Source organism: Lissotriton vulgaris, chromosome 12 (assembly GCF_964263255.1).
Source record: "Lissotriton vulgaris chromosome 12, aLisVul1.2, whole genome shotgun sequence".
NCBI lineage: Eukaryota > Metazoa > Chordata > Amphibia > Caudata > Salamandridae > Lissotriton > Lissotriton vulgaris.
In genome coordinates this window covers 190,755,868-190,827,956 of record NC_141700.1, presented here as the reverse complement: position 1 = coordinate 190,827,956, position 72,089 = coordinate 190,755,868, and positions in this window count along the sequence as shown.

Sequence of the window (72,089 nt, the reverse complement as noted above, 5' to 3'; positions counted from 1 at the left end):
TTGATTTGAAAAACGCATTCTTTTCCATCCCTGTCCATTCTGATAGCAGATATTTGTTTGGCTTCACGTTAAATAATAAATCGTATAGATTTTGTCGTGTTCCTCAAGGTTACACTGAGAGCCCGAGTATCTACAGCCAGGCTCTGAAAAGACAGCTTGATTCTTTTGAGTTACAGTCTGGGGTTGTCCTTATCCAGTATGTGGATGACCTTTTACTTGCTGCAGACTCTTATGTACAATGTGAGGAAAGTACGATTGCGTTGCTTTCCTTTCTGGCACAGAACAATCACAAGGTTTCTAAGAAAAAACTCCAATACTGTAGACCCAAGGTGACCTACCTCGGTCATCTTTTGTCTAAGGAGGGGCGTGCATTAACATCTGATCGAATTCAGGCGATTTTAGATACACCAGTCCCCCGCACACAGAGAGATGTACGTGCCTTCATAGGGTTAACGTCATTTTGTAGGCAGTGGATCATGAGGTTTTCGCACATTATAAAACCTTTGTTAGTGTTACTGTCCAAAACTACACCAATGCCCCTTGAATGGACAGATGAATGTCAAAATGCTTTTGAACAATTGAGACAGGCCCTCTGCTCTGCCCCCGTATTAGGTAAACCAGATTACACGAAAATTTTTACATTGTACGTGCTCGAGAAAGATGGGTGCGCGTTGTCAGTGTTAGTGCAGACACACGGGGATAAGCAGAGACCATGTGCGTATTTCTCTGCCATTCTTGATCCTGTAGCACAAGGGTTACCTGGGTGTTTTCGAGCAGTGGCAGCAACAGCAGTAGCTATACGGCAGAGTGAGGGAATAGTGTTATCGCACAAATTGTTGGTGCTAGTCCCCCATGCAGTAGATGCCCTGTTAAATCAAACAAAGACCCAATATCTCACGAGTGCACGTTTGACAGGATATGAGCTTACATTTTTGGCGCCACATATCACACTGAAAAGGTGCGCTACCCTGAACCCTGCCACTTTATTGCCCTATCCGGTCGAGGAGGGTCAGGAAGAAAAACATCATGATTGTGTTTTCCTGACTGAGGAACAGACAAAGGGTCGTGTTGACTTACAGGATATGCCACTTCCAGATGTGGATGGGGAACTGTGGGTTGATGGATCGTGTTTGAGGCTGCCAGATGGTACGACTTCCGCAGCATATGCGATCAAGACACTTAAGACAGTGGTAGAAACAGCTAGAATACCACAGAAATCGGCTCAGGCAGCAGAGCTGATAGCGTTAACACGAGCCTGCGAATTGAGTGCTGGCCTATGTGTGAACATCTACACAGACAGCCGGTACGCCTTCGGAGTAGCGCATGACTTTGGGCTACTCTGGAAAGAACGTGGGTTTTTGACGTCTCATGGAGTTCATATTATGCACGGAGAACTAGTGCGTGATCTCTTAAACGCGTTGCTTTGTCCAAAGAAAGTGGCGATAATAAAATGTAGCGCCCACAAAAAGATCACTGATAAAGTGGGTCAGGGAAATGCCTTCGCAGATAGCATAGCGAGACAAACGGCTATGTCTCGGACTGACTCCCCCATGTATGTGACACAATCACAGGCTGAGCGATGGAACGATGCTAGAGCAGAAATTTAGATATTCAGAAATCAGCTACTGAATCAGAACTTGCGGCATGGGCAGCAGATGGGGTGCTAGATGATGAAGGTTGTTGGAGAAGCAAGGATATGGAAAAATGGAAATTGCCTGCAGCTTACTTGCAGGCGATGGTCCAGATGACACATGGGTTGGCGCATGTGGGAGCTCTTGCAATCACTCGACTGTTAACACGAGTCTGGGAACATCCCGAGATTGCTAATACTGCCAAGAGAGTAGTGCAGACCTGCCTAGTATGTCTGCAACACAATCCTGGAAAGGGGACCCATACTCCGAAAGGAGGGTTGCTTCCACCTTCCGCACCATTCGAGGTACTCCAAATGGATTATATCCAGCTTGAGCGTTGCAACAATCTGAAGTACGTCCTAGTGGTGGTGTGTGCCTTTAGCAAATGGGTTGAGGCCTTCTCCACGAAAGACAATACAGCTCTAACAACGGCTAAGGTGTTGCTTAAGGAATTTTTTCCTCGCTTTGGAGTTTGCAAATTTTTGTGGAGCCATAATGGGCCTCATTTTGTTGGGAAGATTGTGGAGTATGTACTGAAGGGGTTAGGGATTCAGCAGAAGTTTCATGCTGTGTTCCACCCTCAGTCGGCAGGTCTGGTTGAGCGGTACAATGCTACGTTGAAACTCAAACTGGCTAAGATTGTGGCATCCACGTCGTTGAAGTGGCCGGATGCTTTGCCGCTAGCATTACTCTCTCTCAGGTCAGTACCCCACTCGCGAACTGGCCTCACACCATATGAGGTGGTGTTTGGTCGCCCCATGAATATCTGGGGGGTGCCCAAGCCGCGGTTAATACATGATGTGCCTTGTATAATGATGAACGATTATTTGGCACGATTAACAAATGATTTGCTTTCTATTCATCAACAGGTTCGAGAAGCGCTCTCCGACAACTCTACTGGAGAGGGCCATGATCTTCGCCCTGGCGACCAAGTCATGATCCGGTCGTTTGAGAGGGCGAGCAGTTTGGAGCCAAGGTGGAAGGGCCCTGAGCAGGTCCTCCTGGCAACCCGGACAGCTGTACGAGTGACCAACAGGAAGCGGTGGGTGCACTCAACTCACTGCCGGCGTGTCTCTCCTGATCTGGTGAATCCTGCTGTGCTGACTGACTACAAGGAGATTCTGGATAAAGAAAAGAGCCCAGCTGTGACATCGGCCGAAGTTGAGGGAGCCTTCCCTGACCATACTGTTTCTGGACGAGAGCGTTACAATCTGCGGCCATGATAAAGAAGATTTTTTGGTTTTTCGAAACTGGTTGGTTACCGCTCTGGGGTTTGTGAAACGGAAACCGGGAATTCCAAGGGGGGGGATCAGTTCTGCCAAGTGTAGCGACACCCGTCTTGGCCCGGAGAAGAAAACAACGGCTATCTCGGAGCTCAGCACCGTATTTTTCTTTTTTAGGTATATGCATATGTGCATTGAGACTTTGTGAACTTTATGAACTATTTGAGAACTTTTTGAACTATGGCGTCGTCTGCAGCACGAGATAAAAGAATACTTGGTGCCATCCTTTTTGTCTTGACCATTGTGGTAATAGCGGTGATAGCTTGGGTAGTTGAACTTGTGGTACCTGCACGTGAACATTTGCTGCCGACTACCCCGGCTCCATCTGAACATTTTCACTTCACTTTGCCCTACCATGAAGAACGGCACCGACAGACTTATTTGAACAATACCTTTATTCAGATCCTACATCATACGCATAACATGACAAATACGCCCAACTGTTGGGTGTGTGGGATGTTGCCTAGGCATCAGAAGAAAGGGGGTACACCACTCATTCCACTCCCGTTTTCACATAATGGATCCTGCAATGCATGGTACACCCTTTTATTCACTTTGAAATGGCCAACGAAAGGGGGGGTACTTTTCCGTCTGAATAAAATTTGCTATCATGATCGGGATGGGTATCCACGAGCTGAGGGTACTCGTTTTGAATGGGAGGAGTACCGCCCCGATAATGTGTCTGCCCCACGTGTTTACAGTAATCAGCGGAATATCAACGTATCCAGTTCGCATGTCATTAATGTTATTGCTACAAAAGCTGATCTGTGTATACGCAATAAAGGTACAATTTCGGTTGGGAAAAGTGAATGCAACACCACACTCACATTTGACAGTCCAATTGGCATATCATTTGTAGCATCTCGCAATACTTACTTTATCTGTGGAACGAAGGGTTATCATCAGCTTCCGTTGGGATGGTTAGGCACGTGCTATGTATCTTTTGTACTACCCCCTGTATTCATTGCCCCACCAATGTATCATAATGATTATGTCTTGTACCATGACTTTGTTTTGAATCGGGTTAAACAGACTGTTGTTCTGGACGACATCGACCAGACTGATACTGCCTTGCAGCAATATGTGGACTTCAATTTGGGACTGTTTTCTTTTGTGGGGGCTGCGTTGAACAGTTGGAAAATAAGACGATTGACACGTGTTGTTGAGGCTGTAGCAAATGACACTGCCATTGCACTTGGGAATATTACTGAAGAACTTCAGATTTCTACGATCGTTACGCTCCAAAATAGGATGGTGGTAGATGTAGTTTAGCTGACCGTGGGGGGGCATGCAGAATTATCGGAAGTAGCTGCTGTGTTTATATACCTGACAATTCACCCTCTGTTTATGATGCCATTTCAAAGCTGCATAAGATAGCAGCTGAAATACATCCGGACAATGGAACTTGGACACTTTCAGGATGGTTCTGGTCAATACTTACTGCTTGGGGTTGGAAACTGCTAACGATTCTATGTATCATTGTAGGGATACTGTTCTTCGTGTGCTTATGTATTCAATGTGGCCCAGCTTTATGTTCTATGTGCTTATCAGTTTGTGTACCATCAAGACGAGCTCTCGCCCATGACAAAATGATGCTTCATAAAGAAATAACTCAAATAATGTTGATAGATATCAAAGATGAACACCCTGACTATGTTCACTATGAGGTAGCTTCAGCTAAACGCTAAAAGGGTCGTCTGTCGTAATTTGACAATGGCCAAGTTAGCGCTTAGCTGTGCTACACGTTTTTCCGCTTAAATTGGCTATACATGAAAACGCCATTTTGTAGGTTATGGCGGCCATCTTAGACCATAAGCTGCCTCGTGGCTAGCGTGCCCTTTAGTCCGTTGTCCGTGCCACTGACCACTCGAGTTCGCCCAGCAACAGGCTATTTTTAGTACTGGTCAAACCCGTACATGCGCAGTCTCAACTGACCAGTCGTCCCTCAGGAATGTGCTGCCAAACTGACCAGCGGGGTTGTAACCCTCCAATGAGCTGGCTGTGTTCCAAAACATGACCATATATGTACATAACGCTTTGTAACTTTGTGCCGCCTATCTTTTATTACCTGTAAACTGTATAAAAGAACGAGTCACACCGATGTTCGGTGTGATACTTCTTGCATTACCGAAGGGTGCTGTAGGAATGTACCACCACCCCATGGGGTCTTAATAAACTTGTTCTTTGAATTTTACAGTTTCCGTGCCAACAGTTCTTGAATGTAAGTGGGTTATTTACGGAGCATGTAGGCCTTGGGAACCCTGAATACTACACTGGCTGGTACATGAGTACCGGCAAACCCTTGCAGGTGGTTGTCCTCTGTGGCCCATGTTTCTTTCAGGTAGCGAATGTCCCCCTTCTGGATCTTTTCCATTGCAGAAACGCTATTTCTTGTGTTTAGAATTCCTGCCACATTTCATGTTATGAGTCTCAGGCTTCAAATGTGGTCTCTTTTTTGCCAGTCCCTCCAAGTTCCTTTGTGATGGAAGTACAGCATATAACTTACTTTGTGCTACAGGGCTAGGAGTGCTGCATAGTGTGGCCTCCGCACAGTGAGGTGGCTTTGCTAGGTGTCCTTCTTGTCAGAGATCTAAGCCGGCCTTCATCGTCGATGTTTCTTCTCACTGTGACCTTTTTATTCGTTGATTTCAATTGTAAAATTGTGAAAATTCAGCTGGGTGTCGAAGGGTTGAGTCCCTTTTAGGAAGGTTTGTGTCTTTTGATTGTTTCTATAGGCTTTCAGTGCCTTCTGCAGGGTTTTAGGGTTGGAGAAAATGCAGGAGCTTCCGAGGCGATTTACTTTGAGTTGCACTGAGTTCAGCATAGCGTATTCAAGATTTTGCTCTCAGAGTCGTTTCTTCAAAGGGGCAAATTGTCTTTGTGCTTCTTGGACCTGCATTGAAAGTCCCGATATAGGGAGATGGTGGATTCCCTCATAGTGTAGTATTTTGTGCTCCCGGGACACCCTCAAGGATGCAGTGACAAACTTGGCTGTTATAGGCCTTGGTGGGGTTCCGGGTTGAGGTCTCGGGCCGAGCGATCAATGCACCCTTTCTACAACAAACAATAAAGAGAAAATGTCACGGCCCAGCATTGTGATCAAGAGATGTTCTACAAAAGATTCCATATTTTTGGTGTTTGTGGTCTCTGGCAGGGCAGTAATTCTAATGTTGCTCCTGCGGGACCTTGCTTCGAGAACCTCCGCCTTGTCTTGTAGAGTCTGTAGGAGTTAGTTTGCCTGCTTTTGTGCCGCCTCTAGTCCGCCTGTGCTTTTTCGACCTCTGTGACCCGTCGCTCTGTCATATCCATTCTTTCGGCCTGCTTTGCCATGCGTTCAATACTATAGGACAAAGAACCAATCTTGTTATCTATTGAGGATAAGCTTTTTTGCATTGCAACCAAAATGACTCGTATGTCTCCTTCCGCTGCTTCCAGCTCCTCAGAGAGTGTACTCTGGACGTCATCTACTGACTGGTCCCGAAGTCTAGATTTTCTTTGTTCAAATTGCAACATTGGCTGGGTTCTATCACCTTTCCCATGACTTCACACCAGGGCTCTCAGATCCTGTCCAATGCATAAATAAATAGGGGAAGCCAGCCGACACAGTACTAAGGCACACAGGCCGTTCTCCGCGTCACTTCTGGTGCTTAGTGCCTACTCTCCTGGCAGGGCTCTGATTCTTCGTTACTGCAGGCTGTTATTATCTGCAACACTATGGGAGTTTGCAGCGGAACCGGGATCAGCACTCTACTCAGGTCGTGTAGCGTCAGTTGGCCAAGGACAACTCCCAAACGTGGCCTCTCTCAAGATTGAATGGTAGTGGAGTTGCCTCAACAGAGGCACCCCTGTAGCACAATGTGGCCTCCAGACATCCCTCACATCTTCGGCAGTGGGTATGCCTTGGAGGGCACAAGTTAATCACGACAGGCCCACATCAGCAATGAAGTTGCAAGTTCACCATTAATTTCCCTCAGTCCTAGCCCTCAGGCTTAGTCCACAGGATCGCTGTACTGGGTAGTGGTGCCCTTCAACCTTCAATTGGCTCGGCTGGTGCAGCGGATGGAAATTTGTGAGAGGAGTGGACCGCTAGGAACTTCAATGGAGTAATCAAGATGGGGGTGATAACAGCAGGTCTCAACTATGGCGCAGTAGGAAGGATAGTGCCCATTGTCTTGCCAGAGGGAGGTTTACAATCACCACAACTCTAGGCTATTCCACAGGGGCGCCAGGCATACAGGAAGAAGTACAACACAGCAGTGCCTTTTGTTGCCCCACTCACCAGTCGTCTCGCAGCAGCAGGAGGACCGATAGCCCTTCAGATAGCGAAGCTTAGTGTCTGGACTCTGAGAGCAGGCAGAAGTTCGGGCGCCGCACTGACAGACGGCAGCTGGTAGCGCCTCCTAGCACCACCTAGGGTTCAGCACAGAAAATGTGCATTGTCAATGTGGAGGTATCTCCGGCCCCTCGGGTGCAGCAGGGTGGATCGGAGCGGGTCCTTCAGTCACCCACATCTCCTCACCTGGATTTCGCCATCTCCTCTCCCACTTCAGGGGCGTGCCATTCGAGCGCTCCATCAGTCGTCAAAAAGCGCCTTCACCGCACCTCATGGTCTGGTCCCTAGGAGGATGCAATCTTTTCGTACTATGCCACCTTCAGTCCTCGCACAGTAGCGGGAATCAGCTCAAAATGGGCAGCACTGTTCACAGGTCAGATGCAAGCACTAGCAAACCTTTTATAGCCAGAATTTATGGAGGATCAGTGCCGGATGTGCAGATGGTCGGAAGAAGCACTCTCTTTTCACCGCCATCTTGGGTTCAGGGGAGCTCCGCCCCCCCCTGAACTTCGATTTGTTATTATGTGTTATGTATCCTTTTCAATGTTTTTCGGCTAAATCTCCCTGTTTCACTCATTTACCCTCACTCTTGATTGTTGTTACCAAATGCAGTTTTTCTTACTTTTGTTTCAATGTATGTTTTCTTCGGCTTAGCTTCCTTCTTTGAGTGCAGCTGAACTGATCTAGGGCCTTTTTACATAATTCTTGGTACTGCTTGGCTATGGTACCTTTTGCATGAATTCATTTTTCTCTAGGTCTAATCCTATGTATTTGCCCATTCTCCTTCATTTTGTCGTCTGTATTCTTTTCAAGTGGCTTTATTGCACGCTTTTGATTCGAGAGAGGTGGGAAGATGACCAAATAAATGGGTTTTGGTGACTTTACCTAATCTGCTGCTATAAACAACAAAGTGATGTAACTAATCTCAGCCACTGGCGATTGCTTATGTCCACATGCCAGTCCATCGCCATGCACAGACCACATATATGCAAATCAGCCACGTTCCTGCTCCAATTCGAGCAGTCCATCCTGAACTGCCAATCTAAGTCCCCTCCAGAAGGAAAAACCAGCAACCCCAGACCAATCTTGGTCTTCTAAGTCCTCATCAGTGAGGTGTAACTGTAGTCCTGTAGCACAGTGAGCCTTGGACCCATATCTAGGAATACCTGACACACTTTCATCATCTGCTCCAACAACAAATTATGGAATGAATGCTTGCATTAGTCACATCCACTGGCGATCACTAGAACAGCGTCCCAGGCCATTTTTTTTTCATCCACTATGTTTCTTCAGGTAGAGACAACTCATTTGCAAATCAGCTTTAGGTCTGCTCCAGTAGGAACATTCCAGCCCAAAATGTCAGACCTCATACTGGACAGTACTGTGGAGAAGCCTTCTTTTTGTACTCATGTGTCACAAAAAGAGCAGAATTCACATCGTACAGACATTGTAGGTTCCTCTTGTGCTCAGCCAATTATCAATTATGCTCTCCTATTGGGGTTTCCTAGAAGCAAAATTACAATAAAGAGCGGTGCATCTTCAATATATTAATTCACGATCAATGGCTGTCATTAATTGGACCCCCAGGCAAGTGCAGTTACACCCTTCTATGTTAGCTTTGGAGATGTCTAAAGTCCGCCTATGAGGAAAGGTACCCCTTCATCATGTTATAATGGCACTAAGAATGAAAATTACACAAATATGAACTATTTCAATGTTTACAAAAATAGTAACAAAAATAGATATCCAACACGGGACATAATATGGACATTTATTATTGCCTGTTCAAGCCCTAAAGTATTGCATTACTGGAATACATATTTCAGCCATACATTTATTGGATATTAGAACTATATGTTGCTTTGCATCGACTAAATTATTTTCTTGATATGTTAAGTAAGCAGAGGGGAACTGCATTCAAATGGACAAAACGCCTGACTGAAATACCCAGTATGTGTCATTTTCGGTAAGATAAATAAGAATTTCTCTTAAAGGTCTTTGAGTTTTAGGCGCTTCCACTTATGCCAATAAATTCAATATTTGTCAAATATGAAAACAAGATAAGCTGCATAATAATAGGGCGAACCCAGTGTGCACCACTTTTTAATACAAATCTTGCAGCGAAGATCACTTGGATCTTCAGGTTTTAACACAGAGCAGACCTATTCTTAAAAGGCCTTTCTTTACACAATAATCTCAGAGGAAACAATATTGTCTCTTACTGGGGTGCTGTTTTAAGCACATCTTAAATATTACTGTTTCTAAGTCAGAGGCATCGAATCTTTTCATTTTAAAAGGAGGGAATATAATTGACAAACATCAAATAGAAAGTCGGGTCTCATCCTTTTGCAGCGCAGAAGCTAAAGCCACAGATCTGGATGAAGTCAAAAAGCCTTAGATGTCAAAGATTTTGACTTCCCAGAATTCCTCTCACATTTCCCAAGGTTAAACGCATCGCCTGTAGGCATCTACTTAGAATGATAAAAGGGACGATATAGGACTCCATTCCTCTTTGTAATGTTAATAAAGCTTGATTTTGATATCAGACGGGACTCTGGGGAAAACCTGCCAGTTTAAGGCCTAAAGCTTGACACTGTTTAGCACCGTGAATGAAGAAGTTACAGATTGGTCTGAAATTGTTTTAATTTGGCACTGAAGCATGAAAGAGCTTTGACGTATTCAATGCCCTTTTGTCAAGAATGACTGTTTAGTAATCTGTCGAGTGGGTGCAATTAACAATCAATTAATTAGTTATTGAATGTTAAATCAAACAACCTTATATGCTACAACTTTATTAAAAAATCTGCATAATAAATACTTGCCGTTTGAAAAGGGCTCGATATTCGGGAAATCCAATTTGAATAATGTCTGCAGTAATAAGACAATGAGGACAAATTATTAATTTGTATGCACTAGGTTCTGCTTTTAGAAATCATGACTGATCCAGACAGCCTACCACCTATATATGAAGAGCTACTCAACCAACTATGGGAGTGCTCAGAAACTGAATAATTAGATTGCAAGTAACTTTTTTTCATAAACATCAGATCAAAAAAAAGATTAGCTTTTCCGTATCAGCCCTCTTAATTTTTAAATGAAAAGAAAACAAATTTGTAAAGCACCCATATACCATAAGGTGTCAAGGCGCCATGCCAACTGAAAACCACCAAAACTTGAGAAATCAAGGGCAGCCAGTCCAAAAACCTTACCTAAGAAACAAAAAGCCAAGGCCCTCATTTATGAAAACTGTTTCGCTTTTATGGATATTATATATCCGAATAAAGATAATTGAATTGAATCGAAATCTGTTGCATCGCTGCTCTTTGCGACACAATGGATGAGCCATATTTAATGTACAGCGCTCCATGTCACAAGGAGTTACAGATAAGTCTATTTCTGACGTATCTATAGGCGCAGTGATGACGCATTGAAGGAGTGAGTCGCAAAGGTGACACAACCCCGGCAATGTGTCATTACACATTGGCAAGTCCCATGTTATTTGTGCCTACATCAGTCTTACGCCTGCTGCGAGGAAGGCGTAAGATTTAGACGCAGTGGCGTCCTAGAAGTGGCGCAGTGAAATCTGATGGATTTCACTGCCCCACCTCTACAATGCTTTTTACAGGGGAATTCCCACCCTGCATACATTATTCCTAACGCAGGTATAATGTAGTGCAGGGATTTACAGAGTGATGCATCTGCTTAGATGCATCACTTTGTAAATACGGCGCAACATGGCACATTTTTTGCGCCATTGTGCATTACAAAAGGTGACGCAATGGCGGTGCAAATGTGCCGCAAGGCCTCATAAATAAGTCCCCAAGTTTGGAGTCCTTTTCTAAAGGATAAATGATTTTCCATTCCTGCTAAGTGGCAAGGCTGAGTGGCTACTGTAAAGACCGACAGACCCAGATGCATCTACCTGTTTAGCAGCTGCCACGGGGCAGGTGAATGCAGTGTCAGGAGTCCTGGTCTGCGCAACTACAGAGAGGTGGCACCAACAGAGAAGCCTGCCCCTCATTGCCATTGGGATCGTGAGATTCTGTGGGCTCCAGTACGAAAAAGCAGCAGCGGACCTTAAAAAATGCCGCACCTAACCTCCAGTGCCAATGAGTCTATGATCAAGTCAGTTTGATATTGTGCTGCCAACCCCGACACCAGCTGCTGTTTGGCGTCGCTGTGCTCTCCAGATCAGTTAAACAGTTTTTAGATACTCATGGGGGCGCACCAAAATGAGAGTCCAAAAAGAGTAAGTAGAGAAATGTTCTTTATTTATCTTTGTTCAGCAAAAAAAGGCACATCAATAAAATATGTAGTGAGATCAGCCAACGCGTTTCACTCCCTACCAAGGAGTTTCTTCAGGGCTGAAAAAACAAATAAAAGACAAAATATTCCCATCAATTTCCTGCATAGCCAAGTGTGTACATATTATCCCATTTGACATTACATCAATGGAGATTCCTTGTAACATACCTGTTTCCCTGGGAACCAGGGAAAACAAAGAAAAGACACAGTAACCTATTGCAAAGGAAAGACTGATCAACGAATATTTGTTAACTTTAAAACTTTAAAAACATCCTTTTCTAAGCGGTTACCACCACGGAAGGGGGAAGGTTTACGTGGAAGACCAGCAAGAAAGGTTCAAAACATCCTAAATACAATGTATATCTCTCAATTGAGATTCTACTTTAATATTGAGCATCCCCTGCATGGAGAGGTGAGTATATCGCTGTTCGTAGAAGAAAGAATATATCTCGCTTTGTCTTAACACATTTAGATCTATCATCACTATTTCACAGTCATGAATAGGTAACATGTACATAGTTTTACTGTTTTTGTATCATAGGTTGGAGAGAACACACCAAAAATACAGTCTGCAAATTTTTTAGTCTTGTTGTATCATGTACTCTAAACAATTAATAATATGTGTATATATGCATGGCACAGTTGAGTGCTCTACATCATATTCTCTCTCTTTTCTGACATTTACATCAAAAACAAGAACAAGCCTACCCATATTCAAGATAGACCATCCTCCTTTCCATCTAATGGGTTATATTTCATTGTCGAAAGGGCATAGAGAGGAGAAGGTAATAATAGTATTGGACACAAATTATTTAGCAGGGAAGAGTGTGCTAACAAGGCTAACAAGGTTCTTACCGCTGCGAATATTTTCGGTAAGTTGTCCTTTGTAGGATCCCTCTGTGACCACACTGGTATTTTCTCGGTCGTTATTCCAGCCTATTTCTAATCAGCAAAAGAAACATTGTTTTACATCAAATCTATATTCTGTTATGTTACGCCTACGGTGTCTTATATATCTTCCTATTATGCATACCTTTAAAAAACTTTTGGAGTATCTCTCTTCCCTTATCTTTTCTTGTTGTCGTGGACTTTGTAGGTCTTGTCCAAAAAAGTAGTTCTGGTACTTCAAAAAGCTACCCGTCCCTGGTTGTATTTGTTCTAGGTGGGTAAAGTGCTAGACGGTAGGAAAAAATAAATCAGTTCAGAATTCGACACCAAATCCCTCATGTATTCCTACATCAACAGACTGCTGTATGTTTACATTTTATGTTGTATGGTCTCCCCTACCCAATATTCCAGAGTCTTGGTAGCGCAACTTCACAAGAGGAGAAACTATTATTGCAGTGAAATCAGAAGCAAGTTGTATGTACATGCTTCTCAAACCCCTAGTGCTATATCCTTTTCTCACTGCAGATTTTTAACCCGACCTGATGTTACATATGATCATTGCCAAGGGGCATCTTGCCCAATAACAGAGTATCCCAGAACAGTAATACATCTCAACCCATGCTCCTAAACAGGATCCATGCTGTACAGGCTAAAGAACCGTTACTATTCTAAACAGCATAACACATTTCTCCATGGGTTTAGAGTAATAACCTTCTGTTTGGACAGTTAAAATAGTTAAATACTCTCAAAATGAAGAGGGGAAACCATAAAGATTACACAAAAAGTAGCCAAAAGTTACTTAGTTGTGTGACAAAAATATATTAGCACTGCCATTTCTCTAACATCCCTGGGATCTTAGCTCTTGAAAACCCAGTACATGTATTTGCTAAACTCCTGACCCTGTCTCTCACCTGTAATGACCGTCGTCAGTTTCGGCGTCTCGGCATGGCTGGTTCCAGGCTGAGTTCGCCATTTATTGGAACCGCCTTATATACAGATAGGAGTTAGCCCATTGGCCGATCTGTTTTTGCTCCTGTAGTTGGTTGCAAAGAATAGGTTTTTTCGGGCGCCATCTTAGACTAGTCAAATTTACGTAACGTTGCTAGTATAGCGCGTTAAATGTGCATTTTAGTGAGTCTTACTTACAGTTCTGTTTCTATAAAAAGCATGAACTCGTTTCTGTATATTTTAGCGCTCGGTATGGAAAAAACACTCATGTTACCGATCGCGATGATAATCTAGTTTGTCTAGGGTCATATTGCCGAGCTGTGGCCAATTGGTCGCTCAGTAATATCATAATCCTGAATAACAAGGCCTTTCTTTTGTATATTCGTTAGTTGATCAAGTTTACACTTAATTGCAACTCGCAGTTGCATTGAATAGACTTTTTTCTCGGGCGCCATCTTAGACTAGTCAAATTTGCGTAACGTTGGTAGTATAGCACGTTAGATGTACCTTTCGGTAGACCCTACATGCAATTCGGTTTCTATAAGAAGTGTGCATTCCTCTCTGTATATTTTATCACTTTGTATGGAGAAACACTCATGTTACTGATCGTGAAGTCATCCTAGTTAATCTAACGTCGTATTACCATTAGTGTGTCGAGGTGTGACCAAATGGTCCCTCAGTAGTATCATAATCCTGAGTAACAAGGCCTCTCTTTTGTATATTCATTAATCGATCACATTTACACTTGATTGCAACTCGCGTATTTAGCGGGCGCCATCTTAGAACGGATAGCTGCCCTCTGGTATACCCTTTTATCGAGTTGGGGTTGTTTCATCTCGAGGGTTTATAAATCATGTACGAGTGTGTTGGTTCTCTATCAGAGACTTTCGCCAGTCTATGTCCTTAGTTCGGTTTTAGACGTGATAGATGGGTGGGCCATTGTGCTTGGGGCTGTCACATAAGATATAGGGGTACACTCTGATTTTAGGCAAATTGAGTGTTGAACTCCGCAATATTTGTGTCTACATTTACATTTTTATTTTTTTGCGGGTATTGGCCAGACTTAAGAGGCAAGTGGGAAGGTGGCATTAGGGGAACAGAGTATTTTGTTAGTGGTACTTAATACTGCTCTATGTGGGAGGGTATAAAAAAGGAGGATGTGTCTATATTGAATTCATATCTGATCATATCGTTGACACACTCTTATTACATTGTTAATACTCCTCCTGACAGACAAAAAAGTTTTTCAAGGATGTATGGATTGTACAGTTTTGATAAAGTATTGACTCAGAGCTTTACAAAGTTCTTCACACAGTTTTAGCAAAGTATTGATTCTGAGCAATACAAATTATCATATCATCATAAGAAATGGTACATTTCACTGTCCAGGTTCATACCGTATTTTATACTTTGTAGTTTACATATCCATCTTGCCTCCCGCTGTCTAAGAAGTACCTCCCGATTACCTCCTCTTAAGGGCAGTTGTACATGTTCCAAACCATGGAACCAAAAATCAGGTTTCCCACTATGTTTTTCCCAAAAATGTTTTGTATGGACGTATCTAGCATCTTTGTTCAAAATTGCTCTCCTGTGTTCTTGGATTCTTATCCTGAGTTTGCGTTTCGAGCTGCCCACGTATATTAATCCGCAATTACAGCCCAAAACATATACTACAAAGGTAGTCGCACAGTTTATAAAGGATAGAATTTCAAAATTTGGTGAGCCATTGAATGTAAAGTGCTTAGTTTTATCTTTGCCATATTCACAGATGTTACACTCCCTGCATGTAAAGAAGCCTTTCGGTTTCTGTGACAGCCAATTGGTATTGGTATCTTTGTTCGGTTTGAGATAGCTAGGGCATAGTTGGTTGCGTAGTGTTCTACCTCTGCGATATGTTACTGAGGGATTGTTTCTCACATGTAGTTGCAGTCCTGGGACCTCTTTTAAAAGATGCCAGTTATTTTTTAGAATTTTGAATATGCTGTTGTTATGCCTGGTATATTTTGTTATGAATCTGACATCTGTGCTTGTTTTAAATTTCTTACGTGATTTAATTTTAAGAGTTTCGTCCCTGGGGATCTTACGTGTCCTGCTCTCTGCTCTGTGGATGACATCTTTACTGTATCCCTTAGCTTCAAAACGACTCTTGAGTGCTTGAAGATTGGTGTCAAAGGATTCTGTTTCTGTGCAATTCCACTTAAGGCGTACCATTTCTCCAAATGGTATATTCTTGATTGTGGAACTGGCATGTGCACTACTTGCATGCAGAACCGCATTGCAAGCAGTGTCCTTACGAAAAAGGGTACTTTGGATTTTGTTGTTCCTGATATAGAACTTCAAATCCAAAAAGTTTATGCTCTCTCTACTATATTCCATCGTGAGTTTCACGTTCATGTAGTTCTTATTTAGGTAGTCAAAATAGTCCATAAGATCAACTTCAGATCCGGACCAGAGACAGATGATATCGTCAATGTACCTCCCCCAGAACACGATGTTGTTGGTCCAGGGGGAGGCACTCTGGTTCCATGCATGCTCCCTTTCAAATTGTCCCATAAAAAGACAGGCATACGATGGTGCAAATTTGGTCCCCATCGCAGTACCCCTCTTTTGGTGGTACCACATATCATCAAACAGGAAATAGTTTTTTGTCAGTACCAGTTCCATCATTTCTAGGACCATTTGGTTCTTATGGAGCAAGTCCGCCCCTTCTCTATCCAGATAGAATTCACTAGCTTTGAGGCCAATATCGTGTTGGATGGAAGTGTAGAGACTTGTAACATCTAAGGTTACAAAAAGGAGATCATTTGACCATTCAAAATCTTGTAATTTATTCGGGTTAAAAATCTGCAGTGAGAAAAGGATATAGCACTAGGGGTTTGAGAAGCATGTACATACAACTCGCTTCTGATTTCACTGCAATAATAGTTTCTCCTCTTGTAAAGTTGCGCTACCAAGACTCTGGAATATTGGGTAGGGGAGACCATACAACATAAAATGTAAACATACAGCAGTCTGTTGATGTAGGAATACATGAGGGATTTGGTGTCGAATTCTGAATTGATTTATTTTTTCCTACCGTCTAGCACTTTACCCACCTAGAACAAATACAACCAGGGACGGGTAGCTTTTTGAAGTACCAGAACTACTTTTTTGGACAAGACCTACAAAGTCCACGACAACAAGAAAAGATAAGGGAAGAGAGATACTCCAAAAGTTTTTTAAAGGTATGCATAATAGGAAGATATATAAGACACCGTAGGCGTAACATAACAGAATATAGATTTGATGTAAAACAATGTTTCTTTTGCTGATTAGAAATAGGCTGGAATAACGACCGAGAAAATACCAGTGTGGTCACAGAGGGATCCTACAAAGGACAACTTACCGAAAATATTCGCAGCGGTAAGAACCATAGCCTTGTTAGCACACTCTTCCCTGCTAAATAATTTGTGTCCAATACTATTATTACCTTCTCCTCTCCATGCCCTTTCGACAATGAAATATAACCCATTAGATGGAAAGGAGGATGGTCTATCTTGAATATGGGTAGGCTTGTTCTTGTTTTTGATGTAAATGTCAGAAAAGAGAGAGAATATGATGTAGAGCACTCAACTGTGCCATGCATATATACACATATTATTAATTGTTTAGAGTACATGATACAACAAGACTAAAAAATTTGCAGACTGTATTTTTGGTGTGTTCTCTCCAACCTATGATACAAAAACAGTAAAACTATGTACATGTTACCTATTCATGACTGTGAAATAGTGATGATAGATCTAAATGTGTTAAGACAAAGCGAGATATATGCTTTCTTCTACGAACAGCTATATACTCACCTCTCCATGCAGGGGATGCTCAATATTAAAGTAGAATCTCAATTGAGAGATATACATTGTATTTAGGATGTTTTGAACCTTTCTTGCTGGTCTTCCACGTAAACCTTCCCCCTTCCGTGGTGGTAACCGCTTAGAAAAGGATGTTTTTAAAGTTTTAAAGTTAACAAATATTCGTTGATCAGTCTTTCCTTTGCAATAGGTTACTGTGTCTTTTCTTTGTTTTCCCTGGTTCCCAGGGAAACACGTATGTTACAAGGAATCTCCATTGATGTAATGTCAAATGGGATAATATGTACACACTTGGCTATGCAGGAAATTGATGGGAATATTTTGTCTTTTATTTGTTTTTTCAGCCCTGAAGAAACTCCTTGGTAGGGAGTGAAACGCGTTGGCTGATCTCACTACATATTTTATTGATGTGCCTTTTTTTGCTGAACAAAGATAAATAAAGAACATTTCTCTACTTACTCTTTTTGGACTCTCATTTTGGTGCGCCCCCATGAGTATCTAAAAACCATTCTGTGGGCTCCAGGATAGGTGGCTGGTGGCTGTGTGAGAGCCTGATGTGCCATTGATACCCGCCAGAGAAGAGATGGAGTGGGACCCCAGCTGCAAAGAAGAACCAACTGACCAACAAGAGGAGCAGGCCTGAGGTGAGGCTCTTGAGACTTTCTGCACGCCCACACATCTGCGTGGTGGCCCTTTCTTGACCCCCAAGCTTGAGACCATAGAGAACACATCCCCAGGGTGGCAGGAATTATATGCATAGTCTGCGGTGGGTCTCTGGAGCCGCACAGGCGGTTGAATGAACATTCAGCACTCCTGGGACCTGAATACAACCACATTGGGACAGCAGCTCATGATAGACCACAGAAGCAGCAGTGCTGCTTGGAGGCACTTGTCTTTGAGGAGTTGCCAGATACTCTTCCCCACATGCTGCTTGGGTGGTCTGCCTGCCTGGCCTTCACCTCCCTCTTGGGTGAGGTCGTGTCACTCTTTGGGTATGGCTTAACCCCCCAGTGGGACAGCAAGTTTACTAATTAGCAGAGCCCCCACCCGGGCAGCACTAAGCTGCAGTCTGCTCTGTCAATGCTCTGCACAGAGGTCACAGGCCACAACATAGGATGTTGAAACCCAAAGGGAACAGGCCGCCCCTGCCGCCCACAAAAGATATAATGGAGAAACACAGCCCCGCTGCCACTTGGTGGGTGACCTCTGAGCCAGCTTGAAAAAATACTGGGTAAGCAGTTCGAAAGAATCCTACATGCAATATAAAAGACACCAAAACCACTCTGGAGACCAAGATTGACACAGTCTCTTTTTAAGTGACCATACAAAATTGACTGATTGGGTTGATGACAGAATACACCATCATCCTGCTGTTCCTTTCTCTAAAGGAAATGCAGTCAAAGGTGCAACTCTTCAGGGCCATTATGATGCACCTGCAATTGAAGGCAGAAAGTGTGGAGGGGTGCTCACAGCAAAGTAATGTCCGCTTCATAGGCCTCCCGGAACATGCGGGAGGCGAATATGGATCTGGTTTTGGGGAAAATGGATAATAAATACAGTCCTAGCAGGGAAGGTCCCCAAAATCTTTCCTCTTGAAAAAGCACTCCAGATTCTGGTGTGCCCCCACCACCGGGAGTGGCAGTAGCTATGCCAGGTGGGCCTAAAGTATGCCTTTTTCTTTCCCTGCAAACTGTGAGTGGTTGACGGAGAAGCGACACACTACTTCCAGATGCCCAGAGGTATGGTCCTGGATCCTAATGAAAGGCTTGCTGATTCCCACAACCAGTGGCCACCTAAGAGAAGTTGTGGACTCGGAAATCAACTAAAAGATGCACCACAAAACACCAGAGCTAACCTACAAATGAAAAGTCAGCCACAGCAAGAGCACATGTGGTCACAGGTGTCTTACTACACAACAGGAACCTTTGCATGCCTTGTTGTTGGATTATGGCTCAGAGAAAGAGACCAAAGCAAATGCATCGGGAGCTTCGGATGGAGGGTAGGGTCCAGCTCTCACTGCTTGCCTAGCTGATGAAATAGCCTGAAGCAGGTTGAATTTGGGACTCTCCTTAATGGCTGTTGGGGGTAAATGACGGGGGCAGAATGACCTGGGGTTGGAGTCCACATGGGACCTGATAGGTCAGGGCAAAGTACAAGCCGTGTCTAATTACCTCTTCCGCCGAACTGGACATGACCACATTGGCAAGGGATGGTTGCCAACATAGGTACCTGTTGGTTGTTGATAACTGGGCACCCAGTGAATGCCTGGACTTCGGGGGGGAGTTGAGTGAGTTATGTTGTTGCAGTTTGCGGCAGATGGTGCATCACACCACAAGCTCTGTGATAAATGCCTAAGGCAACAGGAGGGATATAAAAAGGAGGGATAGAAGGGAACATGAGCCCACATGAGGCATATTAGATGGGGGGGATAACAATCATGTAACAGCCCCTACATACAATATCCTTACATGGAAAATAAGGGTCATTGCAACACCTAGGAAGCACCAAGCAATATATACGTACTTCAGACGCCACAATATTCAATCTAACCTGTCAACAGCAAACACATCTACTGTCCACAGAACGATGAAGGTTACAGAAGAGTTAGATAGAAATGCTGTATGGCATCGCCTTTTCGGCATTTGCAGGTGAGGGTATAGATTTTGATCTTGCTAACAGGGGTGGTAAACTCTGTTCCGCTGGCGGAATTATTGGGGTTTTGCCTATTACGCTCTTTGCTTGGAGTACAGAGTTTGGCAAAAACTCTGCCAACCACCATGTGGTGGAGTTTACTGCCCTCTCTACATTCGCCAGATTCTAGAGAGAGAGCCATAGAGTAAAGTAGCCAACAAATGAAAAGAAAAGTACTTGGAGCTAGATGAGGGAAATAAGCATGGGCGGAAAATCCGTTCCGCTCGCGAATTTTGCGTATTTTCGGTAAATTCGCAATCCACGAACGCTCGCGAATTTACCGAAAATCCGCAAATTTGCACGCAGCGGATTTTTTTTCTTGGTGATACAATTTTGCGGCGTGCGGTGTATGTTCGCAATTGCGAACATGTAGGTGCGGCGGCAGCAACAATCTCGCACTCGCGAAATTACAAAAATTGCAATTCTGCACAAGAAATCCACTAGCAAGCAGCATAGACCTTCTGAAAATGATGATTTTTATCAGAATAACTCCTCAGGTTGACATTTGCCTGCACTTTTTTGGATTTGAGGCCTTTTGACTTTCTTTGGATCACTTTTGGATTAGAAATCAACTTTCACAAGTAAGTTTGTTTGGGGCATTACAGTTGCTGTAATGCTGTTCTGCAGAAAAACGAGTTTTGCAAAAGTGAAAGCATTCAGCAGGTTCAAAAGTTCAAACTCATCATTAGTAACCATTCCCTGTAGTGCTTCCTGACTGGGGACCCTCCAGAGTTCAGTTGCTAGTTGCAACAATTGTATGACCCTGCTCTGACCCTCACAGCAGGCTCATAGAATAGCTACAAGTAGGCCACAAAGGTCCTGGAAAAAAATTTGCACTGCAACAGAAAGCAAATTACAGATAAGGAAGCAGGTGCCAGACTGGAATTTTAAAACAGTGACACATTAATAAATCAACCCCAAATTAATTCATGTCAGTTGAAGCAGGGCAGGTGTGCTTGCTTTTTCCCCCCATAATCTACAGTGATGATGACCCAGAGGGTGGCATTGATGTACCAGAGGGTGGCATGGGTGAAACAGAGGGTGGTAGGGGTGAAACAGAGGGTGCTGGGAACCTGTGATGATGAACCAGACGTAGAAACAACATAATCGCGACCGTTGCGAGCCGACATGTAAGTTCACAATTGCGAACTGGTACAAAACCCTCGCGAACTGGCAGAAATCCTTGCGAACACACAAAAAAAAATCCGCAAATTCGCGAGAATTTGCGGATTTTGCGGATTGCGAGTTCGCAAATTCGCAAAATTCGCGAACGCCAGATTTGCAAAATTCGCTCATGCTTAGAGGGAAAGGAACCTGCTCCCCCCCCAGCAAAATCCCATCTAGCCCTCCCTCCCATCTCGAGCAACCAAAACATTCAATATATGTGCATTTTTATGCATCACAATTTGAGAACTCTTCCCATGGCTGCAGAAGCAAGCACTGTGCATGGCAGAGCTCTGCTGGAGTAGAGTTTTGCAAACTGTGGACAGTTCACTTCTTCCCTGGAACGACCGTGTCCTGCTAGGCAGTCAGGGGAGACACTGTTAGAAGATATCCACGAAGTGCCTGGGAGAACCTTGATGGGTCTGGGTTAAAGAGACCTGATCCGGACCACACTTGATTCTCTTTCTGTAAACATTTTTGGACTTTTAGGGGCAGATTTATGAGGCCCTTGCGCCACGTTTATGCTGCTGTTGCGTCACGCAAGGCGGCGTAAACGTGGCGCATCCCTACGAACGATTTACAACGTGACGCATCTAGGCAGATGCATCACGTTGTAAAGCCCTGCGCCGCTTGTGGGCGTTTCGGCGCAGGGTGGGCGTTCCGGGGCAGGTGCGCCTCGCAAAAGTGGCTGAGTGAAATCTATGAGATTTCACTCAGTCACTTTTAAGCCAATGCTGCGTCAAAAGCCTGCGCCTGCTTGAAGCAGGCGTAGGTCTTGACGCAGCATTGTTAAAATGGGGCACCCCCGAGCCTTGCTGGAGCTGCGTCGCACTTGCGACGCAACTCCAGCAATGCGCCACATTTCCGGCACAGATGCGTCACGCATCTGTGCCGTTTTTGCACCATGGTGCGCCGCATTATAAATGCGGCGCACCATGGCTGGCGGAGCTGTGGCGCACTGTGGCGCATGTTAACTGGCGCATCCCTGGGGATGCGCCAGTTAACATAAATCTGCCCCTTAAACTTTTATTTTCCACTTCCATACAGGAGAAGCTAGTGTCATATATTAGATCAACTATTGGCTGCCATGTTGAACAGAAGAAGCACAACAGTGTACAGTACTCAGACCAGGAAATGGTTGGACCCTTCTCCAACAACTACACCCTGGTGGGCCGGGAGCTGGGCAGGTGTGGAGGGGGTTGGGGTCCGCAATGGTATTGATAAAGGTCCTATATTTACAATGGCAAAAAAGCAAAACTACAAGTACCAGAATGCAAAGTTAGGTGTGAGATGCTCAGACAGACTTCTAGATTTCTCAATGTTGGGTTGTATTCCATGCTCTGTCACTAACGAGTCATTATTCTTAGGTGCAATCATAAAGTAGATGTAGTTGGATAGAACAGAGAATATATTGATCTATTGAATGCAAGCTCAGGACTGGAAGCTGGTATCCTGTGCACAAGTTGGGTAACAAACCTTGGGAGTCTCATGAAGCGCTGCTTCAGAAAGTCATGAGTTAGAAATAAAGGCAGCAGGCAGCTCCCCCACCCCCATTCTCTTTATTTACACCTTCTGGCCATGACCTCACGTGAAGTTGAAGTCTTTCTTGATAGGTAGATTTTCTACAGCTGTTAAGATAGGTCAGAAACGTTATGCATTGCCTGTAAAAAAGTTTAGTCAGCTCAGCGTTACCTCTGGCATCGATAAAACCGTTCTCTTTTAGTTGGTTTGTAGTAGCATGGTTGTTTGTAGTGCTGGAAAGTTCCTCAATTGGGACAGCAACTGCTATGGAAAAAGAGGATTTTAAAGGGGCAGTCCAGTAAATGTCACAATACATGGCTGAACGGCAAAAGGTATCATTAAAGCAGCAACAAGCTGGTGATAGAGATGCAGGACTGAACCCAGCATCCGATTATCCCTTTAAGCTAGTCTGGGAGTAAAAGGGGAGGTTTCGTCGCGTGAGAGAGATGAGTGGGCTACAAACCTTGTCTGCATAGATACAGCAGCCAGCGAAGTATACACACTCAAAGAGCACACCTGTTATTGCACACATAATACACCGGCACAATATAGGAGATTTCTCAACGGCAGAGAGTCACTAGGACTAAATCTTTGGGGCATTAGATTTGACGTGTGTGAGGAAAGAAAACCTGTGTGCCACCCCTCTGATGTTAAGTTCTACCAAAGTATTGAAGGCGGTGGTGTTCAGGATGGGGGTGTATATCTGTTCTTCATGGAATGGAGTGAGACAGTGTTCCTGTCAGTCACTCACAAATTGGCTGCCCCTAGAACCTGATGCTGAGCTGCAGCAGGTTGGCATTGGCCTGGGAAGCCACCTCCTGCCATAAAAGTGGTGGTGCCCCCTCTTGCCTTGGGCTGTGACAGGTGACGGCCATGTCTTATGATCCTCAGAATGCACGTTATGGACCCCATAAAAGACCTCCATACAGGCGACTCTTTGAACAGGCGACAGCGGAGTCCCACTCTGTTGTACTAAATTCTAAAATGTAAATTTCAAGCGATAAAGTATAAACAATTATCATGTAAAGGTGGAGTACAGATCCAGAACTCCACAAAATAAGGCTTCGCATGGACCATCAGAGTAACACGGGAAAGTGTTGTGCAGTTACACTAATCAGTGGGAACGGCGTGTTTGTGGATAACGTAAACTTTAGGATGGTGCCAGACTGATTCCGTGCACCCCGCAGATATGTTGTCCCATAGACCAGCTAGCTCTCAGTGCCGTTATAAGCTCCCTTACCCTAGAAAGGGAGTAAACAGTTCCGGCAAACACTGATTTGACAACACTGTTCCTTCCCACAGGAACCATGGTGAGAGACCTAGAAACTTTTGCTCATGCACTTGTGCTCTCTTTCGATCAGGGACTTATACAAAGAATACACAAAGGGATGTTTTCAATGTTTATTAGGCATGGGCAGATTTGGGTGAGTTTTGTTCCATGGAACTCTGCAAAATGCTGGAAAAATGATGACACGCTCTGAGCAGTGGAGTGTGATAAGTCGTGCTGCCTGCATTTATTTTTAGTGTCAGGAGTTTGTCTCAGCCTGTAAAATCACCGCATATGGCACAACATGTCACTCCAGAGGAAGCAGATTCGTTCTGGTAGGGGGTCTAGTGTACGAATTTTCTTGCTCTCACAGGAGAAAAAACCCACTCGTTGTCACTTTGTCAATTAATTTGGAACTTCGGACGGAGTTGGCAAAAACTCTGTGAACTCCAACCGCAGAGCAGAATTCTTCATCCACCCCTAATGCTTATTGAACCAAAGTTATTCTTGTGAAGAATCATTAGACAGAAGCACATGACAGTTATAACACGTTTCAGGACAGTGAAGTGAACAAAAATATCCGCCTTTGTGCCAAGATAGTGTATATATGCAAGGATATGAAATAATATAACAATCTTGAGTACCCCTACCTACTATGCAGACACTAACCTACTCGTCTAGCGTGTATGTGTATGTTCTGCCAAGGAACGCCATTATGGATGATCTAACCCCCTTACTTGGTGGTTAAGAATGTAGAGGCCGTCTTGGTCACAAGCTGGAAACACTTCATGAAGATGTCTTCAGCTGCTTAAGCAAAAGATTCAGCATGTAGGGACCTTTCGAGTCAGCAGGTGTGCCTTCTCTGACTATACTCGTAAACTTATGTTTATATATAGAAAAAGGCATCCTTCCTTGGGTCGAGATTGTGATTAAGCGGCCATTGTTTGCATTCTACAGATAGCTGTGTCGCATATGGATGTAACTAACAACCACGATTGCACAACGTATAAGAAGGCCTTGTACACAATGCCAATATGATAGTGTTCTTGCGAAGTTCATTAGTGCAATCAAGGTCAGTGTTTCAATGTAACTAACCCAAAGTGTCACAAATGCAAATGTGTGTCAAAAGTTGATTTGAAAAGTGAAGGAAACTTTATGAAAGATCCGTGTACATGTACAAATGACAACGTTTCCCCTCCTTTAGACAGGGGGAAAAAAGGCAGAAGAAAGGCGCAACAAAGAAATGCCGTAAAGTAAAGCGAAGGAAGTGGCGTAAAAGTACAGACAAAATAAACATAACATTTCAATTAAGTCTGTTGAGGAGGAGGAGGAGGACTTGGGAGAAGAGGATGAGGATGCGGAGACAGTATGAACTATCGGCAGAATTGAGCCTATTGGCTGTTGGTGACAAAGGCGAGGGGAATGGGGAAGACAAGGTGGACAAAGTGGATAATACTGCTAAAAGTACAACTAGGGGGATCGAAAGCCAATCGAGTAATAAGCAGGATCCCCTTTTTTCCAAACCGGTGCTCCAGCAGGGGCGATTCACGAGTACACCAACTCGGGAAGAGTCCAATCAAAGATAGGCGAGGGATGCAATGGAGCGAGAAGATTCCAGAGAAAGAGGGGGTGTGATAAAATCAACAATGCCAGTGGCAAAGGCAGGGTTAGAGGAAACAACAGAGGCAGAGGCAGTGGCAGTGCTAAATGCCAGTTCCCTGCCCCCCACTATCTCATTACAATCACTACAGTTTCGGGCTCCTTTAACCCCCTCTACTCCCTTGACTCAGGCTGCACCCCAGCCCCACCTCTGCTCTCTACCGCAGTCCCATACTCATCACAGTCCTGTCAAGATTGCAAAGGTAGCTCACTCAGTAGAAAAATTATCGCTCGTGAATACCGTCTCCTTGCCAACTATGCCACCTCCTATCGATCTGGCAGGTTTAGGTCCAGGACTAAGTCTACACGAGACTCAAGAAGATGGTGTATGCACACTCCCTAACGTATTAAAAGTGAACTCGGTAGAGGAGATGCTTATAACTATACTCTGCGAAATAATCTCAAAATCTCCCAAGCTCACGAGATATCACAACTGCACAGCAGGTTTACAAAAATGGAGGAGCACCTCGGAAATCTTCCCACAAGGGTCTCGGAGACTGAAGTTCGGGTCTCCGCCCTAGAAGATACTTTAATTACGATTCAGAAAGATCTCCATGCAGCAAACAAAGAGAAATCTCAAATGGCGGAAAAGTTGCAGGACTTAGAAAAGTATAACAGACGGTCCAATTTACACCTAGTGGGCATTCCCGAAGGCCTGGAAGACACAGACGTGGTGAAATGGTCAGAGTCCCTGTTAAAAAAAGCTATACCAGAGTTGCAAGGTGACTTAACGATTACAAGAGCACACAGAGTCCCGGCACATAAACCCAATAATCTTAAATATCCTCGTACAATATTACTTAATTTTTCGGATTATAGGGTGAAAGAGAAAATTCTTAATACAGCCTTCTCGAGAAGAACATTTAATGCTGATGAAGCAAAAAACTTTCGGATCTTCTCCGATATGTCAGCGGCATCCGCCCACAGATGTAGGGACTTTGTCAAGATGATTGACTCTTTTAAAGCTAAGGGTGCTCAAGCCATGATCATCCAGCAGTCCAAATTGAAGGTGTTAGCCAAAGGGAGATTCTTTATTTTTATAGATTTACAAGAAGCCCAGTCATTCCTGGAGGGCCTCTCCACATAGCCAGGCGTTAGATAATTAAAGGTCTTCTGTGGGGGGTGGGGATAATTGAAGTTCCTACGAATATATGTTTTGAGAATGAAAGGGGCAGTTGCAAGGTGTTACAGGAAGTGCACAAGGATGCAATAAAATGGCATCCACAAAGAAGAAAAGGAAACAGAGGGAGACGGAAGTGGGACACGGGGGGTTGCTGTCCCCTCTAGGGGGGTTGGGGGGGCAGGTGAAGGGGGTGTTGCAGGGGGGAAAAAAGAGAGTTCATATTCTGAGAAGTTATATGGTCAGTTAAGGGTACAGTTATGGTATGGGAGAAATTAGTAGCAAATCAGTAGCAGCAGCTTGCTTCATGTTAAGGCACTTTTTTTTTTTGCACTGCAAGGCACCTTACGATCCGAGTTGGTAGGGCTACATTATAAGTGCTGATTGGAATAATGCTTAAATCCATGGCAGATTGTCTTTATCTGATATTGGGAACTGTTGCAAGGTTTAAGTTCTATGTCATTTGCACTTTAATTGCTGACTTTGCACAGTGGCCAGGTATGGGAGGTTATAATATTCTCTTTTTTCTCTTTTGCGTATTTTGCACAAAAGGTTGCTTACATTTTTACGACCTCTGAACTATAGGCATGTGATTTGCACATATTCCTCAGGTCTCTTTTTTCGTTTATTCCAGTGTTTTGTGTACTTGTACATCATATGGCTGAGATACCCGCCACCCCCTCTCAACACACTCCCCAAAGGAGGGAAACAGGAAACAGTTCTTGAAGTTTTTGGAAGAGGGAGGGAGTAACCCTCCCGGCCGTATTTATTAAAACAAAATTAAAACATTAAATCAACATTTTATATTATGTACAATTTCATTACCACATTGCGATGTTTGGCTCTAATACAGAGGTTCTCCTAGCCGAACTAACATCCTACACACCTTTACTTGAAATTATGAAATTGTACATCCTAACGTTTAAGGGCCAACGGCAAGGTCGTAACCGGTATCAAGATCCCTAACCAGAAATACCCCCCCCACTTGTGAGGGGCGACAGCACTGAGGCGTACCTCAAGTGCAACTACCAATTTCCCTTTGACTTGACGGGGGCACCAATAAAACTCGACGCCACTTAAAGGTCGTTCGAGGACTCGTGTGAGGTATCTAGAAGGTAGCGTAGACCCCCCCCCAAACCCCGCACAACTTACCACATCTGCCGTCGCAGACGTCACTGGCCCCGGGAAATTCCCCAGGAGGGGGCTGTAACCCCTCCTACACAGGAAGGGGCCTTGACCGCCTTTCCTTTTCTTTCGGCGACCCATCCTTAGAAGGGACCGCCTCCCCGTTGAGGGGCCAATGGCCACCTCTCCCGAGCGCTCCCATCCGTGTTGGGTGACGCCCACTCATAGGGATCTTCCAATTAGTGCTCACCGATCATGACCTTACCGCCCGACCAAAAATAAATACGACAATGCTAACTAACCTATTAAACTAAAAAATACATTGGCTACTACGACCGTAATAAAAGCATGCTTATAAATGAACACTAAAGCCGAATTCTTTAATCATAAAACATAAATGACATAGACCATTCTTTATTACACACTCAAAATCAACACGATAATACCACAACCTGTAAACGAAATTAGAGTTATCCATCAACTTTTATTCAAAACAACTGGCTGTCTTCAGGGGCTGGTGGGTGGGTCAAAATTGGCTCTTCGTTCCGTCTCGAGCTCACGTGCAGCGAGGAGGTGCAGCTTCAGAGCACAGGAACAAGAGGATGCCTTCTGGTCTTGCGTCCCCTTTTATCCGTCTTCAGGGCGGGCCTAAACCCGCCCCTGCCTGCCCCGAGGGCGTGGCCAGCCGCGTCAGTGTCTAGGCCAGCCCACTCTAGGGCGGGAAAAAGCGCGCCCCGGCTACGCCGCTTCGGGCATACCAGCCGAGACACGCCTCCCGCCCAAGATGGCTTCCCGGGGGGATCGTGGTACTCTGCCATACGTGCGGGGGGACCGAGTGGTCGCCCCTTTCCATATGGCTGAGATACCCGCCACCCCCTCTCAACACACTCCCCAAAGGAGGGAAACAGGAAACAGTTCTTGAAGTTTTTGGAAGAGGGAGGGAGTAACCCTCCCGGCCGTATTTATTAAAACAAAATTAAAACATTAAATCAACATTTTATATTATGTACAATTTCATTACCACATTGCGATGTTTGGCTAACCTTAACAGATTCTCTAATACAGAGGTTCTCCTAGCCGAACTAACATCCTACACACCTTTACTTGAAATTATGAAATTGTACATCCTAACGTTTAAGGGCCAACGGCAAGGTCGTAACCGGTGTCAAGATCCCTAACCAGAAATACCCCCCCCACTTGTGAGGGGCGACAGCACTGAGGCGTACCTCAAGTGCAACTACCAATTTCCCTTTGACTTGACGGGGGCACCAATAAAACTCGACGCCACTTAAAGGTCGTTCGAGGACTCGTGTGAGGTATCTAGAAGGTAGCGTAGACCCCCCCCCAAACCCGCACAACTTACCACATCTGCCGTCGCAGACGTCACTGGCCCCGGGAAATTCCCCAGGAGGGGGCTGTAACCCCTCCTACACAGGAAGGGGCCTTGACCGCCTTTCCTTTTCTTTCGGCGACCCATCCTTAGAAGGGACCGCCTCCCCGTTGAGGGGCCAATGGCCACCTCTCCCGAGCGCTCCCATCCGTGTTGGGTGACGCCCACTCATAGGGATCTTCCAATTAGTGCTCACCGATCATGACCTTACCGCCACAGGCCGGATAGTTGACCGGCTATCCGGACCCCCCACAAAGCTCCTACCTAAAGGTCATGTTTTAACGTTTTTAACCATGCTAAGAAGTCTCCTATGAGTAACTCATTCTCCACCCGAGACAAATGCACACCATCCCCCAAATACATACTGTCATCATTAATACAGCCATGCGAAATAGAATGCAATGTCCTGGAACGGAACAACCTACTCACTTTGTTATTAAGCTTTCTCACAGAGTGATTCAAAGCAGGAACAGAAATAGCCCCTCGCCACACCTTTCGTGGGATCATATGGGACCACGCAATTGTGCACCCCGGAACTCTCCTCGCCAACCAACTTACAGTGGAAAGCATTGCCTCCAGGAGAAGTCGTCTACCGGTGGTGACCAAATCGTTGCCCCCTAGATGCACTATGATTATAGACGGCGGTGACCTCGTCCGCCCTAACAAACCCTTGAAAAATGCTTGAAACTGGTCAATACAGAGCCCGCCTCTTCCGTAGAAGGACACCCTGTACCCGTATTCCCCAGCTACGTGAATCATGTCACCTGCTTTGAATACGTCCGCGGCACGCCTCACGTATGAGTGGCCCACGACCCACACCTCCTTCTTCACAGCCGGTGATGTCTGACCGCTGGCCCGGTGTTGGGTCGACTGCATAGTCCGCCCCGCCTCGTAGGCTTGCGCAACTGAAAACCAAACAAAGACAAGAAGCGTGAGTACATCATTACAGCTTCACAACATGTGCAACCGCACATACCTCTTATAACACTTGGAGGACCAACGCCCCACTCGTTTCACTTGTTCAACATTAAGACCCCTAGCTGTAGCTTCCGTAGCAGCCCCTATCCGAAAGGAGTGGGTCCCAAACTCGCCCGGGTTCAAGCCCGCAGCGGCAATTGACATCGCAAGCACCCGCTGAAACTGAAATTTCGTCAGTGGGGTGGCGTCCGCGTGTCTCAACAAGGTCCCCCCCCATGATGCCACCCTTCGTGCTAGGTAGTTTTCTAAACACTTTTCCGGACACATGGAGGACCCGGGAATCCTGCGTATGATTACGCAGTCACCCATCCCATCTTGATCGGTCTTGGACCTGACAAAGGAGACAGTCATTGTCTCTCCTCTGATCTGAACGTGTTCCTGGCACAAACCCCCTGTCACATCCCGTTTGTTCCTTGCCACCAGTTCGCTTACCCGCATCGCTCCATGAAATGCCAGCGTAAAAGCGGCTCGGAACAACACCGTCTCAAACTGAGATGAACATGTGGCAGGGAGTGTGGCCAACAACTGGGCCAATCTATCCAAACCTATCGGGCGCCTCTCATCTATCCTGCGACCCTCAAGGCGTTGCCACCCACACAGCGCTTTCTGTACAACGAAAGACGCTGTCGGGTCCTGGATACCATGAGCCCTGGCAACAAAGGAAATGGCAGCACGATGCCTCTGGGCCGTAGCCACCGATTTCCCAGCCCTACGTAAGGACATCAGAAAATTCACTACCCATTCCTCGTGGCCCCAAAGCCCCTCTCCATCAGTCCCCAAAAAGGCTAAATAGGACCGAAACGCCCCTTCATATGCCTTCCTTGTCCTTGGTGCTAGGCTCTCTCCCACGAGGTGACGAAGTTCGGGGCACCGAGAGACCAGAGAGCTTCGGGAAAGGGTGCCGGCTCTGGGTCCGCTGTGGGAAGGAAACCCGAGAAGGCCTGCATATGAAAACAAGACAGTGCATCAGCCGCCTGATTCATTACCCCCGGGACATGTTTTGCTCTGAATAGCACATTCAGTTGCATACACAGTAAAACAATTTCTTTGAGCAGTCTTAAAATCAGTTTACATCGTGCTGCCTGGCTATTGATGCACTCGACCACGGTCATATTGTCAGACCAAAATACCACAGAGTGATCTTTGAACCCTTCGGGCCAGGTTCTTAGGGCCACCAAAATGGGGAAAAGTTCCAAGAAAGCAATATTACTTGTCAGTCCATTGTCATGCCACCATGCCGGCCATCTTTGTGCCGACCATTTTGTGCCGAAGATGGCACCAAAACCTATACTACCTGCCGAATCTGTCCATAGCCCCAGCTCTTCAGAGGACACGGCCGGTTTGTTCCAGACGACTCGACCATTAAAATCCGCCAGAAATGCTAACCAAATGCGCATGTCCTGGCGGACCTCAGCCGATAGTCTCGTGCGATGATGACCCTCCTTTAGGCCGACCATAGCTTGGGCAATTGAACGGGAAAAGGGGCGGGCCATCGGTATAACCCTCAGGGCAAAATTCAACTGTCCCACCAACTGCTGTAATTGATGCAGCGTAACTTTAGATCCATTTATACACATTTGCAGGGCTGCCCTGAACTTCCCCACTTTGTCAGCTGGTAAACGAAAACAACCCTCACTGGAGTCTAACTCGATCCCCAGAGACTCGAGGCAAGTCGCAGGACCCACCGTCTTACCTGGTGCCAATGGCACACCAAACTGCTTCATTAATACACAAAATTCGGCCAAGGCCTGGCCACATTCGAAATCCCCGGCTGCCCCAAGGAACAGAAAGTCATCAAGGTAATGCATTACATGTTGGAAACCCGTCCTCTTTGTGAAGACCCATTGTAGAAAACTACTGAATTTCTCGAAATAGGCACAAGATATAGAGCACCCCATCGGCATACACCTATCCATGTAATAATGACCCTGAAACATGAAACCTAGGAGACGCTGGTCGTCTGGGTGTACTGGGAGCAATCGGAACGCTGACTCGATATCCGACTTCGCCATCAGTGCCCCGGGCCCCAGGCGATTCAAAATGGCTACGGCCTCATCGAAAGATGCGTACCGCACCGAACACACTTCTGGGTCTATTGCATCGTTTACAGAAAGACCACGTGGAGCTGATAAATTATGAATCAGTCGGAACTCACCCGGGTCCTTCTTGGGGACCACCCCTAAAGGAGAACAAACAAAACTCTGCACCGGAGGTACACTAAACGGGCCGGCAACCCGACCTCGAGTAACCTCTTTCCGGATCTTATCCTGTACCACGGTCGTATGCTGCAGGACCGAAAGTTGATTTTTACACTTCTCCACACCCTGAAAGTCCCCTACTGGGATGCGGAAACCATACGAAAACCCGTTCCGCAGCACCCCAGCAGAAGTACGATCCGGGTATTCACTGAGCCAGGGAATCATCGCCAAGGTATCAATCGGGGTAGGTAAAGGCGCCCCTCGGACTATGTTAGACCTGTTTGGCGCCTCCTCTACCCCCGTTATCACCCGTTTTGGCTCTGCACGTGGACTCAGGATGGGACGATCCGCACCCACTACATTCATGTCTAAATTTACACGTTCCCTGGGGCCTAGTACATTTACCTCTGTTGAAATTCCAGCAGAACCCCCTTTTCCCTGTATTGCTGGCAGGTCTCGAGTAATCGTCGGTACTCGTACCTGATCGAAAGGGCGTCCCCGCATATTGGCGGGAGGATTCGCCAACATTACCCCCTACCAATGGCATTTTCAACATACCTGTCTCCTTCATTTTATCCCATGTCAAAGAATCGTAACAATCCCAGGTTAAGCTTTTATTATGCTCTTTAGCTTTTCTGAACAGATTATCGTAGCAGAACCAATGGTTACCCTGGTGTGACGTCGAGTACCCCATGATTCGCGACTGATAGGTCGGCAACTCGGAAAGTAACTCGGGCCTACGTTCCCCTAAGATCGACGTAAAAATCCCCCATGCTTTGCCCCAATTGCCAATATTCTCATTCACTTTAAAGGCGGCCATTTTTGCGCGCCAAACACTCGGATGCATGAGGTCCTTCTGGCCCTTAACATGCTCCACCTCATAATGATCAACAAGCAATGAGAAGATGTTCACATATTCCCCCGCCCAAATCTTCTCTTTAATTGCCAAAGGCACATGTTGACCCAACCTTTCTCTACGAGAGGGTGCTGACTCATCCCTCGCAATCGGCAATGGCCGCTTACCTGCACCGGACGCTGCCTCTGCGGTCGTAATCGTCCCTTGTGGCTTGTCAACTACTGCAGCCGGCGCGGACACCTTGGCTGCCTCCCGTTTCTCACGCAGTTGCTTCATCAGCGCCTGCGCGTCGACAGCCGTGGCGCCCTCACTACCTTCGCCCAACCACGCTGCAAGTTGTGCTGCCAGCTCGGGCGGCATATCTTCATTGGACACCGGGGTGACCACCACGGGAATCGGATTCCCCTCCACGGGTACTGGGGTTGGCGCTTCAAGCGGGGTACGGGGAACCGGGACGTCTCCCCCAGCTGGTCCCCTCCTTGGCCTCTTGGCTCTCCCTCCTGGGGCTGCTCCAGCCGAAGGACGTTCCGGCCCCCCTTCCCCCTCTCTCTCCGCCACCCGCTTCTTCAGCTCGGTCATCTCCTTCATGAGGACCCGAAGCATCTGTTCAGTCGTCATTCTCTTTCCGCCTTTCTTGGGCATTTCTCCGACAGAGTATCTGTAAGACAAAAAGAAGGATTACAACGCTCAAAATTGGCTCTTCGTTCCGTCTCGAGCTCACGTGCAGCGAGGAGGTGCAGCTTCAGAGCACAGGAACAAGAGGATGCCTTCTGGTCTTGCGTCCCCTTTTATCCGTCTTCAGGGCGGGCGTAAACCCGCCCCTGCCTGCCCCGAGGGCGTGGCCAGCCGCGTCAGTGTCTAGGCCAGCCCACTCTAGGGCGGGAAAAAGCGCGCCCCGGCTACGCCGCTTCGGGCATACCAGCCGAGACACACCTCCCGCCCAAGATGGCTTCCCGGGGGGATCGTGGTACTCTGCCATACGTGCGGGGGGACCGAGTGGTCGCCCCTTTCCATTAGTTGTTTACTCTATATATGAATATTAATGAGAAATAGGCCGAAGTTTTTATCTTTTAATACAAATGGTTTGATTAATGTTCGTAAAAAAAATGCTATTGAATGCTGGTTGAAAAGCCTCTGCCCGGATGTTATTTTTTTGCAGGAAACCCATCACAGAATCCTGGCTGAATCCGATAAAACTTTAAAGGGCTGGGCGGGTTACTGAATCTCATCAGTCGCTGGGTTGGCAGAGGGGAGTAAGCATTCTAGTAGGAAGGCATGTAGCTTTCTCTCCGGAAGGGTCACTTACAGACCATAGTGGTAGATGGGCATTCGTGTACAGTAAATTAAATCAGGTAAATATAATATTAGCTACAATATACACACCTGTGATAGATGACCCACTCTCAATCCTGCAACTGAAACAAGCATTGACGGGCATACCTGGGCAAATAATATGGGGAGGGAATTTTAATTTTTTACAGAATCCTTTAATTGATTCATCTAAAAAAAGACCGGCCCCAGAATAAACCCCAAGCTGCCATTGCCTTACAAAGTTGTAAATAAGACCTTGATGTCATTGATTATTGGCGATCCCGCAATATATCTAAACGTGAATACTCTTGCCATTCCGCAAAATACAACTCAGCATCTAGGTTAGACTTCATTCTAACATCATATGGGTTAGAAGTTCATAAATATGATCATCTACCGAATGCATTCTCAGACCATGCATTACTTTATATGGAGTTAACTATAGGAAATCAAGAAATAGAGACACCTAGAAGATGGTATTTTAATAAATTGAACCTTTCAGAGGCACAATGGTGTACCGACATTGAGGAGGAGATTGAGGAGTTTTTTAAGAGGAATAGAGGTTCAGCTCCAATCAACGTGATTTGGGACGCATTTAAGACCACTTTGAGGGGAATAATTACCTCCAAAGAAATACCGAAACAGAGGGCAAAAAGGGAGGAGAAAATTAATTTACAGACAATCTTGTGCAGGCGAACCAAGAGCATTATAAAGTGAGATCTTCAGTTTTGGGGCACAAGGTAGTAGAAGCAAAGAGAAAAATGAAGGAATTTTACTATGATTTAGATGACACAAATAGTAATCTCTATGCCCAGAAGCTCTAGGAAGAGAGTGAATACACAGGCAAACTCTTGGCATGGCAAGCTAAAGAAAATCAAGTTTGCAACAGGATAGAGCACCTCTTTGACCCCGTTACCAAAGTGCAGGCGAAGACCACAGCATCCATAGGTGAGATGTTTTTAAAACATTATGAGGGAGTTTACCAAACTAGCGAAGGGGTTGCAATAGAAACTATTCGGGAATTTTTAGGGGCACTCCCAATTCCCAAACTAGATAACGAGGAAAAAAATTGTTGGCTGAGGAGTTCACAAAAGCGGAACTAGATGAGGTAATTAGCTACCTTCCCAGTGGCACGGCTACTGGTTGGGATGGGCTTCCTGTGGAATTTAAAAAAAAATGTGATGGTATTCTTCGTAAAGAGTTTTTGCTACAAGCGAATTACTTATTACAAGGAAGGCCTCCTCCGGACTCTTTTCGCACTGCAGTGGTCGTTAGTATTTTAAAAAAAGGAAAAGATAAGGAAAACACAAATTCATACAGGCCTATGAGTCTTTTAAATATAGACTGTAAAATATTTACGAAACTTCTTGCGAACCGGCTGAATCAAATAGTAGGGCCTCTTATAGGCCCAGATCAGTGCGGTTTTATAGCAGGAAGGCACCTCCATACTAACACAAAATTCTTATTGGAGGCATTGGACTATTTTGGGATCAATAAAGTGGAAGCACAGATTTGGCTTTTAGATGCCAAAAAGGCCTTTGACCTGGTGTCATGGGACTGTCTTTTTGCGATTTTGCACAGCTTCAATTTCCCGATTGATTTTATTTCCCTCCTGAACAACTTTACGAGAACTCTAGGGCACAGATTATTATTATTAATATAAATGTTGGGACATGTCAAATTAACAGAGGCACGCGTCAAGGATGCCCCCTATCGCCAATTTTATTCGCCTTATTTATAGAACCTTTGGCGATTGCAATCAGGGGGAATATGACCGACACAGTATCTGTAGGCGGAATGACAAATACAAAACTATATGCCGACGATGACATTGCGCTTTTTTCAAATTCAAAGCCCACAAGTCAAGTAGAAATTTAAAAATATTTTATGACTTCCAAAAGCTAGGAGGTTATAGGATAAATGTTAATAAAACGGAAATCATTTTAGCTAACTGCACAGTAGACACTTTATTATCGGAATTTAGGCAGATTTATAATACCCACCCTAAGAGATATTTGGGAATACTTATTTCTGAAAATTTGGAAGACCTATATCCGTTAAATTACATACACCTCTTAAAAAGGGTTGGTTCGGAACTAGATCGCTGGAACCAACTACCGTTATCAATAATGGGACGTATTGCCCTAATTCGTATGTCTATCCTACCACTTTTTAATTTTCTTTTTAGTGCAGCCCCTTGCGCAATTCAGGTCTCTTATTTTTAAAAAGTGGATGCCATGTTCTCCTCTTTTCTATGGGCAAACAAAATTTCGAGATTAGCACATAGCACTTTGTACCTCCCGTCCACACAAGGAGGGTTGACCTTCCCAAACATTAGAGAATATTACTATGCTACTTTTGCACATCACAGTTTTCGTTTGTTTTTTTAGATGATCATGAAGCAGACAATTTTTTTATGAGGTAGATGTTGTTGGAATACAAAGTTAATGATCCAGTAAGAATCATGAAATACTCAAAGAAGGTACACTATAAGTCTTTACAGTGGCTATTTAAGCAGAAAACCCAGCTCCTGAAATACTATGATATATTTAGAAAAAGGAGTTCGACTAGTTTATTTCATTTAAATATAGGGGAGAGGGGTTGTCTGGATAAAAATATTGTGAGACTTTGGAAGGAGAAAGGCTTTTAGAAAATTGAAGACTTTCTTTTAGGGAATAGATGGAAATCTTGGGAGGAAATTACTTGAGGGGATCCATCACTCGAACACAATCTTGAAATGGTCCTTTATCGCTCTTCACGCTGAGTTCAGAGAGCTAGATGTATGTAACCTATTTCACGAAAGTGACATAACGGAAGCATTGAATAGTGTGACGCGAAGGAAAATTAGCGTCTGAATAAAAAAACTCAAGGATGATAACTCAATTGTATGGTACAATAAGGTTAGAGACAGGTGGAAAACGAGGGAAGACATTAAAATTAATAAAGCAACGTGGTACAATGTTAATAAATTTAACAAATCCATCTTCCGAGGTGCCAACTATAAGCGAATGCAATTCTATACCAAATGGTTAATTTATAGAACACCCTCGTTTCTTCATAGTATATATCCCCAAGTCGAGGATAAGTGTTTCCGTTGTGAAGGAAAGGGTACTTGGAAACACATAGTCTGGGAGTGTTTCAAAATACAGGAGTTCTGGAAGGAGATAGGAAAATACCTCAGTAATATGATCAAAGTCAATATCACATTTGCTGAATTAACTTCAGTCCTTGGTTGCTCCCCGAGCCCCACTCCCTATGACGAGTCCTTGTTCATAGCATCATTGGTAACAAAATCGCTTATCTTGCAGTGTTGGAAATCAAAGAAAGTACCAACCCTACATGCATGGAAGGTAAAATTATCCAGGATCCAGGGAAGGGAAAGAAAGTATGCATTGAGACCAGGGGCCCTTAGGAAATATGATAAATACTGGAGTGTGTTCGAATGTTAGATTTTTTATGCTGGACATTGATCTTAACCTCTTTCTTAGTTTGTTTGATTGTCAATATAATGCACTATGCACATTGCACTTTATGAGTATTTTTAAACTGTCCGAATTTGAATATGACTTTATATTTAAATGAAGCTATTGTCAGTTTGCTCACTGGTTTGTTATATATATTGTACTTTGCACTTTATCAATTTTGCTGCTGAAAAAGAGAAAAATAAACAAACAAAAAAATGCCATGTAATGTTTATCCATTGTCTATGAACTCTTAATAAAAATACATTTTTTTTAGAAATGGCAAAGTTTCCAATTAGGCGAAACTGGGACACATCACATTCGGAGCAGATTGAAAAGCATCAACGGGTGGGACAGCAACACCGTAAAAATGTTCCATAGCATCACAGAGGAGTGGTGGCCAGGACTCTGCCGTACATATCTGTCTCACCGATTTAGGGACAACACTGCTGACAAGTTGGGGATTCTGATGGTTTAGCAGGGGGGCAAGGGTGGCAAAGCAGTCGATTACTATATGAAGGAAGGAGGGGGCTATATTAACTAGCAAAACAAGAAATTCAGGTTGACATTTGAAACACCGGTAAAGGATGTTTGGGACTGAAATGTAAATTAAGGTCCCGGAGTGAAAAGTGGTGATCAAATTGCACAAAAGACAAAGGTCATCAATTTGATCTAGGGGGGAAAATGGCGATGTGCTCAGCCCATTTGTTATGGGTGGAGGTCAGGGGGCATCTGAGCTTTCGAGGCTGCAGTTCAGAATAGGGGTAACGTGTGGGAAAAGGGTGGGCATGTGCCAGAGGTGAGCAGGAGAAATTACAGCAAATGAAGAGGTAGAAGGGAAAGTGTCTAGTACACATGGTGAGAACATAAGAGGGAGGTGGGGCATGACGCATGAGAGAGCATGAGGAACAGAGACAGGAAGCCAAAAGTGCAGAGGTGCACACAACCAATAGGAGAGGTTAAGGGCGGCCAGGCACGAGGTAGCTGAAGGAGATAGAGATTGTTCCGTGAGAGAAGAAGGACATGTTAGATGATTTATGAGGCCAAGTGGTCTTGGACCATTAGCCTGCTTATGGTTGCTTGAATGGAATGGCAGGGGCAGTGTGCAAGAAGAAGCCCATTGCCCAGCACCAAAGAAGTCATTGAGGACACATTCTGAGAGGTGAGCTAGCAGGCAAGTTTTTATTGGTACCGTTTGACGAATACACTTGTGCCACTGTGATTGTACATCAGTTACTTTTCTATTTCCTTTTTCCTAAGTGCGAAGTTCTCCCTATGTATGCAAATTTGCACCCAACAACTGGACTGCAGCACGACCAGGGGGAGGGAGTAAACGTTTCTGTGGGGATGCTATTATTGTCCCGCTTAATGGAAAATTATATTTTCAATTTAGGGTTGGTACCTTATGATTAAATTACAACAACAAAAGAGTGTCTGATGCTGTGAATTCGAAGTGACAGTGTCCCTACCTAAAAGAAAACACAGTATAGAAAAACTAAACTAACATGTGTGGTCAACAGACTGAAAAAAAGGAAGAAAAAAACTATTTGCTTAAAAGAACCCTCACTCACCCTAGTGGTGACATGCTTCATCATGGGGTTCCCAAAAGAGGGACCGAATGTCCCCCCTGTGTGCTTCAACGCCTGCAATTGCAGCGGAGCGGGTTTTTTTGTTGTTAAGAATGTGTATAGTGAAGTAAGTGATCAGTGATGCAGGTGATTGTTAAAAGATCACAGCTGGACCCAAACAACTTTATTAATGGACCAGCTGATCACATTAAAAACAGTGAGGCCACATGGTGGTTTGTATTAGAACCCCAGTGTCCTGGTGTAGGTGGTCAACATGTTTCTGCTATCTAATGCATGTTATGCTCAGCTTTCTTCAGGACCAGTGAAAATAAAAGAAATAGTCCTCCGGGGGTCCACGCTCGCTAAGGCGTGTCCAATCCGTGGGGACACCAGTGTAAAAACAAGGATATACTTCTTTCCTTAATTAACTCACGGTTTTACCCGCAGCCAGTACTCCTGCAATTAGCCTGGAGACAATCTGTGAAAAAATACAAAAGAACACATGATTGTCGTGTGTATGATGACCAGTCTCAACGACCTGACATGTATAATGTGGAGAAGTTTGGCTCACTGGTTAGAGCAGGCAGACCCTGATGCAGAGGTCAGACCCGGGACCAGGGTTCATTTCCCGACGCGGCAGGGTGTTGAGCACAAATGACCACGGACTCGATAATTCTCGCTTTGGTGCCTGACCTAATCATGGGTTCACACTCTGCAACTCTGGGCATTAAGCTTGCTTAATGTCCACAACGGCCCCCCCGCGGCGGGATGCCTGGCTTTCACCTTGGGGATGCCCTGTAGGGGCTATCTCACAGGGAAAAACCAGGACGGGTTCCCAAGGCAAGCGCGGAGATACCCCTTCGGGGGTCGATTCTGGCGCTATATAAGAAATATAATAATAATAATAATAATAATATTAAACCATTTTAAATCTAAGGTTTACCGGATCCTTTCTGGGTCACCTTCTTACTTATTGCATATGCTATAGTTGACTAAATTTCAGCCACTCTCTACAAATGGACCTCTATGTATTTTAACGGTTTGATGGAATAGTATGTCCTTGAGCCATGATTGCAACTTGCTCATGTCCCTCCCTAGGAATCATATCCCACAATCAAAACCCTGGTTACAGGGTTGTATGATCAGTAAAACCAAACAGATCATAAAGAAACTTTAAGTCAGACATTAGTTCACTTACAAAGATCGTAAAGCAAGTAAGCCACATGGACTATCAGTGTGACAATTTCTTCATGTTATGCTCGTTCTGAAAATAAAGCAAAACAAGTAGCCAGTACAAGCACCAAAGTGCTACTAGATACCATCACATGAAACTCCTTCAATGGGGCTGTAAAGCGTGCACTTACTTGAAACACAATGACTCGCTGCCTAGAACCTAGCTTCAGGTCCACTGTAGTCTGGATCTTGCTTACACTACAGCCGCCGCAGTATTTCACCCGGCATCCCATGCACGTGACCACGCCACGTATCATGTGATCAGGATTGCCGTAGAGTTGGCGGATGTGTACAAATAATTCAACCTTAAATCCTTGCTACATATAGATTTACAACTTATAGACCAGAATAACTGTTCAGGGTAAAATCGGTCACAAATAGAAAACTTTTTTTGTGCACTCGCTAACAAAACCGGTCGATCGAAAAAAGCCCACTTCCGGTAGGCGTGCACTTCGGGTGACTGTTCCAAGAAGGCTAGACCGTCAACCCCACCATCGTAATCAAGATCACGAAGCTTTATTTAGTCGGCAATCAAGAAACAACAATGGTTGTTATATCGATGTCTTGATGGAGACAAAAGTCCATTCCTGCTAGTCCTGTATTCCGATCAAAGATTATGACAGAAATCACCGCTCACTGCTGATGTCAAAACATTTTTTTTCTTTGTTAGCCAAATTATATCCAGACAGTTACTGTGAACCACCATTAAATCGGTTAATAGCTAGGTACCCATTGGGCACTTATCTCAGGTATCTAATACTATCTGTAATTACTCTAAAAAGAGAGGGGACAGTAAAAGCCAGATAGAGCATTAAGGACCAGGTAAAATACATATCCCAATTGCTCCAGTGGTAATATTTACATAATTCAAAATAATATTTGTAATCGTATTCTAGGTTTCATTTGGGGATCATGCTGCACCAAAGAACGTTTTAAGCTGATCAATGTCTCAGAACACTACCCCACGGTATGTCGTCATTCAGACCATTGAGGTGAGACGATAGGCGGTGTACCCACCTCTGTTCTTGTTCAAACAGTCTATTCTCTGTGCCATGTTGCAAATGCTCGATCACTGTCCAATGGATCTCGTTGGGGGAATGTCTGTGCTCTAAAAAGTGTGTGGTCATTTTAGGATTGTTCTTACCACATCTTATGCTAATTCTATGCTCACATATGCTGAGTTTGACCATCCTTTTAGTCATCCCCACATATCTTAACCCGCAAGGACAGGTTATTAAAATATACGACATTGCTTGTATTGCAATTCGTGTGACTTCTTTGTTCCCAAGTTTTGTTGAATTCCAACTCCAATGTTTTCGAGCTTGAGGTGAATGGACACACACTGCAACTACCACAAGGGTAGTGGCCCACCACAGGGGGTAAACACCAGGCATTCAGAACACTTCTCGGGGTTTCATGCAATTTTTGTGGGCGTGTGTGAACCAGAGCATCCTTAAGACTCCGCGCTCTCTTAAAAGAGAACAAAGGTTTCTCCCATTTGCAATTGTTGGATGTAAGGATCCTCCAATGTTTTTTAATACTGCGGCTCACTATATTTGATGCTGCGTTATATGTAGTGACACATGTCAGTGGAACTTCATTGACGTTATTCCTAGGAATCTCTTCTAAAAGGGAATCGCGATTTTGATTACGAGCCCTTTTATAACTTTTTGTGAGAAGATGTTTGGGATAGCCTCGGTTGTGCAGTTTATCAGTCAGGTTACTGGATTATTCCTTATAATCTCTGATATCACTGCAGTTCCTCCTAATACGGAGGTACTGACCAAACGGAAGGTTTTCCCTGAGTGGTTGAGGATGGAAGCTGGTGTAGTGTAGAAGGTTATTCTTGGTGGTAGGTTTATAGTAGGTCTTAGTTTTCAGTTGATTGCCTACACGTGTAATGGTACCTTATGATTAAAAACATATCCAAAATAAATGGGCTTCACATGTCATTGTGGTGTGCCCTGTATTTCACAGCTTTGGCAAATCCATTGGTTATGTTTTGTTTGCATGTCGAGGTCCCCGTAAAAATGTAACCTATTTTCTGGCACCTGGGGAGTACAAGCAGCTCTATACCTCTTATAATCTGTACATCAGACCCAAATCTACTATATGCTTGTGCAGTCACTAAGTTCTTGGGGCGGACATGAGCAAAAAGAGCTGGGGTTATTGCTGCATCAGAAAAAATTTGCTGAAATCACTGCCCCATCACAGCTGTAAATGACCTGACCCCAAATAATGCACTTTCGAGGCCAATGCTGGTTTAACTATGGGGTCTAGCAGATGTGCCCCCTAAAAGTAGCTTTGGCATGTCTACCAAAGTGTATCTCACGAAACTGGTTTGTTGGTCAATTACTGTGCAGACTGCATGCTCAGCTCCCCTTTCTAATTCACTGTACATTTGACGATGAGGCGTCAATGTTTTTTAGTGTGGATCCTTATTTATAGTTAGACAAGTATGCTTAATCTTCTCCTTTTAAACCTGTTGTATCAAATTGTTATTAGATACTTACTTTCTTTTATGACATATATGATCCAAGTGTATGTACTGTACTTGATTTATGAATAGCAGGCAGCTCCAAATGTTCTAGGGCTTTTGAGCCAATTCATTTTGTATGCTCCAATGCCTTTTGCTGTTATTCTGTATGAATTAGTGTCAACTATTTTATGGAGTCCATTTTATCTTGTATTCATCTTATTCTGCTTTTATGGCATTATTTGCTGAAATAATGATTTGCTATGATTAAAAAGCTACTGTGCTGGATGGAATGCAAATCGGGTGTTGAGCTCATAGGCAAAAGGAAGGACTGGAGGTATCCGTATTTCGTAGAAGTTTATTATTTGATTTTTTTGATTACCACTCTCAATTCCTAGCCCATCTGACTGCCACTATCCTGCGCTGTCCACAGGTATGAACTATCTGGGTGGGAGGCAACAACTGTGTACCAAACATAGAAATGGACAGATACAGCCCCCCACTGGGCTAATCCTTGGGCCATAGGTTGAAACAGCATTTCCAATGTTGGATTAAGAATGGGAGGGTGCATGATGTGTAGAGACTGTTGCACCTGAATAGCAGGGAGTACTCATTCTATACCCCAGTACATGATGTTCACTCATGACTTTCTTCTACGTAGTTTTGAGGTCTGGCAACACACATAATAAACAGAATACCTTGTATGCACGATTTCTGATCACTGCCTCTTGTTGTTGGCCTTACAATGGTGCATGGAAAGGGACAAAATACCAACTTGGCGGTTGCAGACAAAAGCCCTTCACAGCATGCTACTCAGCAACAAAATATCCTCTCGCATTCCACAATTTAAAGAAATTAATGCGGGTATCACCTCAAGTAGAGCTTTGGAATGAGAGGCCCACAAAGTGGTCATGCATGGCCACTGCATCAGCACATCATGAGGAGTACAGAAATCCCTGTGCAGGGAATTCTTAGCAACTGAGAGGGACTTACATGGTATGAAAGATACTATCCCTACACAGCCAGACAGAATGAGGCGCCTCCAAGAACTTCAAGTGTTTCATACTGAATTGACCACCAGATTCTAGAAACTTGATTTTAGAAAACACTTGGTGCAATAATATGGGGAGGCGTAGTGTGCTGGCAAAATACTTGCATAGGTAATATGAGGTGAAACTCCTCATTCCCTGATAGGGTCCTTTCGCACCAGGGGTGGGGTAGTTCTTAATGCCCAACTTTGTATAAATACTGCCCTCACCACTTATTAATGTACCTTATATGCAGCAAAGGATGGAGCATCCCAAGACCAGATGAGGGACTTCTTGCGTGGGAGCCCTCTCACTTGTCATTCCCCACTGCAGTGCATGGAATTGGAGGAGCCTATACAGGCAGATGAGATACACACAGCCATAGCACAGATAGTCCAAAATAAAATGCCCGGTTTGGACAGCTTCCCTATAGAATATTGTGAAATCTATGGTATACACTGGACTCCACTACTGTTAAAAGTGTAAGAGGAGGCTGAAAGAATGGGGCTAACTTTCTAAACACCCTCAAAGAAGCCCTGATTGTTGTGCTCCCTAAGAGTGGGCGGACACTCTACATGTACGGTCATACCGACCACTATCACTCTGTAACTTGGACTATAAAATTGGACTATAAAATACTGGGGAAGCTCTTGGCAAATAGATTATTGCCAGTAATTGGAAAACTGGTCCACATGGACCAAAATGGTTTCATACCAGAAAACAATATCTTTTTTAATATCTGCCAATTGTTGGGATTGATTGGGGCACATCATCCAGAGAATTGCTTGATGGTGTCACTTTATAGTGAAAAAGCGCTTGACACCCTAAGCTGGACATACCTCTATTCAGTACTAGCAAGGATGAGAGACGGCCCGACCTATTAAGAATGAGAAAAAACACTTTACAATAATTCTAGTGTGACAGATAGGACCAGCGCCCAATGTCAGACAGATTTGAACTACACAGGGGCTCCAGACAGGGAACGACTATCCACGCTCATTTTTGAGATTGCAATAGGGCCCCTGGCAAGTTGGCTTCATTAAAGGACCCGGATTTAGTGTGTTTGGGCATTTGAAGAGTGGCACACAATATCACTGTATGCAGATAATACCCTAATCTATACATGCAATGTCCTCATATCTCTTCCATCATTGATGTAGATGCTTGTCAAGTTCAGGGAACTGTCAGGCCTCTGAATTACCCGTACTACGTCTTGCTTATTCCCACTTCATTGGATACTGGATCATAGGAGAGAGTCTAGGATGTCAACTAGACTCCTGTGGCACTTCATCACATTCAGATACCTGAAGGCAAATGTCTAGCACTCTGATATTGAGTTAATAGAAGGCAACTCTCCCTTTTGGATTTAACTACATCGATCCCCAATGGGCCAGGTGGCAATTGGTAAAACGTAGGTACTACACTGGCAATTATATCTTTATGCGGCTCTGACACTAGTTCTTCCTGGACAGTTCTTCAGAGCCCTTCATGGCCTGCAGTCAGACTGGATTTGGGGAACAGGTAGAAAGAGTCACCGAGCATATAACACAATGGCAATTAATGGTGAGGAACTCGGGGTCCCCAACTATAAATCATACTATGTAGTGGTGCAACTGCAGTGGCTGTTGGGGTGGGTAGGGACTGCCCGGAACTTGGAAAGGGACGGAGCCAGACGTACCTTAAACAGTGCTAATATTCTCACCTGGCTAATATGCAACACCCAACCAGGTTCACCTGAAGTAGACAGATGGTGTAAGAGCATAAATGCTGATACAAATATTTACTTGGTAGAGGGGGAAGCCCAACATACCCTCCCAACTCCCACTACTGTCAATACTGGCAATAAGACATATTATTAGATGGAGGGTTACATGGAAATGGATAGAAAAGGGGTGCTACTCACTGAGGATCTATACAAGGAGGGATATTTACAGTATTTCCAAGAAATTAGAGACATAAATGAGATACCAGCAGGTTGATTATTAGAAAAAAACACTACACAACATGTCACAGCCACCTTATGGGGGCAGGGGCTCTCCGAGCAAACCATGTGACTGCCTATACAAACCATTGTAACACACAGTGATTCCAAAGAAGATGGCCACTGTCTTATATGAGGTATTGCACACTCAACATTATGCAATAGAGTTGGAAGAAAGTTAAGTGGTCAACTGACCTCATGGTTGCACTGACCAGAAAACAATGGGAGGGTGCTACGCAACAGGCAGAAGAGATCTCTAGAAATCCATGGTTCTGTTACACACAATTTAATTACCTACACCAGCCCTACTTGATTCCAAAATGCGTCAAATGTATTTTCCCAGAGGCCTCTTCGGAGTGCCCCAGGTGTTGCTTTCATGACGCTGGTTGTTAGCAGATGGAGTGGGAGTACCAAGTTAACTGACCTGTGTGGAAAGAAGTGCCAGAACTGTTATCAGACTTAGTAGTTCATACATTATCACTCACCCTGAATGAAGGCTTCGGGGTTTGAGGCCTAGAACCCAGGGTGACAAATATATATTTATAGATTCAAAGACTTACCCCTAGTACTGTTTAGGAGGCAAATACCAATGTCTGGAAAGGCCAGTGTTGTGCCACACCAGAAGTGTTGACTAAGGACGCTTTTGAGATGTGCTAGGGCAGAGACAACCTCTATCATGAAGGCTCAATTCCTGAGTAGTAAAAGTCTGATTCGTGTTATCTGGGATTCAACAAAACAGAAAACATGTACTTTTCAAACACCCCCAGTCACAGATCTGGCTTTAATCCCTCATTATTTTCCTCCCCACGTAACACCAGTTTGGAACCAGCCATATGCAAATCAGTATTGACCCTACTCACCATGGGAAAAGTCCAGTCCAAACTGCCAAGACAGGTCCTCCCTGGACCGGAAACAAGCATCCTGGGATGCGTTTCGGGGTGTCAGCCCTCATCCACCCCTTCCCACTTAGGGAGACAATATATTAACATACAAAGATGATGGATAGAATGCTGAACACCTTCACCCCGAAACCTGTTGCAGGATTCTTGTTTTCCAGTCCAGGGAGGACCTGACCTGCCAGTTCGGGCTGGACTGTTGCAATGTTGATCAGGGTCAAGACTGATATGCATATGGCTACTTTCAAAACGAAGTGGCATGGTGAGCAAAATAACGATGGAGTCAACCCAGATCTATGACTGGGGTAAATGTTTGACAATGCTCAGCATTCCATCTGTCATTTTGTGTTGCTATAGTCACCCTAACTGGGAAAGGTACGCTCAGACGTGGGTCCCATGCTCACTATGCCACTGGATGCAAGCTGGCCTGGCTGATGAGGAGTGATGCCCCAAAACCATCCCCAGGGTACTTGTTCTTCAGTCCAGGGAGGACCTGGCCTGGCAATTCAGGCTATGCTGTTCCTATGAGGTCAAAACTGATGTGCATATGGCCGGGTCCAAGCTGGGGTGGCTTGGTGAGCAAAATAATCAATGGATTTAACCCAAATCTGTGACTGGGGGTGAATGTTTGAAAATGTTCAACATTAAGTCCATCATCTTTTATCTGGGATGCTACACTGCAAACCAGGAGGTCAAAAATGACGGGAGACAGGATTTTTGGCAATTTCGCAATCCGCGAATCACGTGAAATTGCCATACAAACCGCAATTCGCGAGTTGGCGATTTTTTTTTGTTGCTTGGTCTTGCTTCCAAAATACAATCTTGCACGCACAGCGTTGAGTTACCGTGATTCTGAGTTCGCCGAGTTGTTTTCCTCCAGGTTTGCGTGCTCTGCGCCATTTTGGATCTGGCTGCGTGATCGCGCAAGACTTTTCGACCGTGAGTACGTCATCGAGTCCCGCAATCTTGCACTGCGAGACTTTGAGAACGCGAATACGTCATAAGGGCCCGCGATCACCCATCCTGAGAGTAAACAAGAGCGAATATGTAGATACGACGCGCAGCTGACATCCGGCGGGAGATTTGAACAGCTCGCTTTTCTGAAAGCACAAAAATTGCAACTCTGCACAAAATATCTATCGCTGGCAGCATAAATCTTCTGAAAATGATGATTTGGATCAGAATAACCCCTCAGATTGACATTTGGCTGCATTTTTTTGTGCAAGGAGTCCATTTTTGTGGGGTGGGGGGAAGGAAGTGTCCCAGAGTCCCCAACTTCCTGTTCCTGTCCAGCAGGCTCCTCCCAGTGCTTTGTCCATGTCCTGGTCACTTTTCATTTGAATCTGGAGCTGGAAGGATTACTCTTTGTGGCTGCTGCTGGATATTTGTATTTGAGGACTTTTTGCTTGGATCACTTTTGGATTTGAGATTTTACAAGTAAGTTGGTGTTGTTTGTTTGGGGCATTGCAGTTGCTGCACCCACAATTTATAAACTTTTTCACAACTTAAAAAAAAATATATTGTGGGTATCCACAGTATCCAGTAGGCCCAGGGTTAGTCAGTGGTGCATGGACCAAGTCTTTCTGTGGGGTCTCTTGAATTTAAACATCATTTAGGGCATAGATGGCATTGGATTGAGGTGATTTTTGTGTGTATTTCGATTTTTTGGGTGTTGTTGGGGCCTGGTTCAGGGCCTGGCCATGTGGGTGGGGGCCATTTTGATGCCTGGTCCAGGGCCTGGTAATGTATGTGGGGTCTAGGGGCCATTTTGAAGCCAGGCAGTGTGCTTTGTGCCTTAGGCCTGCACCCAGTCTGCCTTGCTTTAATCTATTAATTATGCCCCGGGGTACTAAGTGGTGCATGGACCAAGTCTTTCTGTGGGGTCTCTTGAATTTAAACATCATTTAGGGCGTGTATGGCATTAGATTGGGGTGATTTTTATGTGTATATCGATTTTTTGGGTGTTGTTGGGGCCTGGTCCAGGGCCTGGCCATGTGGGTGGGGTCCATTTTGAGGCCTGGTCCAGGGCCTGGCCATGTGGTTGGGGTCTAGAGGCCATTTTGAAGCCAGGCAGTGTGCTTTGTGCCTTAGGCCTGCTCCCAGTCTGCCTTGCTTTCATCTATTAATTATGCCCCGGGGTACTAAGTGGTGCATGGACCAAGTCTTTCTGTGGGGTCTCTTGAATTTAAACGTCATTTAGGGCGTAGATGGCATTAGATTGGGGGGATGTTTGTGTGTATATCGATTTTTTGGGTCTTGTTGGGGCCTGGTCCAGGACCTGGCCATGTCGGTGGGGGCCATTTTGAGGCCTGGTCCAGGGCCTGGCCATGTGGTTGGGGGTCTAGGGGCCATTTTGAAGCCAGGCAGTTTGCTTTGTGCCATAGGCCTGCACCAAGTCTGCCTTGCGTTCATCCATTAATTATGCCCAGGAGTACTCAGTGGTGCATGGACCACGTCTTTCTGTGGGGTCTCTTGCATTTAAAAATCATTTAGGGCATTGATGGCATTGGATTAGGGTGATTTTTGTGTGTAGTTCGATTTTTTGGGTGTTGTTGGGGCCTGGTCCAGGGCTTGGCCATGTGGGTAGGGGCCATTTTGGGGCCTGGTCCAGGGCCTGTCCATGTGGGTGAGGGTCTAGGGGCCATTCTGAAGCCAGGCAGTGTGCTTTGTGCCATAGGCCTGCACCCAGTCTGCCTTACTTTCATCCATTAATTATGCCCAGGGCTTATGTTATGTAGAGGTTCTTGTAAAGCGCAACTAACACCGGACGGTGTCTTGGCGCTGTGAGCAAAAAGGAGGCAGATAAGGAACTGTCAGGGCGAGAGAGAGAAGAGAGGAAGACCTAGGTGTGTGCTCTACGGAACAGATGGGTTTTAAGAACAGATCTAAAGTGAGTATAGGAAGTAGTGAGCCTGCATTCTAACGGGTACTCAGTGGTACACGGACCAAGTCTTTCTGTGGGGTCTCTTGAAGTTAAACATCATTTAGGGCATGTATTACATTGGATTGGGGTGATTCTTGTGTGTATTTCGTTTTTTGGGTATTGTTGGGGCCTGGTTCAAGGCCTGGCCATGTGGGTGGGGGGGCATATTGAGGCAAGGCAGTTTTTGCCATAGGCCGGCAAGCTTGCGAGCCAGTAGGCCTAGGGTTATGAATGGATGCATACATCAACTCTCTCTGTGTGGTCTCTCTTCTATTAACCCCTTCGGGGCTGATGACGAGCTGGGCTCGTCATGGCGTAGCCTCCTCGCACGCTGATGCCGAGCCCAGCTCGTCACGTAACATGGGATTTAGTAAATCATCGCGTAGGAGGGGAATTGCGCTAGCGCGCATGTGGTTAATTTAAACATCCATTTTTGATTGATGCGGGCCATGAGGGAACCGCTCCGTCATCAGCACAGCACCACCGCAGCTGATAACGGACCGGTTCCGTCATCATCGCACATGGGGTTAACTGATGTTCCTCTGGCTTCTTTGCTTTTAGGTGCACAAAGACTGAAAACCAGGAATCATCATCACTTGTTGTAGTGCCAGGAAGAAGTCCTGCTGCAGTGTGTGCACAACGTCAAGTGACGTGACGTCACTTGTGGCCACAGACAACTCTGCAACTCGTGCAACTGCGTCCTGCTGTGGTGACATCTGAAGAAGATGGGCCCAAAGAAAAGTGGTCATAGCTCCTCTACCAATAAAGTTGCTAGTGCCACTGCCAGTAAGAAGGAGCAGCAGAAGCAAGTGGCACCACTTACCAAGGAGACTGGTGTGCTGACCGATACATTTTTTTGGGAAAAAAAACTACGCCTGCTGCAGCAGTGGTGTCCGCCGGAGACCAAGCTGGGAGGTGCACCTCCGCTTCATTGGTCTCAGTGCCACCACGCCAAGTTAGGCCCAAGCCCATGAGTGCCGCAGAGGCAGCCAATTCAATTGCTCTTTCACCATCGACCAGTGATGTTGGCGTTGACTCATCGCAAAGTAGCATCCAATCAACACAGGGTGTAACTCATCTGATGAGTGTTCAACCACAGCCGCAACGACAACCACAGGTGCAACACGGAGAGGCGCAAGGAGAAGTACAAGGAGAGGCACAAGGAGAGGCACAACTGCCCACAATGCTTGTTCCTCCAGAAGTAGCAGCATATCAGGAATCGAGATTCATGCGGAGGTATCAGCCGGACAAGCCACTCCTGATGATCCATTGTCTTCCAGATCCCCAGCAAGGAAAAGGAGGGCTAGTACAACTTCATCTTCAGAAACATGCCCCCTTCCTTCTGATGATCTAGATCTTGATTGGCAACCACCAATTCAGTCTGAGAGAGAGGCACGCCATGAGCCGACAAAGCTAGTTAAAATGAAGGTTCCTGCAAGGCTTTCACTTATGGGTGATGACGATGAAGGAGAAATAGAAGTGGTGTATTCTGCAGCTGATGATGAAGAGTCTGACGATGACGACCCAGTCATCACAGTCGTCACTCCAGCCCTAGCGGGCATGCAGCAGACAGACATTTTTACCCTATCCCGAAATGCTGCGCAGTATCTGGGCAATGTGGCACTGGTACCACCACCAACACAGGTAACTACTACACCAACACGACCTACAGCTTCCATATTTTCTCTTCGGAAGGGCCGGCAGGGACCTCCATCCAGTTCGACCTCCATTACCTCAAGTAGTGGTGCTGTAAGTGCACAACAGAGTCAAATTCCACCACGCCCATCCTCCACTTCATCTGCCATTGAAAGTGGACCCCCACCATCACCAGAAATCTCAACTTCCCAGTTTGGGGCTTCTTTAGTATTAGCAAAAAGGCGGAAAACCACGTTATTTGTTCGATTTGCAAACAAGTAGTTAGTCAGGGTAAGCTTGTTACCAACTATGGTACCGGAGGCCAGAGCGGTCATCTCCAAAAACACCACAGCATCCATTGGGAGGCGCACCTAAGTAACATCCGGAAGCACAAAAGTACAAATCCAAATGTAGCCATTGATATTATTGCATCTGATGACGAGGAGCTTATCGGGCAGGGGGAAGGTGAAGAAGCGAGAGGCATTTTTTCTGGTACACACAGTGCCCCTGGCAGCAGCACTGCAGTGGTAGCGCCCACACCCTCTACCCCAGCAACATCTAGGAAACACAGTAAGAGTCTGGTAGAGACACCAATGCAATTATGTGAGTTCAGCACTCCTGAAAATCATTTGTCAGTCACTGGTATCATTTTTATCGACATCCTTAACATTGAGTTGTAGGACAGAACAACGCATGCCTTAACAAACCATGTGAAAACAACGCGATCTCAACCATGACTGTGTCTTTACAGTCATTCCTTTACCATGCATGCCTGTGCAATGAGTTTCCGTTGTAAAGGCATGATTGATAAAGGCATTTGCTTGGTAAAGATCACATCCCAGCTCCCCACCCTGAGCCCTAAAGCCCAGCACCCAGCCCTGCAATCCACCCTGTCCCAGTCCCATAAAACATCCTGAACTCCCACCCTGACCACTAACACCCAGCTCCAGCCCCAAAAAAATACCACAACCCCAGCTCCCTCGACCTGAGCTTTAAACTGTCCCCAGCCCTGAAAACTGTACCTGCCCCCACCCTGAGGCCTAACGCTGGCCTCCAGCCCTAAGAAGGTGTATTTATTGTGTGTTTGAAACATAAATGCCTGGGCACATTTTTTTTCCTTTAGGGATATCTGGATTGCTGACATTAATCTTCTACAGGCTTAGATTGTAAGGTGGTGCACTAAAATGCATTTTCTGCAGTGCATTTGCCAGGGATTAGTGAGATTAAAAAATGTGACTAGTCATCGTTTTTGATTAATAGTATCTGTATTGGTATATTGTGGCACATGTAAGAGTGCAGTATCATATAGTTGATTCCTTTATTATGGATTTCATTTACTGGATCATATGCAGGGTGTAGAACTAATATGCATTTAAAGAGAAATGTTAAGGTAATGTGATTGATGGCCTTAAGTTTACAGCCGAGGCACTTAATACTAATGTGAAAGTTGTTTCCATGCATGTTTTTCTCCTCTACATGTGCAGACCAAAGGCTTTCATTAGTTAGTAAAAAACACATTGTAGTTCAGAGATGGAAAGAAGAGGCAAGGATGAACTGGCAAATTCAAATGATTTTACTGAAGAACAAAGGGAGTGTGACCAGTTGGTACTATCAGACAAAGTGAGGATTCTAAGGATGCCTTGGAAGCAGAGACTGAAATATGGGAGTAATTAATTCTAAGGTGACTCAAATGAACAGTGTTATCAAAGATGACATTAGGAACACCCTCAAATAGAACAAAGTTGTTCGAGAACTGGGATTATTTTACAGATCAAAATGTGGAATACGAAACTGCTAACCAGCAATAGACACATGTTCCTTCGATGAATAGGCTAAACTGGACAATGCTTCCTGTTTGGTGCCGTTACAATGAAACATATGTGCCAAAATCGGCTACCACATTATTGTAGATCTAGCCACCACTCTTGCCTCGGTCTAAAGTTGCCCTTCAAGAACCCTAGCAGGGAGCATTTCACCCAAACCCCCCTGCTCCCCCTTTCTTAATGGCTGGCTCCAAGACTCGTTTATCTTGGTACTTTAACTTTGGTTTTCATGGCCTTTTTCTTCATGAATAATTAAATTAGATTATTTTGTGAATTACATGTAAAGAAATAAAGGAAGGCATAGGTTACATATAATAATACAAACATGGGGACTTTAGGACATAACAGTGTACCTGATGTGTTTTCTATTTGGACGCCTCAGTCCAGACAAAAATGAACTGGGTTTATAATACAACTCCTACAGTATTCACAATATTTGGGAACATCATAACATTTTCAACAAGTAGAAAATGAGCCCATTTGGAATAGAAACATGTGAAGAGTTATTTCTTAGGAAACATGAAAGTCATTTGGTAATAATGGATGGTATTTAAAAAACAATATAACAGTTCATATAAAATGAAATGATTGTTTTGCGATCTAATCTCACCTCTGCCTTCCTGTGGCACCTCTCTCAGCCAGATGGTACATCACTGGGGTACCAGCGACTCCCGTTTATTGATGGCCCTTGCTTTTGGCAACCATCACAAACTGTAATATTGCGAAAAAAGGCAACAGCAGGCTGGAATTGCATATGTCCTTTCCAGTCTGCACATCAGTCACTCGCTACAGCTATTAAAGAGAGAAAATGACACTTTAGTCCACTTTGGAAGGCTCAATCAATGATCCTGTGACAGACTAGGCAGCGTTGACAGTGCATTCTTTCAGGTATGAATACAGAAAGAGTCCTGAAAAGTCGGAAAAATGTGTATGTCAGTTGTGGATAAAGAGGGAACCATACAAGAAGGACCTGGCTTTAAATTACATTAACTACGCTGCAGAAAACACCAGCCCTGCTTCACAATCTGTTTGTTAGTTGGCAAAAAGTTATTGCAAACAGAGAAAGTCTAGCACACCAACATTTTTGTAGACCCAGGATTTTAAACATTCATACTGTCACAACAACATTCTGCTCTTTGGTCTTGTGCTACATTCCAGTGCCGCCTCAAGGATTTTTGGGTCCAGTACAAAGCATGTTTTGGGGTCCGTTTTTTGCGAATACATTTGAATGTCTAACTCATTCATTTCATAAGGCTTTATTCGGAACAAAAGACATGTCCATAAAAGCACACATATAATAAATACAAAACAAACAACAGTTACAATACAATTAATTTTACAGTTCGATGATCAATATTTAAAAGAAAGCATAATATACAAGCAGGGACAGAATAAATAATTAAAAACTCATGCTTTTCCTCACACTGATTGCTTTAAGCAGGAAAGTAGCAGTGTAAAAACAAACATGAAATGAATGTCTAACTCAATTTTCAGGAAATTCAAGCTCTCATGATGCCAAATAATATCTAATTTAAAGTTAAAATGTCAGATAAAGAACATGGAAAAAAGGAAGCTCAGACGTTTTGGAGTCTGCCACTAAATAGTATCAAAAGAAAGATTGCACAACCATTGCTAAAGTCATTACTTTTTGTGCATCTTTTTTTCTTTTCTTGTCTTTCAATAATAATTTTTTCTATTGAATGCAAGGTCTAATGAACTTGTTCCACCCTTTGCGGGAAAGAGGCTGTAATGGCTTTGTGGATACTGTTGCCCGGATATGAATGTACCTTAGGAGAGCCCTGAAAGAGTGCAGCTGCTCAAAGTCTATCAGTGTACAATGGCCATTGATATATACAGTTCAAGAGGTACAATAAGGCAATCTCTACATTTCAAAACAGCACACAGATGGCTCTCGACCTCGGGGAGAGCTTGTGTGGACCAGTGTGTATGTGTCCAGATGAGGAGAATGTGGTCACTAAGGGCCCGATGTAGGTCGGTCGGTAACGGCCGAAAATCGGTATTTTCGGCTGTTACCGATCGGTAAATAGGCGAATGGTATGTAGGGGGTATTATTTTACCGAATCGGTAAAATTACCGATTCGGTAAAATAAGAAATCGGTAAATTTACCGATTCGGAGCCACCCATATGTAGGAGCCTTAACGAATCGGTATTTTACCATCAAATCCAGTTTGATGGTAAAATACCGATTCCGGAGTGCATGCACATGTGTACATGCACACCTATGCCATGTGACAGGCAGACCTGCCCTTAGGGCAGGTATGCCTGCCACATGGTACCCGTGCCTGTTTTGGTGGTGCCAGAGGGAGTCAAAGTGACACCCCCTGCACCCTTGTGTAAATCGGTATTTACCGATTCGGTAAATACCGAATCGGTAATGCCCATTCATTCCTATGGGCTTCAAAGCCCATAGGAATGAATGGGCATTACCGATTCGGTATTTACCAAATCAGTAAATACCGAATTCATCCGATTCGGTATTCCAGCACATCTGGAATACCTACATGTCGGACCCATAGATTTACCGATTTTAAATTACCGAATCGGTAAAATTCGGTAATTTGAAATCGGTAAATCTTTTCCACCTACATCTAGCCCTAAGTGTAGTGTACATGTCATGTCCTGATTGGTTGAGTATTTCAATCTCCATGTGGTATTTAGCTTTCTGGTATTTTTTGAGGAAATGAGCCCTTGGTAAAATGTGTTTTATTGGGGCCAATTTCCTCTGACCAGTTTTTGGTGCAACTATCTATCTGTGGGATCTATCAGGGCTTTCCCTGGGCATGTGTTTGTCCTTTAGGTTAAGAGAGAGCCCACCTGTGACCTGGTATTTGATAGGCATGGGTGTGGGTTATAAGACATATCTAACCACGTATGTCTGACTCTAGGTTGATGGGGAGGCCCCCTTGGGTGAATCTGACAGCAATGATGTGAGTTCAGCACTCCTGAAAATAATTTGTCAGTCACTGGTATCAGTTTTTATCGACATCCTTAACATTGAGTTGTATGACAGAACAACGCATGCCTTGACAAACCATGTTAAAACAACGCGATCTCAACCACGACTGTGTCTTTACCATGCCTTCCTTTACCACGCATGCCTTTACAATGAGTTTTCATTGTGAAGGCATTATTGGTAAAGGCATTTGCTTGGTAAAGATTACACCCCAGCTCCCCCGCCCTGAGCCCTAAAACACAGACCCCCAGCCCTGCAAACCACCCTGCCCCAGTCCCAAAAAATACCCTAAACTCCCACCCTGACCACTAACACCCTGCTTCAGCCCCAAAAAATACCTCAAACCCAGCTCCCTCGACCTGAGCTTTAAACTGGCCCTAGCCCTGAAAACTGTCCATTCCCCTCACCCTTAGCACTAACGTTGGCCTCCAGCCCTAAAAACGATATCCCCCACCCTGAGCCCAAAAACCCAAGCCCTACTTATCAAGCGACGTCCTGTTCCTTCCAGTCCTGAGCCTTCCTGTTTTTCTCCCCGTTCACCCGCTCTGCAACTAGAGCGCTGACCGCCATGGTCAAGGCATATGCGTGGTTAGGGCTTCTCCTTGGTAAAGGCAAGCGTTCTGCATGCATTGTAATGGCACACATGGCTTAGCCCGCATTGTTAATGCTGTTTCCCTAAACATTGAGCATGTAGTTGTCATAGCATACATTGACATTGTTCCTAATGATATTGACACAGTTATGTTTGCTTAGGTCACAACGAGCATTGTTCTTACTAGTAACAGTATCATCATTTGTGCACATATGATGTACATTAATATTGTAATTGCTGGTGCCGGCACTGCTGTGTGAGTACAGTTAATAACATGAATTGGCATTGCACTGACGGGCATTGGCATGGTCATGTAGGCACAGGTTATGGCATACATTGATATTGCCTTTAACTGGTATTGCAGTTGCCAGCGCATATCATGGTATTTATTGACATTGTGTTTATGCATTCCAACTATACCTAATGGACTAGTGCATAATATTACGATAAGACATATGTGCTTAAAGTATTTATTCACAATTACGAATATTCAACAAAAACTAATATTTCAGGTCCTTTGTGTTTCAAATATTTTAATGACTCTATCAAGTGAAACCTGATAATTTCCTCCCTATTTCTCCATCTCCCTTTTCTACTCTGTTTTGTTCCTCCTCTCCATTTTTTATGTGTACAGCTCTTTGGCTAGACAGTGAACTCAAACTGAGTAAGAGAAATAGGAGGGATGGGACATAATGGAGGTACAGAGAACTAAAGAGAATGGAATATTGAGAAAGGTCAAGTAAAGAAAGAATGGAAGTAGTCATTGAGATCTAGCAAACATATATGTGGAGCCTGGAATTCTGTCTGGTAAAGACAAGAAGTTGAGACAGACAGAAAGGAAGATACAGATAGATAGAAAGAGGAAAAGTTTGGTGGAGAACTAGCAGTGAGAGGCAAGATTGTATTGTAACGCAGAGAGATAGAGAGTGCTAAAGATAGTAAGAAAGAAATGTAGAGAGGAGAGCGAGCATGATAGGGTGCAGCAAGATGTAAGGTAGAGAAAGAGGTATAGCAGAAAGGCATGTGAGTTAGAGGGAGGTAGAGGTAAATAGAGAAGGAGGTAGATAAGGAGAGACGAGAGGCATTAGGAGAAGTAAAGACGGATACAATATACAGAGCTTTAAGGAGACTGATACAAAGTGATGAGGAAAGTCAGGCCAGGTAAAGAGAACAGATAGGCAGACAGAAAGATAGAAGATGAGAGGTGAAAGTATAAGTATAGAAAAAACATAGGTAATAGAAAAATAGAGATGATGTTTGTAAGAAAACAGGGCTCTTTGTAGATGTCCCCTATGTCTTGCCACAATTTGGACTACTAGAAGCTGGTTTTCGATTCTTTCAGAGCACTGAATCCCTCTAACTAGGCTACACCAATTGACAAGGACATCATCTCCTATAAGTCACTAGTATATGGTACAAGGGGTACTCAGGGCATAGATAGTAAAGGAAAACATAGGGCTTCAGCATGATTGTGTGCCATCCAGGGTGACCCAAGCAAATTACTGTTAGCAGGCCTGCCATTGCAGACTGCAGGAACTGTGCAAACTGCTCAAAATCGACTGTGCCCTCACCATGGGTAGCACAGTCAATGCACTATATTTAATATATGTCAGACACTCCTAAGAAAGGCCTACTCAACCTAGGAGACAAGGTGCAGTGTATTAAAGGGGAACATATAAGTGCAAGCCTATATGTCCCTTTAGTGGTGTTTCCTACTGGAAAGTACTATAACTGTTAGCTGCCCATACAATAACATGGGCTGCTACCCTGACGTTACCGAGGTTGGCAGTTCAGTTAGGGTACTGCCAAAATATATGATGTTTGGTATCAAACAACATGTCTTTGCATCCCTGACACAAATCCTGTGTCCTCAGTGGTGTGGTATGTACCCAGGAGGCTACCTTAGATGTTGCCCATCCGGTTGCCCAGCTTCTCTGTGCTCTGGCTTGCAAGCCCACATGACCCATTCCTGCTGCTGCCAAGAGAGTATTCTGGCCTCCTGCCAGGCAGTATGATCACTCCCAGGAGTCAGGAACAAAGGCTTGGGCAGGAAGGGTGTTACACGTCCCCCCTCCCAAGCAGGCTAATGAAGTGACAAATCAAGGTGGTGAGCTTCAAAGGCTGCACCACCTCTGATATGCATCAGGGCTGACTTACTGTGAAAGAAAAAGCCCTCCTCTGCCCAAGGCACATTTTCACCCCGGGCAGGTGGGAAATTAGCTATGCAAGGAGGTGTACACCCGAGAAGGCTAGCCACACCTCCAGGGTGGGCAGCTTTGTTTGTAAACTAACATTATATTTCTTCCATCTTTAGAAGTGGCAAAATATCGGGTTCTGGTTAGAAAAGGTGACTCACGCCCCGGATGTGGACACCTCAGGGGAAGGCTAACTGCAGGGTCTAGCTGCCCATTAGCTACTAGCTTCCACACCTCTAAGTCCCCTACGTCTAGGATTTAATTGACTCCCTTGACACCAGAACCTCAATTCTGACCAACTTGCATCAAGGAAGGAGCTAGAGGAGACCCGTGTCAGTGATAACAGGACTTTCCCCACAACACCAAAACAAAAGAGGGATAAATTGTCCTGTGACGTCACACTTGGAACTGAATGATTGAGCCCCATTTTTGGCTGAAACTCCACACTTCCTGGCAGATTGACTCCTGTAAAAGACTAAATCACCCTCATGTTACCCTGGAACAGTGACACTAGTCTCCTGCAAAGTACAGGTAAAGCAAAGCTCCAGATCCAAAGAATCGATGTCCATCTGGCCTTCCATGAGATCGCCCAACTCCAGATGGTCTAGTGTATTGTGAGAACTGTAGTCCTACCTTCCAGGAAGTTGCAGACACCCACCGCATTCCCCTTGGCCATCCGACATCGAAGTTACTTCCACCACTGCCTGCCGCTGTCAAAGCTTGTTGGTCACCAGTCTGGCAACTGACCCCTTTACACAATGCTGCATTAAGAGGGAATTCTTTCTGACCTTCGACCAACATCACCAAACTTTTTGGCTAAATTGGGCTTCCAGTACATTTTATTAGAGAGTCGAATTCCAAGGTATTCAAAGGTACCAAATCTCTCCAGGGGGGTGCCATTCAGTGTAAGGTTGTTCCTGAAAGATTTATAGGGGTTAAAAGCCATACGCTTTGTTTGTGTGGTGTTAATGACTAGGCCCCGTGAGACACAAAAAGATTGGTATCTGTACATTTATTTTTGTAGCCCAGCTGGGGTCTTCAACACAAACAAGGTGTCGTCAGCGAACAGGAGCATCAGCATTTTGTCGCCCGCCAGAATTGGAGTGTCCGCTGGATCTTCTTGGACAAATCTCACCACCCCATTCACATATGAAGAGAACAGGATGGGGGCCATGACGCAACCCTGGCGAACTCCCTTACCAATGGGAATCTGCTCTGTCAGCTGACCTTGGGCTCCTCATCTCACCTGGGCATAGTTGTCCTCGTAGAGACGAATCAATAGATTGAGAATTGGGGGTAGAATGCCCTTTTCTTTAAGGATCTGCCACAATAAGGTCCTAGGTACCAGATCCAATGCTATCTTGAGGTCCATAAATGCTAGATAAATGCTGCCCTTTCCATTGAGCACGAATTTCCAAAATATAATCAATAGCCTAAATACTTGGTAGATTGTCCCAGTACTGGCTCTAAAGCCCGCCTGTTATTGAGAGAGGACATCCTCCTCTCCGGACCATGATTGAATTCTCTGTAAGAGGACCCAACCTAGAACTTTTGCGTAACATCAAATCCGGCTTATAGGCCTGCAGTTTGAGGGTCTTTTCTTGTAGATAGGGATCACTTCAGCACCTTTCCAGGATTTTGGAACTGGGCATCCAGCAGCTGTGGCATTGACCAATAGCTGAAAATAATGTGACCACCCTCTAGGATCAAACAGGTATAGGTCTCCAGTGAGTCTGTCTGGTCCTGGGCTTTAGCAGGGACCAATTTCTTAATTGCTGCCTCTATTTCAACCTGTGAGAAGGGATCACTAACATTCCCTACTGGAGGGATGTCTGCGGGGCTGCATGACTCCTCCAGACATCCATCATCTGTATTGTAATATAGTTTCATAAAGTGGTCATGCCATTCATGGCAGGTGATGTGGTTAGGCAGGGTACCTAAATCCCCGTTACTGCCTGACTCACTAATGACCAAAATTGATTTCTGTCCTTCCCAAGGCTCTAGTCCTTCAAATCCTGCTAATACCATTTGTCCCACTCAGTGTTAGCTTTATGCAAGGCAGCCTTATATTCGTTCCTGGCCAATTTGACCTTGAGGTCGTTTTTGGTTCGATGGCTAAAGTCAGAGCCTGTGTTTTGAACTTGCAGTTCTTAGTGTACCTTTGGGGCATTTTTGTTTGGTGACAACGCAAAGTGTTATACCTGCAAGGAGCTTGAAAACAGGAGCTTAGTGAGTGTACAGTGCTTGAATGCATAACAGGGACTGCTTCCCACTCAGCTGTGTCCACAGCTGCAACCTGAAGTTCTGCAGTTTTTTTAGACAAGATCTCGCGGATAGCCACTAAGTTTGAATCGCGCAAAGAGACCCTGCGCCACTATAGATACCTTTTGCAGTTAGAGGGAACAATGTCAGTGAAAAAATTAGCTGCCGGGCTAATCTATGGGGGGGTAATTGAGCCCATGGGTTCTTCAGTGTCATGCAAAAAGGGTTATGGCTATCAGTCGTGGTGCCCAAAAACATATCGGTCACCTTGTCCCACCGTTTCACATCGACTAAAATGTAGTTGATGCGTGAGGGACAGCCAACTCTGTCGAAAGTGTTGTCCCACTGAGTGTCTGAAGGGGTTCTACCATTCACTACCCTTAGATCGAACTCTGTTGTTAATGCATCGATTTGAGTCGCTAGGTTAGTCCATCTTTTGATCGGAGGTATATTAAGTGGAGGGACTGCCCATCTTCGTGCTCCGTCATGTCATCCGAACTCAAAAGCTCAAAAGTACAGTTGAAATTGCCTGAAATCACGATTCCAGAACTAGGCAAACAGCTGGATAAGGCTTGTTCCAGGAGGCGGATGGTAGGTGATAAGTTCCCCCCTTAGTTCCTCTGATATAGACGTTAAACAGATCTAAGCTATCTCCCTCTCTGGACCCTTGATGGTGAGTCTCAGAATATCATGGCGCTTTTGAATTCGAAGGCCTAGAGAAATATTCACCTAGACAAACAAACCCCCTGAGGAACGCCCTCTCACCATGCTGGTATGCAAAAGCAAGTCTAGCCCGTTTTGTGTAGTGGCACCAGACTCCATGTCTCCTGGAAGATACATATATCAAAACTCTCTATAAGTTTGTTCCAGTGCTGGAGTTGGAGTTTTTTTGTAGACCTGCTACATTCCATGATATGAACTTGATGTTTGAAGATGTTGGCAGAATTAGCTGCGTCTGGGGGCCTTGGATCTCTGGGTGATCTAAAGGTATGCATGACCCTTTCTCGTGTTTCATCCGAATAGATACACTGGGGTGTTTTGCGCCCTTGTTCCCGGGGATAACGATTACCAGCTCTTGTGCGCCGGGATGAGGTGAAAGGATTTGAGGGTTATGCATAGGGCACAGGATGGTAGTACTTGTGTCACAGTTGGTTTTCTGAGCAGTCTTTAGTCAGTCGACTGCTTCTCAAGATGTCCCTCCATCCAGAAAGTCAGCTGTCCCACCCTCAATGAAAGGTTGTGTGCACCTAACATTTATAGATGAAGTGGGAGAGGGGCAATTGCGATATACTAAGGCGAGAAGATTCTCTGCCAAATCGGTGGTAGTGAGTGTTAGTTCAATGTAGTCGCATGTTTGCGCAGGAGGCGAGCATCTTCGGGTGCCGATAATGTCTTCAGCGAGCGACAGCCCCTAATATGGCAAATCCAGTGCACCACTTTGTTTGTTAGGGATTCATAGCTTTCCCGGGCGTTCTTAGGACTGAGCTTAGGGACATTAATCATATACATTTTTGGGCCATGTAACAAGCAAGCTGCTTTTGGGTTAAAAGTCTGCTGGGGTGAATTTGTCAAAGTGTTTATTTCGAATTGTGTACCTCTGTAGTTTGCATGCTCTAACCGGGCTCTGGGGGCAGCTTGATTAAAGTGATCTCGTGTTGCATAAGCCTTTGAAATACAGGAGTCTTTGAATGAAATAACCTTCGCCCTATTATAATGATCCCCTTTTGCTGTTTGAAGAACAGGTTTTGTGAGTAGTGCTGACTCAGAATGACAATGTGATTTGTTTAGCCCTTTTGTTTGGAGGCAACTTATTTGCTGATTCCTTTTTTTATTATAGTTAAGTGGCTGGATTGCATACTGATGACAAGGTGGGACCATTGGCAGTAATGTTTTAACTAGTGCAGTGAGATCTTCAATCATGTGCCTCATGGTTGCTATCTCGCATTTAAGCATGTTGATGGACTGAGCAGTATCATGCGGAGCAAGTGTTAGTTGGTCTTCACTTCCTTGTGCTTGTGTTGTGCTTGTCGGCTGGGGAGCTACATTTATATCAGCATTGGTATTGTGCATGGGCAGTGGGGCATACCTATTTGAACAGGAAACTGTGGGGTGAGGTGCAGGCTCATCAGCGCTAGTGGGACAATCAGGGGAATTGGTAACCTCAACCTGTCCTTTTGCCTGCCCTTTTACTTGAGCATCTGATGTAGTGATGCTATGGTCAGAATGTCACTTCCTAAGGTGCTTCTGGAACATTGTGAGGATAGTTGTTCTGTGCAATGGGCTAGTGTTTGGGGGTGAGGTTTCGCCATTAGTGTTTGGTGATGATGGTTCTGATGCTAAGATATCCTCAAACTCACTAATGAGGGGATCAATTCTATCCATAACGCAGTTTCCAGCTGCAATTTTCTGATCTTTTCTAGCCTTTTTGCCCTTGCCTGCCCCACTACTGGTGCTACTTCCCGCCACTATACCCTCTATAGAGTCAAAAATACGCAGTCGGGAGCTGGCAAAGTGTAATTCCGGGGATCAGAGTTCCGGTGCAATCGTGCTTAAAGACTGGCTCATGCTGTGTACAAGGTCTCCCAAGGTGAGAAAATAAATAGCACAGTACCTTGTCCAGCTGTTGTATGACCGTTGTGGCAGCGACGACAACAGAAAGATAAATGAAAGGGGGGGACCCTGCCCTGCCCTGCCTCTTCCTAGCAATGACGGGCAAGGAGAGGCCCGCCCTTGGCCTGGGCTTTCCCGGGCGTGTCCCGCACTGCGGGTAAGAGTTGGAGCTTTTGTAGCATGATGAAAAGCAGGCTCCTCCCACCTGCAATGAGGCACCCTGGGGCTTGAAGTCCCCATGGAAAGCAGCAACAGGCGGTGATGTTGCAGCATGTACAGCACTGCAGGTCAGAGTTGGCACTTTTGTAGAGCGATGAAAAGCTGGCTCTTCCCACCTGCAATGAGGCACCCTGGGACTTGAAGACCCAGTGGACAGCAGCAACAGGCGGCGGTGTGGCAGCGCATCCCGCACTGCGGGTCAGAGTTGGCGCTTTTGTAGCGCGATGATAAGCAGGCTCCACCCACCTGCAATGAGGCACCCTGGAGTTTGAAGTCCCAGTGTAAAGCAGCAACATGCGGCGATGTGGCAGCACGTCCTGTGCTGCGGGTCAGAGTTGACGCTTTTGTAGTGTGAAGAAAAGCAGGCTCCTCCCGCCTGCAATGAGGCACCATGGGGCTTGATGTCCCCATGGAAAGCAGCAACAGGTGGCGATGTGGCAGCGCGTCCCGCTCTGCGGGTCAGAGTTGGCGCTTTTGTAGCGCAATGAAAAGCAGACTCCTACCTCCTGCAATGAGGCACCCTCGGGCTTGAAGTCCCAGTGGAAAGCAGCAACAGGCAGCGATCTGGCAGCGCATCCCACATATCAGAGTTGAAGCTTTTGTAGCGTGATGAAAAGCAGGCTCCTCCCACCTGTAATGACGCATCCTGTGGCTTGAAATCCCAGTGGAAAGCAGCAACAGGCGGCAATGTGGCAGCACGTGCCGCCCTGCGGGTCTGAGTTGGCGCTTTTGTAACGTGGTAACAATCAGGCTCCTCCCACCTGCAATGAGGCACCCTGGGGCTTGATGTCCCAGTTTAAAGCAGCAACAGGTGGTGATGTGGCAGCAACATTTAGAGGAGACTATGCTGTATTCTTACTGGTATTTAAGTGCATAACAAGCATATTGTCTATGCAGACAACAATGCAATCAGCAATTTATTAACCTCTTCCATGCTTATGACGAACCCCAGCCGTCATGCACTACGGTGCTCGTGTGCTGATGACGGCTGGGGTTCGTCACGGCCCGCCCCTGTTCGTGCTGTTTAAAGCACACCAGGGGAATCGCGGCCGCATCAAAGGGGTTAAACTACAGTTCTGTCTAGTGTTTGGTCATTATTAACATGGAAGAATTTACCTGTGAAATAATTAATGTGGAAAAGAATTTTAAGTCAACTAGTTCAAAACTATGCTTTAGCAACTGATAATGCATGTTTGTAAAAATACCCAGCACATATTGTTGAAATGAGTATAAAAGAGTACACCATTACAACAAGACTTACAATCATTCTGCTACTTGAACCATTTTATGTGAGTCGCCCATAGATTATACATTCGTCAACAATGTGCAATGTATCTGAATTTTCATTGAACTTCTGGAAATATATATATGCACCTTCAAATCTCCAATTAGCATAAAAATTGTTGATAGCACTACATGGCAACACTTTAATGTCAGCTTGTGCACAATAATCCACAGGTGGATTACGTATTGTAAACATATGCTTTCATTTTTTCTCACATATTTTGACAACAAGACCTTGATTTAACCCACAAACTATTTGTAACTTTCGTCTGCAGCTCACACGAGTTGCCCTCAGTATCTATATTGTTTGAACGAAGTATTGTTTGCTCTTAAACTTTTGCTGCTAGCTAAACTGTGCATCATATAAAAGTTTGCCATACTGCATCAAATCATGCTTGCTTCCAGGACACTTTATATTTTACAGATGCACACATATCCATAAAGTCAATGAGTGCTGTAAATGGTTATGGGCGGTTTACTATTTACTTTCTTTAAAAAAATGAGCAGTTTAAGCAATCATTTGAGGAGCAGTAGCTTGGATGATTTCAGCAATGACTTCATTTGAGATGTCATCAGTAATACCATCAAAGATGTTATTTAACATGTCATGAGTGATGTAACATGTGAGGTCATAAGCAGTGGATGGCGGGGCACAAGTTATAGCTAAACTTTAGCCAGTGCCTTTACTGCCGATGATTCCTGTGCAGTTTTTACACTAAGTGCACTATACTCTTTAGCCAATAAACAGTATCTGTAGGAGCGGCATGACACAGCCATGCCCGAGCCACACCAGAGGGATTTATTTATTTATTTATTTATTTATTTTAGGAGTTTTATATAATGCTGGCTAGATCCGGAGGTATCAGAGCACTTTACATGAGGTTCCACAAAATTACACGATTACATCAGTTCCAATTTACATCAGTTGCTAGACAATAAATTACAAATGTTAAATGTCGTATACTTGTAAAGCGCACAGCTGCCCCAGCAAAGGGGCGTCCCGGCGCTGTATACCGCTGGGGAACCCATCCTGGCTTTCCCCGTGAGATGGTCCCTCCTGGGCATCTCCAAGGTGAAGACAAGCATCCGCGGCGCTGATGGGGCCGTTAGTAGAGATTAAGCAAGCTATTGCCCAGAGTTGCTGAGTGGGACCCATGGTTAGAGTAGGCACCGAGGCGAGAATTATCGAGTCCGCTGACCATGGCCCAAGACCCTGCTGCGTCGGGAATCGAACCCTGGTCCTGGGTCGACATCTGCTTCCGGGTCTGCCGCCTCAAACCAGTGAGCCACACCACTCTACTCTACAAGAGCATAGAAAACGAGATAAGTGAAGAGTAGATGGATTGGGAGTAAGGGTAAAGGGATGGGAGGGAGATACGGCAGAAAGACTAAGGAAAGTCTGCCCAAAGTCCGGCTGGGTAGGTGACGGTCGAAGGGGAAGTACCAAAAACCATCTCCTCTATAGCTATTAGGTAGCTCCATCGGGCTTTGGCCAAATAGCTAGGTCTCAATGGGAAACATTTAGAGAACATGGAGGGAAAAAAATGGAGCGTAGAGGGGACGGGACAGGGAAGGTGAGAAAGGGAGGATAGGGGAAGAGACAACAACGAGAGACGAAATGAAGTCTGTCTAAAGGCCGACTGGGCAGTTGACGATTAAGGTCGGAGTCCACGGCCCATCTCCTCTGTAGCTAAACCAGGTAGCTCCTTCGGGCATCAGAAAAAATAGTTTAGTCTCAATACATTGAGAGAGGAGAGAAGGAGAGACATGAATAGAGGGAGGATGCGGGAAGAGACAACAGGAGAGACAAAAGGAAATCTGACTAAAGACCGACTGGGTAGGTGACGTCCAAGGAGGGAATCGCCGACCTGTCTCCCTATAGCTAAACCAGGTAGCTCCATCGGGCATCAGACAAAATAGCTAGATCTCAAATGACGAGGGAGAATTCACAGGTAGACAGGGTGGGGACTAGGGCCAGGACAGGTGAGGGCAGAGGTCAGTAGCAGGAAAGTGGAGAGGAGTAGAGCAGGGAGGGGTAGGGGTTAGGTAGTTCGGTAAAAGTTACATGGTTACAAACAGTTACTGGAGCATGGTGATGCATACTAAGCAGCTACATTGGCTTCCTGTGACGCAGCGGTCGATGTTTAAGACCTGATGCATGGTCTTTAAGACCTTGTCCAGTTTGTCCGAAATGGACAGGTTGGGTGGAGGTGCTGTAGTTAAGGCCCATGTCGGGGTCTTTGACATGTTTTCTGGGGCGAGTTTCGGGGACCGCGGCGTGTTGCAATGCTCTCGGTTTCCCCATTGCTGTGGTGACTGAAGGAGTGGTCCGTGGTGTTGTGCCCACTGCGTGTATGCTGGGTGATCCTGACAAAGGAGTGGCCCTCACCTGACGGAGGATGGAACGCACAGCCATTCGATGGGCATCTGGAATTGCGGGGGCCCTCGCTCCGGTCACCTCAGAGTTGATCTTGCCACTTTGTCATTGCGGGGGGAGGCGGGTGCTGTGGCGCGGTCCAAGACAGAGCAACGTTTCACTGAGGATCTCTCCTATTCTCCTTGCGGCCGAACTCAGAGGCTGGGGAGATGCGTCAGGCGTCTCCCTCAGCTTTCGTTGTTCCTTCCAGGGCCTCTCCTGCTGTTCCCGTGCCGCGGTCCCGCTCATTTCTCAACGATACAGCTGTCCGCCTCTCGGTTCAGGTTCCCAGTCCCCAGATTTTCTCTCACTCCCTCACACGTGTATCCTCCGTCTCAGGGCAAACTGCACTGCAGCGCTAACCAGACTTCTATTTGTCAGGGCCTGTAGGGCAGTGCTCACAGCCAATTCTGTTGAAGCGCCATCCGATGTGTAGCACATCCGGGCCCGTCCTCTGTGTCTCCTAGCTTCTCGCGGCCTCCCCTCGCTGACACAGCCAGCAACTGTGCATTCCGCTGTTCAGTGGCTGCGCCCACGTGACGTTCCTCTGCCAAAGTTAGTTCCTCCAGCCATAGTGGCCTTTTCCACAGTCCACCTTTCAGGAGCCCTCTGGTGGTTCGTCTCTCCCTGTGTAGTCACGTCCTACCGGTCCACTCAGCACTCCGCATAACACCACTGTCCCTTTAAATATAGAAGAACAAAATGGCAGCCCGCACCTCCACACAGCTCTCCTTTCCTCTGCCCCACTCTCTGCCATCAATTGGGGCAGTGCTATCATCATCAACTCCTGTCCCGCTAAGTCCGCCAATCATCATCCCCCAAGCATGATCCTAGCTCTCACTTATCAGTGTCCTCGGTGGCAGGCGGCAACAAGCCACCGAGGTGTGCTGTGGGTGGAAGAGGCAAAGGTGGCAAGCAGGAGTGTGGGTTTGCCAAGTAGATTGTTTAGATCCAGCTTGACCCACTGGTCTATGGAGCCCTCGCGTGCCTGATACGTGTCCTTTATAGCACAGTATGAGTTGAGTGCTTGATTCACCTACACACCAAGGATTTTCAAGGCATACCATATGCTAAAATATAGGAGTGCACTGCAGCACACAGACACTGTTCCTGTGGAGCACAGGAGGTCAAATCACAGGAATACTGAAGCCTGCCTACCTAACTTGCAGATTGCATGTAATTAACATTTGCAGCACGCTCGGTCCCCTCCTGTTGATAACTCAACACTGAGTACCTGGTGCACTGTGGGAGGTTAGGGGCCACTTTGGGAGTGATTCTTTATTGTCAGCCAAACTCCCAGGGGAGGGGTTTCTGGATTGGTTAAAACTCCATCTAAGGCACACACAAGTATCGCCTCTCCTAGGAATGGGGAGACAGAAATGATCCCAATTCAACAGGAAAATATCAGAGTCTGAACAGGATAAGTCCTCACAAAAGGAGGGAGAAGGCCAGTTTGAGGCATCTATTGGAACAGCACGGCGGGAGATCCGCTGCACCCAAGGGTCAATAAGGAACTATTTTCAGGCCACCACTTTGCCCTTAGAACTATCTTTAGACAATGTAGCCCTGGCCTTAGACCTCACTCATCAAGGGCTCTCCCTCTCTCTGGTAACTAGTCTACAAAGCAACATCCATAATCTATCACCAGCAGTGGGCATTAACAATTGATGCTCACAATCATGTTGAAAGCAAACATCTGAAGTGATTACAAGGCACAGATTTAGCCTCCATCAATTGGCACAGGACTCAATGGCCACTTCCATTGCCATCAGCCCAACTTTCCATAGGTACAAATTGGAGCAAGAAGGCATTAGTATGTTTTCAGCTTCTAATACTAGCAATAATGGAGCCAGCAACCAACTTATCGAATCCATAACTAACAAAATCTTGGTAGCAGCCCAAGTCCTTCGAACCAATAATCCAGGGAGCCCCCGTCTCACCATTGCTCACATGTGTTAAACCCTCTATAGCAATCAATTCAGCAATTAATTCCGCTATCAATTCACCAACTATCATTGCATCAATATCTAGATGAAAGATCATCATAGACCAGGAGCTGGGCAACCTATCGGAGCAATTTGTAGCTTTTATTGAGGACCAAATAGAGGACACGCTCAGTCAAACCCCAACATTGTGACGGAGTGTGAGCAACAAAACCTCAGGCTTAGATCCGGTCTCTTTAAAGATCCCAGTGCTTGCAGTCATAAGTGCCTTGAAGGATGCAATGGCTAGGGCTCTTCTCTGGCAATCTAGAAAAATAGAGTTACATATCGACTTACTCCAATCACTTGCAACACACTTGGCAGACTTGGGGGTCAAAATACCCTGTCTGGACATTAAATGATGTTCCTCAATTATCAACAAGCTAAGCTCCCTTCCAGAGGTCTTGGGTGCACTGGTGAAGGCCACTTATGCTAATACTGTAGAATTAGAGGCATAACCTCATTAAATAAGCTATACTTCGGAGGACCTGATAAGCACAATGAAGGTGGGTCAGGGGACCCTTGAAGACCCCATTAAGGGGGTTCCTGCATGGTCGGGTGAGCTATAGGAAACCCAGAATAAATCTCCATGGAGTTATGTGCAGGTACCGTTATACATACAGGGAAGACTGAGCAGGGAAAGAATTTGATGCTTAGTGATTCCCTAGTCACAGATGGCAAAGATCCGGTTCTTCAAATCTCATGTCCAAATACCATCTCTGCATCAGCAAGTCTCTCAAGGAGGGCAAAGAAGAAAAGGAAAAAGCAAACAAAGTAGCAACTTCTAATAAAAAGGGCAATGTCAAAACCATCTTTGAGTAACTTCACCAATCTGTACCCAATATTTGTGCAATCAAGTAAGGCTAAACCTCAGCAGACATTATCCAAAGTCTTGGTATCATCCAGCTGGTCAGGCATCAACAAAGCAACCACACAGGCTGACCTTCCCACAGAAACAGCCCCCGGGTCATTAGATAGGCGGCATGCAAGGTCCTGGACGCATCACATGGCCCAGATTCATCCCAGGGCCACATTCTAGGCTGCACAACCTGGGATCTCTCCACAGGAGCAATGCCCTTTGAACACCTTTGAACACCAAAAGCCGGCCAGTCAAGAAATACTGACGGGAGCTTGGAGTCTTGCTCTGGCACCCTTGATCTCCTGGATTTAGCCACCTGCAACAGACAGTCAAATGTGGACAACTGTACAATTGCAACGCAGCAGAAAATCTAAGGGAACAGTGGAATCTCCCGCTAATGAATCCTCAGCCCTTACAACCTGCCCAAGAGATCTGCATATTGCCTCTGAGGATTTGCTATTGTTGAAATTTGACCCTCCACCCATAAACTCCACAGGGGAAGTCTTGAGAATAGCACTGAGGAGTGTGGACCTGAGCAAAGCAGTGTGGGGAGAAAAAATACCTTTGCAGATTGGGGGGTACACTTGGATAAACCTAGCCCCCTACTGAACCTGCCCATGTGGCATACAACACAAAACATCCTTAAGGGCACGCCAGACGGAAGCAGAAGCTGGGAAATAGAGGACATCAAAGGTTCAAGAGCTTTAAAGATTGCTCAATCAGAGGGCAGTGTGATGCACCCCCACAAGAGGTGATCACCAGGAGGAGAGGCAACAGGGGAATCACATACACAGAGTTTCAGGCCACATGTCTCAGCCCTGACTAGAGTCCAAGTCAAACATCACGAAAGACAAAATCCAGAATCCCAATAACAATATGGAGTTCAAATCAAACAGCAATAAAGTCAAAATCAAACTCAATAATTTCATGGGATGTGGCAGGCTTAAAAAATCACTGAAAACAGTGAAGGGTGGTCTTACTTGGATACAGCTGAAAACCTCTGTCTTCGAGAAACATAGTCTTTGGCCCAAACATCCTTGTCAGGCTTCTATGAGACTTTTATTGTGGTATCCCGCACAAGTCTTTTTGGGTACCCATCGGGGGGTCTATTGATCTTTATTAACATGCTGACAACTTAGAAGTCACGGTACT